This window comes from Trachemys scripta, chromosome 17 (genome assembly GCF_013100865.1).
Source record: "Trachemys scripta elegans isolate TJP31775 chromosome 17, CAS_Tse_1.0, whole genome shotgun sequence".
NCBI lineage: Eukaryota > Metazoa > Chordata > Testudines > Emydidae > Trachemys > Trachemys scripta.
Genome location: NC_048314.1, coordinates 11,998,944 through 12,071,032, shown reverse-complemented (window position 1 = coordinate 12,071,032; position 72,089 = coordinate 11,998,944).

Sequence of the window (72,089 nt, the reverse complement as noted above, 5' to 3'; positions counted from 1 at the left end):
GAATTGCAACCGCTTATGCCAAAGTTGCATTTGCAACTAGTATATAGCTACTGGGCTAAAACCAGAGGTACCACATGCCCCAGTGAAGTCAATAGCCATGTTGCTTTCAACTTTAGTGGCAGCAAAATGGGGGTGGGGAAGTGCTCAGAGGCAGAGCTCTATGAAACATGGCTTCCCCGCCCCCTCCCCGCAGTTTGCAGGGGCTCATCTTAAACTTTCCCTGCAGTTTTAGTTTATGCAGGCTTGCATACCACACCCTGCCCCAACCCTGGAGCCTTGTTTACAGCTGCACATTTGAACAAACCCCAAACCCAAAGTCAAATGGCTGGAACCTTCACACCGCACCTGCCTTGAGGTGCAAGAACCTGTAAAACAATTGACTTAAGCCAGGTCACCTCTTGGAACCACACATCAGCCCAGGGTCACTTAAGAACTCCAAACAAAGGCTCAAATCCTGAAGTCTTTTTTAGGGTTTGCTTAGGGGAAACACTCACCAAAGTCAATGGGAAATGCCGGTGACCTGCACCTCTCAGAAGTAGAGCTGGGTGGATTCTTTTGTGAATAGTAAATTTGCCAAAAACAAACAAACAAACAAACAAAAAACCCCGCGTTTTTCAGGGCACTAGAACTACTCTTGAATTTGGGTTGAAATCAGCAAATAGTGTTGCCCCCCCCCTTCCCTGCAATGGAAGAACTTTTTTTTAAGGCAAAATGGTTCAGTGTTTTGTTTCAAAACTTTTTCATTTTGAAATGTAGTGAATTAGCAAACTATTCATTCAGGTCTAGTCTGGCATATGCAGCTGGTCAGAGCTTCCATTAAATAATAATAAAAATAATACCTGGCTCTTATATAGGCTTTTCATCAGGTAGATCTCAAAGCACTTGGCAAAGAAGGTCAATATTACTATCCCTATTTTACAGATGGGGACACTGAGGCACAAAAAGGACAAGTCACTTGTCCAAAGCTCAGCCAGTGGCAGAGCTAGGAACAGAACCCAGGTCTCCTGAGTCTCCACCCACTGCTCAGTACACTAGGCAACACTGTTCTGAAACGGTTCTGGAAGAAATTCCTTGGGAGCCAGATAGCCTTTGACCCCTTCTGCAGGTACATGGGAGAGGGGCCTCTCCCCTTCTTCGGAGCACCTGGCCCAAGCACCAGGGGCAAGGACAGTCCATCTTAAAAGAGGTTGGAAGGGTGTGGAGCAGTGAGGGAAACCATGGTCCTACCCCCACCCTTTGTTCTATTAAAAGAAGAACAGTGTCACTTGTGCAGAGCAGAGGGAAGGCTTGCACCTTCTTAACTGACAGTCTCTATAGCATCTAACCACCCTCACCGTGGGCCTGGCCCTTGAATTGTTGACCGTATCTTAATGTTTCAAATTAGTGTTTATAATAGCGGTGTGTTAATAACATGAGCCACGACAGGATCAAGGAGGTCACCGATACATGAGAACAGTGCTGGTGAAGGAGCCCTCCTGTTCAGCTCATTAACGTAAGTGGAAGTCTGTCTCTCCGGACTCGACTAGACTCACGCACGCAGCAGGCTAATGGGGCTACTGCTGCCGCCTCGTCTGTCTGGAGCAGTTAATCTGCACAGGAGCGGCTGCGCTGCCCTATGTTAAGGGGAATTTTAATAAAGGGCTGACTTGTAAACATAGCTGACCCAGCCTTCACTTATAACTTAAGGCGTGCACTCCGTCTGTCTCTCCTGGCTGCTAAACTTTCAAAAGGCCATTTGTGGTGATACATTACAGTCAAATCTCAATGGAGTTTCCTAGAATACTTTCTATGGACTTTCTCTGGAAACTAAACGGAACTATCCACATTGCTTGAGCTTATGAAATCCCTCTAGGATTTCCCACAGACACTACAGAAGCAAAAAAGCATTACAAACCATGCCCCAATTTCCTCTCTGCCTAGGTTGGAGGCATTTTCCCCTCTGTGGGGAGGCTCTGGAATTTCTGAGTCAGAGCCATCTCCGACCATCGTGCAAGGAGTATTTATTGATGTAGGTTTACATGTTTGGACAAGCAAACTCCAAAAGGGACATTAAATAACGAAAGGATATTGTGCAAACACAGAAGGGCCACATTCTATCCTGACTGATGTCCCGGGTGATCTCTTAAATGCAACATCCTAGCTCAAGCGGGGGGTGTAACTCAACACAGAATCTGGCCCGCTGTAGTTAGCTTCAGGGTTAAATCTATATACAATGCGAAATCCTTACAAGGACTTCGCACCATGTAAAAAACAATCACATGCCCACCCATTGAAAAAAACTCTTGTCTGTGCCAGCTGATGTTAGTCAGCATCCAAGAAATATCACTACCGCTGACCAAACTGTGGAGAGTGTAAGTAGACAGGCAAGAGGACTGTATGGGATACAGAGAAATCAGCTTAGAACTGGTCTCTCCAGAATAGGGTTGAGGAATGTTAGGAGGAAATCAAGAGGTCAGACCACACGGTTATTGTCCATGCTATTCCTGCTTGCTGGACACAGGATTCCTCTTGGTAGTAAAATTTTGCTGTGCATCAGCATGATGTTCATTCAAACGTACGGCTCTTTTCACAGGTTCAGAAGGAAAACACAGCATTTTTTTTCCCCTGCCTATGGAGATATTTTGCAGCCACTGCAGGAAAAATAAATAAATACATAAATAAATAAAAGTCTCTTACCACAATGATGAAATTTATGCCTGGGGCAATTTGTCCATGGGAAGTGTGGTCTGTATGTGTGAAAATTTCACTCCGGAGCGGGATTCTCATCTAATGTAAAGCATTTTGGCTTCGTGGATATTAATACTACTCTGATTTACACAGACTGAGAAGCTAGCCCATTTCCTTGTGTAGAGCGATGTTTACAAGTCATCTGGCATCAAATCTCCAACGACATATGGAAATACCAGTTCCTGCAGACCACTGGTTCACTTGCAGTTCCGAGAGAGATTAGTTATTGCGGGGAAAGGGGGGAGGTAGTAGATCCTCATCTGGTGTGACTCAGCAGAAGTCAATAGAAATAAGATGATTTACACCAACTGAGGATCTAGCGCTTGATTTACAAAGCTTGCAGACTGAATGTTTCATGCAGGAGGAAATCCTCCTGCTCCCCCTCCCCCTCCCCGACAAAGAAGGGCAAATCCGAGTTCTGATTTAACTATTTTCCCTTGAGAGTTCCATTACATTGGCAACTTCTTTTCTTGGTTTATGTAACCTGCATGGTTTCAACTGACCTGGTTACGTCCAGTGGACTCGTGTAATTAAGGCAAGCGGGGTGTGAATTATGTCTCTTTATTCAGTGATCTTTTAAAAGCGTCATTTGCAGCAGGACAGATAGATGGATGGTTGAGCACAGGTTGGAAAGTCAGAGCATTCGTAAAGGGAAGCGGGATCATACGGAGAAGCGGTAATTGTTATTAATTGATCTATTACCAGATTAGAGGTGCATTAGTGACCTGTGCCACTTACACAGTGCACCAAACAGCGCCAAGATCCTAGTAGAGTAATAAGGTTAAAATAATAATTAAATGGTGCAAAACTTAACACACCAAGGTGCAACAGTGTCAGCAAGAGTCATGATCATGCAGGGGCACTTTAGCTGGCTAATGTGAGCGCTATGGCAGTGCATCAGGTTACATTATAAAGATGGAGAGAGGCATCGTTATCATACAAATGATTGCTCCAAGGCACGATGAGCGTTTCATATAGGTGATGCTTTGGGCTATGTATATAAAGCCACAGCTGATCAAACAGCCCCAAACTGCTCTGTTAATTTTTATGACCAAACCAAACCTCTCTGAAGTTTCTGAAAGGTTTGGGCAACTTTGATCCTTTTAAAACAAACTTAGCTGATTGCAGGGTGTACTCTGACTCTAGTGCTATTGTGTATCATATTGTACCTTCGGTGCCTTTACATGTAGGGACATTGCACATGGCCCATGGGAAGTGAATCTCATTGACAGTGCTATCAAAATAAGTCAATCATCTTCATAGCGTCTGCATTTCTGGATTCTAATTGAAAGTGACAAAATACCTAGAGCTTCGCAGTGTTTCTGGACGTACTGGAATTAATGAGTGCCAGAAACCAGAGGTGAAAACTAGTTGTATGAGATCTCCAGCCAAGCTTTGTGTAGTTAGGGGCAGGGAAAGGAATTATGCCTATGGAATTACACTAGTATACAGCTTATTTAACTGGGATCAAAACCAACCTCTAGACCTTTCTAAAGGTCTATGGTGGAGGCCACATGGAAAAGCCAATGTCTTTCAAACGAAAAGCCAATGTCTTTCAAACAGTGCTGCCCTGTGCACTGCAAAGCCATGGAGATGCCAGGGGCTTTGGTGTTGAAAGTCCTAGCACAAAGTGCAGCAGGATGTGCGAGGTTGGCGTACTCCACCGCAAGGGGATGTGCAAGCAAAGGTTTAGTCTTCCACACCAAGAGTTAGAAGGTCTGAACTCCTCCTGTGTGTCTGCTCCTTTAGCCCCTCCCCTTGTGCTAAGTATAAAAGGGCAGAGAATGGGTGTTTGACGACATATAGGTTATGGTTGACCCTCTTCATGTTGTGGTGCTTAGGAGAGCACAGAGCTCTTTGGCTTTATTCCTGCTTCTAGGCAGCCTTGTTGTTATTAATGAAATATGGGTCTCCCCTGCACTTCCTGTCCCGCTCATCTCATTTTACATTGAGTTTATACATGTAGCATTCTGTGCCTGCACCCAGGGCTTGAGCGTGCAATGCTTGCTGGCATTCATTGGCTAAAGCTTAATATTCCCTCTTCTGATCCTCTGCACATTGAAATTCAGATAGACAGAGGAAATACACCTTATGGCATGTATAATTAACCTGCAGTACTCTCTGCAGCAGGAGAGCATTGATGCTAATAACTAGCTAGGATGAAAGTTACAAGGACAACCACTGCTTCTGGGTATATACACTGATCACAAGAAACAATCGGAAAGAAATTCCTCCTTCCTCACCTCCCTCTTATGATATGCTATTTCCATCTTCCTCTGAAGCCCGTAGGAGGAAATTTAAAAAAAAGGTCTAAGGGATTTATTAGTATTGGGGTAGTACCTAAGGACTGCAATCATAGACCAGGGCTCCATTGTGCTAAGCACAGAGCTCACTATCTGAAAGTCAACAGGACTTGTGCTCCTAAATCTCTTAGGTGCTTCTGAAAATCTTCCTCCTGCTGTTTTCCACTGCTCAAAACAAGATACCAGCCTAGAAGGACCAGAGCTCTGTTCCAGAATGGCACTGTGTTCTCTGGTATATTGATGATCCTCAATAACAAGGTCTGCGGGTGACAAGGAAGGACAGTTTCCTGCACATAACCTCACTTCCTGGCATGCCCAGTCATGGGCAGCCGGCGGAGAAAGCATTTCTGAATAAAACCCTTTGTAACCCCAGATGCTTGGCACCAGCTTGACATCAAGAGGCAGTTCTGAGAACAGCCAAAGACTAGATACCAACGGATGGAAAAAGACCATTTTACCTACTTTTTGTCTCTTAACCTTGATCCATTCAGAATGGAAAAAAATTCAATAAGTTGCATTCACCTGAGACAGACAGCACAGAAATTAAATATTTTGGCATTTGACCAACTGCCCATTTACACCAAAATGGATGCCAGTGAAATAACCTTTTCTCCTTTTAAGAAAGCTCTCCGAGCGGATTATACAAAACAAAAAACAAAAGTTGTATTAATGGATCACTCTGAGTGACAACCGAGCCCAGTTCAGGGTAGAAAACATGAACCTTATTTAGTAAGTATTTGGCTGGAGATAATACACAATAGCGCCAGAGACCAGTGTAGCTTGCTCTGCTGCCAGTGGTTCAACTGTCTTCTATCTAGCACTGATTTAGTGCACAATTAAGACAATGTCTAGGAGATCTAAAGCAAGTACCTATTTCCAGGGGGGCACTCCTAGATCTAGTTATTATCATGTCACCACCTGAAGTCTCTCCAAACCAACACCCAAGCGATGCAGATAGTCTGGTGACAAAGAGCCCAATTCTGCAGGGTGCTGAGAACTCTTAAATTCCCACTGATTTCAATGGGGATTAAAGGGGCCCAGTGCCTCACAGCACCTGGTCCAAAGTGCATTTCCGTTCAGAATTAACAGCCAGCGAGATTCTTTAAGGGCCAGGCCAATAAACGGGCGGAGAGTTGTTATTTTGCCCCCCTCAAATATTTTTCGTGCTGTTGGAAGATTCTGCTGGCAGGCTGATTGCCCGGGAATATTTATTTACTTATTTATTTTTTCAGTTTACGCAGTGTGCCGATCATCATTCTCTAGGCAATGCAGAATAATGCTAAAATTTACAGCGCAACAGTGCTCTAGATAAACAGCATATTAAAAGGAGGAGAGAAAAAAAAGCAAAGGAGATCACGGAAAGAATCTCGTATTAGACGTCTCTGTTTAATTCACTCCCTTTTGGAAAATCCTGAATGAACAGACAAGCATTACAGGGGGCTCGGGTTAGGAATAGAATACCACTAGTTTTATATAGCGCTTTTCATCTATACCTCTCAAAATACTTCTAGAAGGAGGTCAGCATCATTACCCCTATATTTATAGATGAGGAATCTGAGACACGGAGAGTATGTCTACACAGCAAAGGAAAAGCCCGTAGCTCTGGCTGCAGGGCTGTTTCATTGCTGTGTAGACTTCTGTGATCAGACTGGACCCCAGGCACTGGGGTCCTGTGGAGTGGGAGGGTCCCAGAGCTCAGGCGTCAGCCCAAGCCCGGAAGTCTACACAGCAATGAAACAGTCCCACAGCCCAAGTCGACTGGCATGGGCCAGTTGCAGGTTTTTCTTTGCTATGTAAACATACCCTCAGCAGGAATGGACTTGCCCAAGATCACCCAGTAGGACAATGGCCAAGCCAGGAACTGAATGAAGATCTCTTCAGTCCCCATGCAATGCCCGATCTGCCAAGCCACATAGCCTCAATTGTAGACTATGATCTGGCCACTCTGAGACACAGCAGTGGCCCTACATTAGGTGGGCCCAGATGTGGAAGATCTCTTCTGCACAGGGAATGCTTGGGTGGTGCAGAGTTTCGCCAGTGGCTCTTATGCCACCCCGCACCTGTGGCTGCCAATGCCCAGCATACAGTCGGGAGAAATGGAGGCATGGTCCAGGATCCCCGGCACTTGATCAGTCTGTGGAGACCACAAGGGTTTCCTGGAGCCATTTACAAGCGGCAAAATTTAGAGCAGCCCTAGGTTTACTTTCTTCCATTTCTACCATAGAAAAGCACTTCTGGATATACAGGGCTGAGAGGTGCAATAAAGAGTCAAGATGGGTAAGGTGACGTACACTGGGCCTCTTTACTCGAAAGTTGATTCTAGTTTGGGCCTTACTGTTGCACCTTACTGATGTGTAAGGGAGCCTGAGGGGCTGTATCTTACATGCCAAGCAGTGGTGCCTCTCTTCATGTAAGTTACACCAACTAAGGTAACTTACCTAAAGAGGATCACCTTGCCCCTACTCTCTTCATCTACAACTGTGGTTTTGTAACTGGCTGGGGCAAGGTTCTCTCAGAAGTGTTATAAGGAAGACAGTGCAGTTTGTGTCCACACGGCAGCCTGACATTTAAGTCAAGTTTGCATATCCATACCTACCATGCCACCTCATTGTGTTTGCATCAGTGCACGCTATTACCATCTGTGCTGCTATCCCCTAATGCCTCAACAAGGGCAGAGTGCCTGGGGACACGCCCCGCATGAGTAGCACCTGGGGCAATGCACTCTTGGTGTCTCAAATTCTTCCACTAACTCAGTTTCTTATGCCAGTTTAAGGCCTTGGTCCTTATTTTCAAACCAAATTCATGGCTCAAGCCCCAGCTACACCAAAGACCAAGTTTCAGTCTATGAACCACCATGACAGCTGTGCTCCTTTGGGACAATGCAGATCACAAAGCCAAGGACAAAGCAAATGAGAGCTAGGGACACAGCATTCTTAGTTGAGAAGCTCCATCAAAGAAGATCAGGCCAATCCGGAGCCTGATCACCTTCAGGAAATGCTGCAAAACCTTCCTCTTTCAAAAGCCTTTCCCCCACAGCAAGAATGACACTCACTGACATCCCTTTCTGCCCCATAATCCCTACCAGGAACAAACAAGAATAAAGGCTACATCCTATCCCAAGCGGAGTTTAGACTCTGGAAAGGTAGAGATACCAGGCACTCTATGGAATCTAATAGGAACTTGGCTATTTCTTCTATGTGGAAGGCGCTCAGATGTCAGGGTTTGATACTGCCGCCCATCACCATAAGGTAGATAACATGACCAACAATGTAAGGTAAAATAACTATATTCTAGTTTGGGCCCCTAACAGGGGATAAATGCTGCCAGCTGCCACATTGTTACTGAGCATTAACTATGTGATCTGCAGGCACAAGCCATGGAAGAGCCAGACACATTACTAACTGGCTATGAACTTGGCTGAAAGATGTAGAGTAGACATAGCCTGGGACTCCCATACACAATCAGCAGAGTGACTGTACATCAGTTTAAATAAATGAGGTCTGCTTTACACATTGTCTCTGAACCGTGGGTCTGGAGTTGTTAAGCTAATTGAATATAACGTGCAATTTAGACATTCAAAGGCAAATTTTTTAGAGGCCTCAACCTGACTTCTAATTTTGCACCTGCAATCAATTGTGGGTGCAAATCATAGAAATTAGATGCACAAATACCTGCTGTGCAATGCAAGCAAATAGATGCTTAAACACTATTATTGGGGCCAGCCATTGATTGCAAGCCACAGAATGAGACGCTGTTGGAAAACAAAACAAAAAACCCAAATGCAGTCCTCAGAAAACAATTGCATTTAATCCTTGAGTAAATTCTGTTTTTTCCCCCCGAGATAAAATTAGCCATGTCATTTACCATGTTTTGTGTAGCTGGAAAAAAATATACGTAGAGCTAAAAAAATAAAAATAATAAAAAAAGGGGAAATAAAATGATGGTTTTTCAGGATTAGAGAAAAGAAAATGCCTATAAGTATAGAAGTCCACAAGCAGAGCGGAGTGTGCGGAGCGCTCAGCAAGAAGCCAGGCAGCTGATCACACACTGTAAATTATTATTTGGGTTGAAAATCTCCAGGAACTGACTAAGCATCAGCGACTCTGAGACAAGAGCTTTTGCCAAGCCTGATACGATTGAAATCAGCCTGTGGTTATTTACATCCCTGGCATTTCCATACTTACTAACCCACCTTGACATTTCAGCAGTTGACCTGCTGCTCATAGCAATAGACAGCTGAGGCAAATGGGCTAACTGGAGGATTGGGGGGGTGACATGATGCAATGCAGTCAGTTTAAGTGGGCTTTGATCAATAGCAGCAGCGGCGTTTGTTTATCTTGAACGCCAGGGGTGTTTTACCACTTCTGTAGTTTTAAAGTGGGGGGAAAAATATTCCATACCAAAGTGAACTCTTTCAAGTCCACAGGGAAACTTGCAAGAGGCCGGGAGGCAATGTGTAGCTTAGCTAAAGAAGCAAGGGACTCCTGGGCTCTCTTCCCCGCTCAGCTACCAACTCTCTGCATGACCTTGAGCAACTCACTTAACTTTTTTGAGCCTTAGTGTGCCCATCTGTAAATTAGAGAGGGTGAGGCTGGGAGGGAGAATGCATCAGCTGATCTGGGGAGAAATGCAGTTTCTTAGAATGTATACTGTTGATACTGATCTTTACAACAACAATACATGATAATATTTTTTTAAATTGTGTCATCAAAACTAGCATGAGAAGAGAGTTGACTGCAGTAGCAATTCCTCCTGGATCAATTTTGTCTTGACGTTTGTGTGTAATGTTTTTTGATGCGGTGAGACTGTTTCATGGGATCAGACAAGCTCACACTTCCTCAGAGGAATTGACTGTATCTCCGTGATCCAGACTGCAGGGTATTCAACCTTCCCAGCCCATGTTTAAAAAGGGGTGGGGTGTTTCTGAATAGCTGGTTTATAGGTAACTTCCACTTTTCTAACTTCTTGCATCTAGTGTCATACTTAGGGTATGTATCTTGCTTGGAAACTAGCTGATTAATTCTGGGCAGACCTAGTGCACAGATGACTGCTTGAGCTATAACATTTAAAAGGCAGACACGTGAATTGTACAAAACAAAATGTTAGCTTCACAGAACAGAAAGATCAAATTCAATAATCTCACAACAAAAGCAGCATACCAAAGAGCTAAAGCAAAGGGGCCCATTGCATTGATCACTGGACTAAGTTTAAGCCTGGAGTCTAGTCCAAGCTCTGCCACTGACCTACTGTGTGACCTTGGGGAAGTCATTTCACCCTCCCCCTGTGCATCTATTTCCACTCTCATGTTTTGGGTGTTTTGTCTATTTATATATTGTAAACTCTTTGGGGGCAGGGGCCATTTTGTATAGTGCCTAGCACAATGGTCCCGTGATCTCAGTTTGAGTCTCTAGTGGCTATTGTAATACAACTAATAATAAAATGAGCAAAGCAAGAAACTGAAGCAGTAGGAGCCTGTGAATAAGACATTGGTCTGCGAGTCAGGAATCCCTGGTTGTATGCCTGGTTCTCCTGCTGAATGACCTTGGGCAAGTCAGTTCATCTGTTTATCACCCTCTTGCAGATGTGGAAACTGAGGCACAATGATACTGAGCAACCTTTTGTAAAATACTTCAAGATATACAAACAGAAACCACAATAGCGTGGCTAAGTACTATTCAGAACTCAGACATAAGTCGACAAGAGGGAAGACTCAGAAATGGTTTTCACTGCTCCAGAACAGTAACAAATACTTTCATCTCTAAATTTTAGGAATGACTGTCTCACCTCTGAGTTACTCAGGAGATAATGCTGCTAGTTACTTTCTTACAAGCAACATATAGTCGAATTATCACACGCAGCATGGAAACATGATGTCTGGCAAAAACAACCCAAAAGGAAGGTGCTTGTTTTATAGAAGAATAAAATTTTATATGAATCTTTATAGAAGATTTCATCTTTGTATTCAGTGACTTTGTAACATGGTCTGAGTGCAATTTACCTGTGAATTGAACCATTTGCAATTAGCTTGGTTCGGCTAGTAACCAATGGATATTAAATTCACCCATCAAAAGCATTTCCTTATGTAGAGCATCAAGAGTTTAATCTAGGGCCTGAACAACAGCACTAGATGGTTTTATTTATCAAATCAAGTCACACTGTGTAAGTGTCAAAGGAAAGATTTAAAAAAAAAGGATTTTAAGACTATCAGGAGAAATTGGAGAATTCCAGGTACAAATAGAGAAACACAGGCTGTCTGTCACATGGCTAGCAGGAGAGAGAAATGCAATCTACAGTAGCAATGTTCCTTTCCCTTTATTTTCACTTGGCACTTCAGCTGCAATTCCCAGCACGGTGGGTGGGAGCTGTACACAGGCTCAGTACTAAAGGCAAACCCAACAGTGACTCAAGCCTTCTAAATCCCATGCCGTTGGTCTGGCTCATCCAAATGCTCTATTCTCGTTAGCCATCTAATTACTTAAGTGCGCCGCAGAGCACCTAGTTGTGCAGTCTGCTGACTGCATAAGGGTCTTATGTGATAGCAGCCATCTTGGACACCATCAACGATTGGACTGAGTCAGGAACCTCCAGAGCTGAAAGCACGAGGGTAGCTTGTGCTAAAGAGCCAGGGTCTGCACCAGGGAGCTGAAACATATTCACATCTTTGTGAGTCAGGGACCAAAGGGGGACATACACAACATACGGAGAGGTGGGTTGCGGTCGCAGGTCGCAGATGGAGGGGAATGGGAGAGCTGGGCTGCACAGTATGCACTTTGGGGTTATGGGATGGGACCAGATGTAGGTCAACCGCTCTGGAGAAAAATAAGATCAGGACAGATCGCAAACCCATCTAAACCATTTCTGAGGTAAGAAAGCTGGGTGATGGTGTTGAAGGTTAGGACTGGAGGTCACCGCCTCAGGGTGAGGTACTTACCTCATACACTCCTTTCTGGGCAACACCACTCCTGTAGTCTGGGTCTGGAGTACAGGGTACAGCCCTCCAACTGTGCTTCTTAGTGCCTGTGTCCCCATCCAGGGGATATAAAGCAGTTCAAACGTAAGGAAAATACTCCCACTGCCTTCAAAAGGTCAAGCCCTCTTCCTCATGCAAGAGGGAGGGGAAGCAGTCTTTCAGTCCCCTCGGGCAGTGACAAATCCTGTTCTCCTGCAAAGGCTAAAGCCCGAGGCTTGGTCCTGTGGGTTACAACAGAAAAAACACGGATTGGCTCAGCTTCTTCCTCAGAGGATTCAAGCAGGCGACAGTCTCAAGCTGTACATCAGTTAATGACACAGGGCCCCAGCCTAGGGGTCCTAGCTCTGTTTGTTTCAAAGTGTTGCTCCCAACTGTGTCAAGTCCCTCCCTTTTAAGGGCCTGCCCAAGGCCACAGGTGTGGCAGGTTGGGCTGATTGTGACCACTGGACTTTTTTAACCCCTTCTTGACGGGTGTGGCGGCGTCATCTGCCCTACCACAGGTGGACTTATCACCACAGAGCAGAAGCACCGCAGTTGTCATTAAATCGTCAGCCTTTCATAACAAGTCACCACACAGTGGTATGGGTAATACTGTAGTTATGATCTATGCTAAATAAAGGGAGAAAGTCAGATGGCTCAGGTGCATGGGGTAGCTTTGTTAGACCACTGTATCAAAATGCACGAAAACGGCAGTTCTTGCAGTACTTCAAGGTCAACAGGAAGTCCCTAAAATCTCAAAGGCGAAGCTGTTTCTGTGAAATTTCCACTCCAATATGGAGGACGGAAGCTATCTGGATACAGCTTTTGCCTAAGTGTCTGTATTTGAGGATTCTTCCTTTCACTGAACCTTTTGTGGCTCCCTCATCATTCGCTGCAACTCTTTGTTAAGTGGGTCAATTTTGCCAGGACCCAAGCCCATAAAGTCTCTCTCTTTGTATTGCAGGTTTGGCATTTGGTAATGTGCATAATTTTCAATTCCTTATCTGTTTTCCCCAGACAGGTGACCCAGAGTTATTAGCACAGTTTATATCATTAAGCACAAGGCTGGGATTATACAGTGACTGCACAAGACCATATGTGGAATTGAGATCTCTTGAGTGCTTAAACTTCACCCGCTAATCAACTTCCCTTGGTCTGATCTTCTATCTCCAGCTCCAGCTAATCTAGGATTTGATAAAGGAGCAGGTAACTTCCTCCATCTCCTTCGTCGCCTAATCCATGTAAGCAAAGCCCATCAAAAGCAGCTACACACAGCGAGGGAAGGGGAAATATCACACTGACACAGACAGAGCCACAGAGCACGGAGCGAGATGGCAGAAACCCATTTTACAATTGTAACACGTTCAGGCCCGGAGAGATAGGGCTAGAGAAAAACTTTGATCGGGGGTGGGTGGGTGAGGTTCTGTGGCCTGCAATGTGAAGGAGGTCAGACTAGATGATCATAATGGTCCCTTCTGGCCTTAAAGTCTATGAGTCTAAAACGACCTCTCTGAAATGAGCAGAACATGAATGTTATTGTACTATCTTCTGGCTTATTGTGTTCTCTTTTATTTATTATGGGTCAGATATAAATGGAAAATGGTGTAAATCAATATAGTTCCACTGCCATCTTCCGATTGACTCCATTTATCCTTTGCAGTGCTCAGGTATATACTAAGGTTGCTGGGGAAAACAAACGTTTGCGGCCTGACTGAAAGTGGTGCCCTCTACTTAGAGAAGTGCTTGGAAGGGCATTTATGCCAGCTGAAGTTGTATCTATCTTAGGTTGTTATATGGCCTGTGTTATCATAGTAACTGATTGTCTCACAATCTGTGATGCATTTATCTTCACAACTCCCCAGCGTGGGAGGGAAGTGCTGGTATCTCCATTGTACAGATGGAGACTGAGGCACCAAGAGACGAAATGACGTGTCCAAACTGACACAAGAAGGACTAGGGAAGCGAATCCCCATCTCCCCCATTTGTGGGCCAGTGTGCTAACCACTGAGCTCTCCTTCCTCTCCTAGCCTGATATTTAAATTTCTGGTCTTACACTTTCAATGATTTTTGTTAAGACAGCAAGAGTCCTTCAAGTATGGGGCCTCTCTCATTTACTTTAAAGATGAGCCATGCCGTGATGTTCTAGTCCAGAGACAAACATCAATAGAGTCTGGAATCTTCAGAGCCAGAGTTCTGACTCAGTCCCATGGCTAATATTTTAGGGCTGGGAAGAATCCTCCTCTTGGAGAAGGCTTACTGAAATTAATGAGAATACTTAAGGAGTCAGGTACTTCTTAATGTAAAGGTACCAGAATGGGAACCTACAATATTAACAGTGGACCTTACATTGAAAACGACCTTACTTCTTGATTGCAGTGGGACTACTCAAGAAATAAGGTATTTCTCAATATGAGTAAGGGTGTCTGAATCTGATCCCTCGGTATAAATATAGATTGATTGGACGTCCGCTAGCTGGAGAGAGAAAAGCCTGCTCTACATTTGACCCACCTAACTGCTATTTTTCTTCCTCCCTCCTACCACTCAGGAGCTGGGGTAAGTTTGAAGAGACATCTTTTGTCCTACTCACCAGCCAGGAGATGGGAGCAATCAAGAAGTAAAGCAAAGAAACCAGGAGGGAAAAACTGCAAGCAGGGGAGAGTGAAAGTAGATCCGATCAGACTGAAAGAATAGGGGCCCCAAATCGAAAGCTGGACCTGTACTTAAATAAATCTGCAAAGAATTCTCCAGCTTCCAGGGATGATGCTTCTCTCCATTGTTACTTGGTGCGGAGCTAAGAATGTGTAACATTGCTCCTGTGCTCAGTGTGATGAGAATTAAAGAGGGGTCCAGTCTGCATTGGCAACATTCCTTGTGTCTAGGGGTATGTCTACACTACCCGCCGGATTGGTGGGCAGCGATCGATCCAGCGGGGGTTGATTTATCATGTCTAGTCTAGACGTGATAAATTGACCCCCGAGCGCTCTCCCGTCGACTCCTGTACTCCAGTGCCGCGAGAGGCACAGGTGGAGTCGACAGGGGAGCGACAGCAGTCAATTCACCGCGGTGAAGACACCACGGTAAGTCGATCTAAGTACATCGACTTCAGCTACGTTATTCACGTAGCTGAAATTGCGTTACTTTGATCGATTTCCCGCCCCCCCCCCTCAGTGTAGACCAGGCCTAGGAAACACACTAACAACACCTTCTGAATGGTTAGTCCTGTCACAGCTAAGAGATGTGCCAGTTTCATGGAGGATAGAAATACATATCCTTGTTATAATCTTGACCAGGACTTTGGAGAAACAAAACCAACTCCTCTTGTAGACCCCAGGGAATCCATTCCAGTTGTGGAATGAGCCCAATGCATGCTGGGACAGGACTTCAGGATTTTAGTGAGGGCTGTGATAATGGTTAGTGCTTTGCAGACATGATCAGTAAAGTGCACAGGTATCTCACTAGACTCTCAGGCCCAGATTTTCAGCTGGTGTAAATTGTCAAACCTCCACAAAAGTCAATGGAGCTAGGCCCATGTATACCACATGAAGCCGGGGTCCGAAGCACTTTGGCTTAAGAAGCTCCCAACAAAACAGTCTGAACTATCTACGGCTTAGTGTTATAACAGTAGTATCTTTTTCACTACCTGGATGCTTATCCTCTCCCATGCTAACCGATGTACCAGCATTGTTTGGAAAATAAACAACTTCAGCATGGTTGGAAGTGGTGTCCCATGCAGAGAAGTATTTGAGAGGGCATTCACATGACTTCTAAAAGCAAAGGGTCCAGGACATGGGACTCCTTGTGAGAGGGCATAAAGAGAATTCTGTGCAGGATGAGTCCATCTTCAAAGAGACCCACAAGTGGATGCTTCTCTTTCTTCTTTCCCCAGTTGCTGCTGGCTTGTGAATTCGCTGCAGTAAGTCGTGGCTGATTTATTCCTATGAAAGCTCCTAGCCCCCGTGTAGACAAGCAGAGATAGTAGGCAGTGATAGGAGGAGCATACAAGCCAATCACCGCTGTGCGAGGGTAATAGATGTGTGCTAAATATACAGACACACAGCGCTCGGCTCAGTTTAAGATGGACACACACCAGAGAGATGGGTTTTTTTTTTCCATTCCTGTTTCTAAAGTTAAATAAATAAAAACCTGTTTTTTGCCCTAGGCATGTTTCTGCTGATGTTCTGTAGAAGGCCTCTCAGTGATTCACTTAACTGTTGTGAATGTAATAAGGAAAAAAAAAAAAAAAGCCAAACAAACAACTAAAAAGAAAACCACAAGGATTTGCGGGAGTCTCAGAGCTGGTTCCCCTGAACATCTGAAGTACCAGCTGCTGCCATTAGGTTTTGTTACTGTTTGGTTTGTAGTGATGGGTGAGCAAGAAGGGCCTGACTTATTTTGTTGCTTTTCTTTTACTTATTTGATAACTTTTTATTTTTTTAAAAAGTCACTGGGATATAATAGCTCTTATACCTGTCTTAGGTGTCAGCATTAGATAGATAGATTCTGCTACCTACCTACCTCTCCACACAAGTGCCTCTCACCGGCCGAAAATAATAAATATTTTATTTAAAAGAACTTTGTAAGTTAATTTCCATGGATTGTTGCAAACTTCTTCAGCCACATCACAGTGTACAATATTGTGATAGTCTCCATTTTTAAGTAGCTGGTAGTACTAGGAAATAGCTGGTACATGTTTATACAGCATAGGGGCATCTCTCTGAATACTCTCCGCTTTCATTTTAAAACAAATAGTAAATTCTCTAGCTGTTATGGTTGCAATCTCAGAAATGTAAGCCCAGCATAAGTGATGCAGGTATGTCTCTGTGGGGCTGCAGAGAGACTGGAACAACAGTGCTGAGAAGTGCGAACTGCCCCATTCGTCTCAACTGAGGGGATAGCTCAGATGCCTAAGTGATGATGATTTAAATGTCAACATTGTTAACTATTCTATTCCTAAGGCGAAACAGGAGAGGGTAGCTCACTGAGCCGCACCTTCTAATGTGAGTGACGTCTCATTCTGGTGACCTGAGTGTGTGGCATTTGGGAGATACCACCACTTATTTCCCTCTTCCCAGGCTTCAGATCCTGAGCTGGAACATCCACAGCGCTATTTTTGGCATCCTAGCACAAGTCCGTCCATTCAGGCTGCAAGATTCCCTCCCAGCAGCTGTGTAGACATAACCTTGAGCATGGGTGGAGCTTATTTTGTGGGCGGAGCTTAGAAGGGTCACCATTTTTTAATGTGCCGGTCTGACGCCTGTAATAGCCAGCTGTTTTGTGTTCTAGCTCCGGTGCCTGAACGTTAGACGGAGCTCCGCCAACTTCAACAGAGCTAGGACTGTTTACACCAGCTGAGGATCTCACCCCGAAAGCCCACCTCTATGTGCGGGGTGAGAAATGTTGGTTTGCTGGCTTGAACTACTCACATGATCATGGCTGAGGTTCAGAAAATGGGTAACTCACCCCCACTCCCTCTCCGATCCATCCTTTTGTCCAGACCAGCTTGCCCCTGTAACATCACCAGCCCCTAGGACATCTGTGTCCCGGGTCTCCAACTCAAATTATGGCAGCGTAGTAAGAGGGAAAGTTTAGCTGTAGCAAGCAGGTCATTTATTCCAGTAGTTTTCAACCTGTGGTCCATGGACCACTGAGGGTCTGCAGATTATGGCTAAGATTTCCAAAGGGTTCTGTCCTGCCATTCACAATTTTTTAGAGGTCCGCAAATGAAAAAAAAAGTTGAAACCCACTGATTTACTCCATTGCCCTCAAGTACAAATGGACTGGCTATTTATTTAAGGCCACCAGGACATGGGTAACACCAATGCTCAGTTAGCATATGGAGCAGTAGCCGGCGTATATGCCCATCTGGCAAGCTCAGCTCATTGCATGTCTTCTGCAGGGGAGCACGCCAAGACTAGATAGTCTAAGCCTGGTGTCTGTGGCATGAAAACCCCAAAAGGCCATGACACGCCCTCCTCAGATTTGCAATGTGATCGTGTGATTCTGAGCGACAGCTGTTTGTGCCTTCGAAGAGTTTCCTTGTTCTGTATCATCTCATGCTGACTGAACGTTCTAGCGCTTGCCCCAGGGATGCTGATTGCAACGGGCTAGGGTGTTTGATCCGCTCCAGCACTCATGGTGCGTGGCTTCCTGGGGCTGACACATTGGAAACTCTAGCTCTGGAATGATGCATTTCATTCTTCATACAGAGCAATGCTGACACCATTCCAGTGTGGGCTTGCAATGCGTTGCCTCTGCCGAGCGGATGAATGAAGCCGTGGCACGTTCACCAAGGTGCATCTCTCTCTCTCGCTTCCCCAGCTCCCACCTCGCTCGCTCTGCCCACGTCTCACTCTGAAAGCAATCAGCATCCCTGCCTCCTCTGGCTGTCAGTTTAAAATCTCACTCCTCGAGATGCTCAAAGGCAGGTGACAAAGGAAGCCCCCTGTTGGAAATCAGCACAATCCTTGCCTTGGCGACGGAGCAGATCAGACACAATCAAAAGACAGTGGCACTTCAAGGCTTGGAAATGTACCAACCTTGGGAATGGGGAGAGGCCTAGAAATAATGGCATCGAAAGGACTATGTTGCCTTGCTGTACAGCACTTGTTGGAACAGACTAGTTTTAAAGCAATTTGCATAATTTAGCCACTACACTCTTAGAGTACTAACATGAACTGTTAATTTGCTGTTCTGCCAATCCACACCTATAGCCCATTACATTTAACAACAAATTTGCCAAATGGGCTGCAGCCCAATCCCACAATAAACCCTCCGCATCAGTTATTCTTTCTCCTGAATTTTATATTCCTGTTTTACAAAGCACAATTTCTATTTTCTCATTAGCAGGAATGATGCTAAATTAATTCCAGGTGTTACTTTACCCAGTGGGTACTCAATTCAAATCTCAGCTATATTGCTGTCAATGTAGACTAACTCCATTGTGCTCTCATTTACCCCAGTCTAAATCCAGAGTAACTATGTTCTGTTATCAGTTACTGAAGTATAAATCTGGAATACCTCTATTCTGCCCTCAATTACTGCAGTATAAATCTGGAGTAAACTCCAATGAAGCAAAAAAAAATTATACTCTAGATTTAAATTGGTGTCAATGGGAGCAGAATTTGGTGTTGGAGCTGAAAAGTTACACCAGCTCATAGGAAAGATTCACTAGCGCCTTGCAGATGGGTCATTTCAGTAAACAAAGGAACATGCTGCTAATTGCAGGGAATATCATGCCACATGGCTTCATTTGCAAAGCCATTCAGAAGGAAAGATCAATATTTTATAAATGCGTTAAGGTGGTAATGAAAGATGCATGATATGATGTGTAGGTAGGAAGCCCTTCTGAAAGGGAAATGCAGAAATTATAGAGAACCTTGACATGCTAAATTTATGCAGCTTGACGAAGGAGGAGGTTTGAGACTTTTCCAGGAAGGACTCTCATAAGAATTCGTTAAAGGAACACTGTCAAATAATTTAGGTCTAAAATCTGATCTACCATTAAGTTAGTGCCTGGATCAGATTTCCTCTGTTTTTCTCTCACAGTATGTTTGAGTTAACTAAAAGAAACACCTCCTCACCTCCGCTGCTCCTTCTGTACCCCACCCCCCGAAAACTGCACCATTTGTGCAGGGCCTACACAAAAACAGATGTTCATTTGGCACCCTTGAGTTCTGTTTACCCCAAGAGGTCAGGATTGAGTCACATTTGTGGGCACCTTGGAACAAGCCAGTACTGCCACTGTTCTGTGCTTCAATTACTTCCCTTTCCAGGGTGCTTCAGCTCAGGCTTAGATCCTCAGCTGGTATAATTCCATTGGTTATGCTGATTTACACCAGCTGTAGGTCTGGCTCTTCGTGTGCCACTCTTCCGAGGTGCTTAAAAGGCAAGCAAACCTTTGTTATCTGGACTCTGGCTTTCTGGTGCTCTAACGTGAATTCTTTCCCTGACCTACCTCTGTTGAGATGTGTGCTACCAAAGCAGCACGTAACGCTCTGTTTGCACCAGATTGTTTACAGCTCTAACATCTACCTCTTGCCTCCAGAGACTGGGGAAAAAAGGGATTGAACAGTCTCCCAAAACTGCAGGCCAAATGTCCATGAAGAAGCTGGAGTTAAAAGAGCTACAGAATACAGGGTGCAGCAAGCCTATGCATCAGTGAAAAGCTTGTAATGGACTCCAGACATTTGCCTAGGGGCCTTTGCAGCAATGTGCAGATGTCCTCACAGGGCAAATGTGCCCAGAGACCAGCAGGCAGTTCCTAAGGGAAGAACTGTAGGAAAGGGAGAGAAAACAGACTGATTTAGATGCATATGTGGTGTAACTCCACTGAAGCAAATGGTATCGATTTTGCCTACCATGTGAATTAGGTCAGCCATAACATAGCACTCTGGTTACTTCTCACAGGGTGGCCCTGATGTGATCCTGTGAATTAAAGCCCTGCAGCAGGACAGAGATCCAGCAAGTCCCACTGGACCAGCTGCCAGAATAGCGGGAGGGGGATAAACATTCAAGAAACAATGCTGGAGCAGGTAGGAATAGGAGTGGGTGTTGCGGGGTGGGAAGGGAGCAGGACTGAAAAAATAGATTCATGATAGAGCTCTTCAGGACTGTTTGGGGTGGGAACAGGAGTGGCGCCAGGGGTTTTGCCTCCCTAGGCGGCCGCGCTCCTCCTCAGAGCATTCGGCGGCGGAGGTCCTTCCACTCCGCATCTTCGGGGTGCTTCGGTGGCGGGTTCCGGAGTGAGTGAAGGACTCACCGCTGAAGCGCCCCGAAGACACGGAGCGGAAGGATCTCCGCCGCCGAATTGTCACTGAGGATGGCAAAATGTCGCCCGCCCCCCAAATCCTGCTACCCTAGGCAACTGCCTAGGGTTGCCTAGTGGAAGCGCTGGCCCTGAGTGGTTAGGCCTCATAAAGTAGACAGAGTTTTGGGGTTTAACTAGCACTATTGCAATGAGCTATTTCATTTCACAGGGGCTGGGCAGCTATTTTTCTTTGGATTCTTTTCACATCGATTCTGTTCAGGCTCCCTGAGTTTAGCTTTGAATTTCAGGACCAAATACCCCTTTCTCCAAAAAATGTCATAAAGCAACTCAGTCAAAACAGTGCAAAGATCAGTGTTTTTCATTATTTCCATCCAAAAATGAGTGCAAACATGCTTGAATCCTGGGTTAGTTGCACATACCTCAACAACATTCACATCTAGGATGTGGGCTGGAACTTGAAACCAGTTTTGCTTACGTACAGATCTCATTACCAAAGATTCTTAAAACAGATCTAGCTTTAGCCATCAGGATGAAAAGTCTAAATCTCAAAAAAATCTCAAAAAATTGTGCAAACTGCTATCCATTTTTTTAAAGGTTGGGTCAATCAAAATGTTGTGTGTCTGCTTCAACATTTTAAAATATTTTAACTTTTTTTAAAATTACAAAGTAACTAAAGTTTCTCAACAAAAAGTCACCCTGAATCAAAAAAATTAAACTTTTTGGTTTGAAAATGTTGAAATGGGATATTTCAGCTTTCCTATGCATTTTATTACAATACTTGCATTTAACCACTGGCTGGGTTTACCTGGACCCTTGTCTAATTTAAAGAAGTCTTCAGCTTAACATATATACAGTAACTCCCCACTTAACATCCTCTGGCTTAATGTTGTTTCGATCTTACGTCCCAGCTCAATTACAGAACATGCTCCATTTAAAGTTGTGCAATGCTTCGCTATAATGTCGTTTGGCTGCCTGCTTTGTCCACAGCTGGCAGCCCCGCTATAAGCTTCCCTATGCCCCCCCCACAGCGCCTCCCATCCGCCGGCAGACCCCGCGGATCAGTGCCTTCCCCCTCCTTCCCTGCCTCCTGCCCGGGGCAATCAGCTGGCTTGCGGCGTTCAGGGGGCAGGAGGGAAGGGGGGAGGAGCGAGGACGCGGGAGTAAAGGGAGAGGAGGGGGGAGAAGAAGAGGCGGGTTAAGGGTGGAGGTTTGGGGGAAGGGGGGGGCGTGGGCAGGCCGAGGGTTGAGCCCCCCCCTGCCCCTGGTGCTTGCAGAGTAGGGAAAGCTGCCATTGCTGCTGCGCAATGTGCTTCTCCTAGCCTACAGCACCTTCAGCCTCCTTGCCTGCCTCATTGTCTCCAGTGCCAGTGGGCTGTGCCTGTGTGGGGTAAGGCGGGGGCATCTCCCAACTATAGTACTGTACTGTATGGCAACAAATTTTTTTCCCCTGGAACCTTACCTCCCTCCCCCCATTTACATTCATTCTTATGGGGAAATTGGATTCGCTTAACATCGTTTCGCTTAAAGTCGCATTTTTCAGGAACATAACCACAATGTTAAGTGAGGAGTTACTGTATACATGTAATTAAAATGTCAGCATTCCCCAGCCGTATCTCTCAACCTGCTAGGGCCCAAATATGTGACAAATAGCCAAATAAGAATCAGAAGAAAATTAGTCATGCAGGAAACATAAAAGGCTGTAACTGACTCTTTCCATGACCTCAGTCTCATGATTCTTTATTTCTGAGGGAAACAATTTTCAACAAACACAATAGGGTGGGTGCCGAATATGTATGGTAATTCTGGGACTAAAAGGAGTGTCATGCCTAGAGATGAGGCACATTTGAGAGGTATGTTCTAGTTATTTCTTGCATCAGAGAGACTCTTATTTCCTATTCTAAGTGTAGGGGGAAAGGACAGTGACTTAGTTATCACTTTGCGGTTTTTATTGGCATATGTTGATTTTTTTAATGGTGGATGCTGTGCATGGTACCCTCCCAGGAATGCGATTTGGGATTTGTATATGCTTTTCTCTCAGGAAGATATCTGGAAGGCCACAAATGTGCTGCTGGAGTGTATCCTTTGCAGGATTAACTAACTTGAAGCTTGGCTGCGAGAACGGCAGGGCAGCCTAAGAGACCCCTTGATGAAGCTGGGATAATGCTGACCGGGTATTAAATTCATGCAAAACACACCGACCAAAGAGATTAGAAATTGACTCACTGAACCAGGAAAAGTGCTGAGGAGCAGAAAAGGCCGATCAGGAAGAGAAAGAGAGAGAGAGAGAGAAAACACCTCTAAAATGGAGCCACTGGAATGTTTCAGAATTTCTCTGTCCATGATTAACTGTATACATATCCCAAATGAGATCATTCATATATCATTTAATTATGGTACTTCCTAGAGGCCCATTTAAGATCAGGTTCCCATTGTGCTGAATGCTGTATACATTAAGACACGTTCCCTGCCCTAAAAAGCTTTATATATAAATATATTCCCAGCGCCAGATTTTTCCTTTAAGCATAGACCTGAGCAATAGGATAGGTATATTAGCATTATTTCAATACCTGCGGCTGCAATCAGGTTATATTGCCCCAGAATTCCCCATTTTCTACAGTATTCAGTGTAGCTCTGCCACTCAGATCAGGGGATCTGGGCATATAAATGTCTCAAAGCACAAGGTGTCGAGTATTCTCATTAGGAATGGAGAAAGAGGTTCAAATAACATAAGAACAAGTCTGAAACTTTTCCAAACCTTTTACCCAAACTTCCAAGCTCAAAAAAGTTTCAATCTTTTCTTCTTCATTTTCATATCTCTCTGTAGCACTTCCTGGCTCTGGTTAGGGTAGGGTGAGAAGTGTTAAAATACTGAAGATGTCACTTCTCATGCGATTTCCAGTCCAAATGGAAGAAGGAAGCGCCAGGAGAGCCTAGCATCAGCAGGATGATATTTCAAACTCCAATTTCTCAGCATATATTTCCAGTTTAAGTTTGCAGAATCTGGAGAATCTGCAGACAGAAGTCGTATTATTTGGGGGGGTCTCCTATAAACCAAAACCTTTTGGGGTTTACACCATCTCTATATTTATTGTCACGAAGGTCTAATAGGTGGGATTCACTTTGTACCATGTTAGTGATGAACTGTATTATCCAGAAACACAGAACTGAATCCAAATCCTTTCGGTGTGAATTCCCTTCTGCAGTGGAGTCTAGATTCTAATGCAGCTAAAATCCCCAATTATAGTAAGAGGCACTTGCAATACAGGTTATTTTGATGGACATAATACCCCAAACTAAGCTTTTTACCATCTGTTCGTCCCTAAATTTTGAAAGCAAAGAGAACATATTTCACAACTACGTCAGTGAAAAGTAAGATAAATGCTATTTAAATGCATGTACAGCATATGTTCTCTCTTCTATGCCACATTCATCTGCAATGCTTTACTCATTCCTCCGGAGACACAAATCAGTGTGTGTTTGTGTGTGTGTGTGTGTAGGAAACGCTTCCCCGATAGAGTTAGTTTCCTGGGAGACTGGAAAGCTTTTAAATTGCAAATAGGACTCAGATGTACAAAGTTTCTTTAGTTTTTTATTTTTTTCACAATGCTTTTTCTGGGATTTCTAATTAGAAATGGTTAAAGTGATGGGTATAGACCAATGGTGGGAAACCTGCCACCCATCAGGGCAAGCCACTGACAGGCTGCCAGACGGTTTGTTTACATTTGCAGTGGCCACAGTTCGCCATTCCTGGCCAATGGGAGCTGTGGGAAGTGGCGCGGTTCTCCAACTGTGGGTCAGGACCCCAAAGTGGGTCATGATCGCATTTTACCACTTACCATTAGACTTGCTGGGACCCAGGGCTGAAGATGAAGCCCAAGCTTGGGCTGTGGCCCCCTCCCCCAACCCAAGGCAGTGAGGCTCGGGCTCTGCCCCCCTCCTGGGGTCATGTACTAACTTTGTTGTCAGAAGCGGGTCCTGGTGCAATGACGTTTGAGATCCCTGGAAGGACCTGGCCATCTTGCAAATGTAGAAGCACCTGTTTAGCCACAAAGCTAGATGTGGGTGGGATTTTTTGGTGAATAGAATTTTCACTGAAAAACACATTTTTTTGTGGCTCTGAAACTATTCAAGAATTTGATGAATAGTTTTGGCTGAAAAACCCCTGCATATTTTTTATATAAAAAAGTCTAAATGTTGTATGTCGACCACTTCAAACATTTCTTTTTCTTTTCATTTCAAAACAGTGCTTTGTTTTTAAATTTGGCCAACTACCCCCTCCCCGCAAAAGGAGTGAAAAATTCCACAAAATGTTTGAATCAAAATGAAAAACGAAGGGAAAAATCATTTAGAGTAGACTGAAATGTTTTCGGCAATTTGAAATGAGATTTTTTTTGTGTGTTTTTCAGTCTGACAAAACATTTTGAAGAAATTGGTTTCGGTTTGAATCAAACCAATTTGGGGGCAACTTTTCAGTTTGGCCCCCAAACCAAAAAATCCTTTATTTGCTCACCTGTGCACAAAGTATCCAGACACTCTGGGGTGGAGGAGTCTGGATTATCCAGACAGAGGGATTATGGTGGATTTTACCATTGAAAAGCCCTCCAATTTGCAGACCGACAGTAGAGAGGACTTAACTATGGTGAATATAACTGTAGAATTGTATTTTCTGTGTATTATTAATTAGTATTGGCACGGGCTGAGGGATGTGCTGGCCGCTGCTTCCCGCAGTCCCCATTGGCCAGGGACGGCGAACCACGGCCAGTGGGAGCTGCGATTGGCCGAACCTGTGGATGTTGCAGGTAAACAAACCGGTCCGGCCCACCAGCAGATTTCCCTGATGGACCGCATGCAAAAGGTTGCTTATCCCTGGTCTAAGTACCGTACCTGTACATTTGCTGGAGGCAGCTTGCCATTTTTCTATTCGGTTCAGGTGCAGCCTTTTACATACCATCCTTTGCACCCTGCTTGAAGATGCCTCTTAAAAGCAAGTGCCCGCCTGCTCGGCATATCCTTTAGGGAATGCTACGGTTCTCAGTGCTCTCCTACTTCCTCTTGTCATACCCCAGTGGTTGGAGGAGTGCTTCTTCAAGATGTGACACTGGTGTTGAAGGCTAATCCTAATGGATGAACTTCCAAAAGTTCTATTCAGGTGCGCCTCTGACGTTTGGCTGCATATCGAAAAATGATGATCTCCATCCCTTAGTAAGGCGCCAAAAGTGGCTAGATCATAGTGTAGTGCTGTGAATGAACACACACAGTTGCGTACATGCATAAGATCAAAAATTTTCCATTGTTTTAATCAGGAGAAAGAGAAAGAAAGAACAAAAGAAAGTCAAAGAGCATGCAGACAGGGCCTCACAAGTAAGAAATAAATAAATAAAACAACCCCCTTTTCTTAAAAGAAACATAACATGATTGTATATTTCTAGCTCCACTTCCCATCTGTTCACCTTCCAAAGTGACATTTAAGGGAGTTGAGCTTTACTACGCTAGAGGCATCAGCAGCACTGGATTGAGTGGATCAGATTCCAGACTGACTCTAAAGCCATTTAAACCTAGCCTAAAGCTCAGCTCTTATTTATTTGTTTGTTTTTCTGCAGCAGAGGTGCCTCGATCACAGAAATGTTGGCATCTGCCCTTTTCTTGTTTGCATCCCTCTCACCTCCCTTCTCGCTAGCCCCTCCTTCATTTCAGTTTCAAGTCATATCTGTGCTTTTAAAGTCTCCGATTCAGAAAAAACACTTAAGCCTGTGTTTAAGCCCATCCATATTCAGTAAAGCATGGACTTATTGAAGTCAATGGGGGTATAAGCATATGTCTAAAGTTAAGCAGGGGCTTAAGTGATTTGCTGAATCAGGACCTAAAAGCCTGAATCAGCCCAGAGTTCTGCAGTGCTAACTCAGCGCCTCCATGCAATAGTGGCTCCCAGATGGGTGATAGTCAGAAATACAAGGAGGCCAATCTGAGATTTAAATTATGGGGCTCACTTAAAAACAAATGTCTGATAAAAGCATAAAATCCAAGGGCAAGGTAAAGAAAGTGCAGTAGGACAGGTACTCTGGGGATGGAACCTCAGCAGGTAGATAAATTGGTAATCGTTGAGTTTAGCAGATGAAAGTGTTAAGAGCTTTGAGTAGCCCCTGTGCAGGAGTATAAGGGATGTGGAAAGCCTCTTTCACAAATCATAATGTAGCCTCATATAACTGGAAAGGTATCAAGGGGGAAAAACGCATGGCCTACCGGGTAGGGCACTGAATTGGGAGTCCAAAACCTTAGTTTTATTTCCAATTCTGCTATTGATCTGCTGAGTGGCCTTGGGCAAGTTACCTCCTGCCTCTGTTTCTCCATCAGTAAAATGGCGCCAATCATGCTTTACCTTCCTTTGTAAAGCGCTTCCATTGCAAACCTTTATTCTCTGGATATAAAGGCAATGTGGGAGCTCCTAAATCTGAATTTCCCTTTCTGTGTGTGCGTTTCAATCCTCAGCCCGAACGCTGCACCCACACTGGTTTGATTGTATTGACTTACGATACAATTAGAAAACGGAAGCAGCAGCCCACATTGCTTCTGTCTCTCTGTTCTTGCGTCTCCCACAGTGTTAGGGCTCTGGCAACGTTTTATAGGTCTGTAATTTCCTGGAAGTTTATTCAGCATGAAAGTAGAAGAAGTGATAAAATATGCACCTTCATTGCAAAAAAGCCATATATTAATCTCACTAATGTGCTAGATTAAAACTGTAAATGTGCGAGGCTTCAAGGTGGTTACACAGATTTACGGCAAAGTGTCTCTGACCAAACTCTGATTTTCTGGTAGCTTGGACTTTACAAATCACTTCTATTTGTTTTATTTTTACGATTACTATTCTAAGTATAATATTGTCTCAAGGGATTCGTTCTAAGTCTGAGGATCCTTTTGTTATGAAGGCTTTCTGTTAGCGTCTCTCAGAATTATTTGTCACACGAGGCTGCTTTAGTGATATTTTGCCATATTGGGTTCTATTAACAGCTCGAAGTGGAGCTTACCCCTTGTAGAGAGAGACAGCCCAAGTCTTTGGCCCACTTAAGACCCAGTTAAACCCTATTTGAAGAACTTGTGTGGTGGAAAGGTTTTGGGGAGACAGCATGGTGTAGTGGATAAGGCACTAGACTGGGAATGAGGAGACATGGGGTCTTGGCAAATCACTTCACCTCTGACTTTTTTGTTAATTTCAGTGGTAAGCTCTTTGGGGCAGGGCATAGCCTTTACCTTGTGTTTGTACAGCACCTACCACAATGGGGCTCCAAACTTGGCTGGGGCCTCTAGGTGCTACCCAGCAATCCATGAATGGTTTTCCTCTATCTCACCTGAGCATTGTTGGGGCTCTATATCTGGACTGTAGTAAAAATAATAATAGTTTGTTTCATCCTCAGAGTAATATGTTGACAAACTGGGTTCGTGTTACTAGGCTCTGAGCTGGGTCAATCTTCTTACTGCATTTGTTATTCTGGATTTTGTTACTGGTGATTTCAGTATTATTTTGCCCACAGTCACTGAGGACTTGTCTATATGGTGAAATTGACCCGCAGAACTGTAGCAGTATAATTATACCGCTATAGCTCTGCTGGTATAATGCCCCATGTAGACACTTGATTCTGGAATAGAAGTGATTTAATTTTGGTATAAGTATTTAAGAGGAAAAAAAGCCAGCAGGAAGCCTGGAGAAACCAGTGCATGTGGGACCCTGAGAGGAAGCAGAGAGGCAGAGTTTCTTGGGTATAGAGCTCACTGGATTGACTCATTTGAGTATTTCTGAGTAATTCTGACATTGATCCTGGAAAAATTATGGAAAGGCTAATATGGGACTTGATTAATAAAGAACTACAAGAGGGTAATATAATTAATTCACATCAATATGGTTTTATGGAAAATATATCATGTCAAACTTCATATCTTTTTTTGATATGATTCCAAGCTTATAAAGGGAATAATGTCGATGTACTTAGACTTCTGTAAGGCATTTGAGTTGGCATCACATGACATTTTGATTTAAGAAACCGCACCAATACAACATCTACTAGTACACATTAAATGGAATAAAAACTGGCTAACTGATAGATCTCAAATGTAATTGTATGGAATCACTGAGCCAGGGTGTTTCTAGGGGGTCCTGTAGAAATTGGGGTTATTGGCTTATGTTATTTAACGTTTTTATCAATGATCTGGAAGAAAACATAAAACCGTTGCAGATGATGCAAAGACTGGCGCAATGGTAAATAATGACAAAGACTGGTCATAGAATATCAGGGTTGGAAAGGACCTCAGGAGGTCATCCAGTCCAACCCCCTGCTCAAAGCAGGACCACTCCCCAGACAATTTTTTACCCCAGATCCCTAAATGGTCCCTTTAAGGATTAAACTCACAACCCTGGGTTTAGCAGGCCAATGCACCAATCACTGAGCTATCCCTCCCCCCATGACAGAGAGTGAACTGGAACACTTGGTAAGCTGGGCGTAAACAAACAATATATGTTTTATTATGTCCCAGTGTAAAGCCATACAATTAGGAACAAAGAACATTGGCCATATTTATATGAGAAACTCTGTCCTGGGAAGCAAATGACTGAAAATGGCTCAGAAGTCATGGTGGATAATCAGCTGAACGTGAGCTCCCAGTGCAACATTATTGCCCAAATGGCTAATGTGTTCCTTGGATGTATGAAAAGGGAATATTGAGTTGGAAAGTTGTATTTGGCACGTGCAACTGCTACTGAAATATTGTGTCCAATTCAGGCACCCATATTTAAAAAATAATGTTGATAAATTGGAGAGGGTTCAGAGAAGAGCTATGAGAATTATTACAATTTGTAAAACATTCCTTATAGGAAAAGACTCGATTAGTTTAGCTTAACAAAGAGAAGATTAAGGGCTACTCGATCACAGTCTATAAGTACCTACGTGGGGAATGGAAATTTGATCAGAGGGTCTTTCAATCTAGAAGACAAAGATACAACAAGATCCAATGGCTGGAAACTGAAACTAGACAAATTCACACTAGATAAAGGCAGAGTTTTTTAACAGTGAGGGCATTTAACTATTGGAACAATTTGCCAAAGGCTGTGGTGGATTCTCCATCACTGGACATTTTTAAATCAAGATTGGATATTTTGGTAAAAGATCAGCTCTCGTTCAAACAGGCATCAATTCAGAGAAGTTCTATTGCCTGTGCTGTAGAGGAGGTCCTACTACGTGATCACAATGGTCCCTTCTGGCCCTGGAATCTATGAATCCAAAAAGAAACTGCCTGCTATTTGTTTCTAGCATATACAGGGAAACAGGAGTTTAGCACATTTTTTGGTAAATAAACAAGATTATGCCAAAGACTATACCTGACTTGTTTCATTGATTTTTCCTCCAAAGACAAACAACCCTGCAAAACCCTGAATACTGTCGAACTGGTCAGGACAAAGGGGTAGCACTATTTTGCCACATTCATTGTGCTTTGTGTGTCTTAATCCCCATTATATTAGGATTTGACCCTTTCTGCCCGTTTTTTGGCTCCACTTTGGTTTCCACACCATACACTAGCTCTGTTAAGTACCAGTTTTGCTTTAGTGCACTAGGAGAAAAAAAAAATCTGAACATTCTTTGCAAATGCTAAGCTATTAATGTAGCAAATGAGTTGAGACGCCAATAAGGAGATGGGGTCAGCCTCTTTTTCAAACACCTCGAGGGTACATTATGTGCAGTTTGCATCATGCAAATACCACGGCCTTGAGGTTTTCCTCACAGCTTTTGTTCATTCTCTCCCATTTCAGCAAGGAGGCAGCGGAAGCAGCAGGAAAAAATAGATGATGTTTTTATCACCACTTCTCCTTCTTCTTCTTCTTTTTTTTTTGTAGCTTTTAAAAGTTCACATATTGCATTTTTGACATTATGTAAATTAAAAATCACCATGGCATTACCTGAAATAAACTATTATATCACTCCTTTCACACTGCTGTAGTTAAGATACTGTCAGCACTTCCATTACTAGCCCCTTTTTCAAGGAGTTTAAAGCTCAGCTGGGGAAAAAAATATTTTTAGATGGAAACTTAGTTACAAATTCCCAGCCTGGGAAGGAATTATGTTTTCTACAGATGTAGGTAAAAATTACTTATAGCCACGTTATTGTTCGACTGGGATGAAGAGTCTGGCCCACCAGATGTGCCAATCTCCAAAAGTTTGGATGTTTATCAGAAACTTATCTCAAATGCTCCTTGAATCTACAAAACTCAGTTGGGAATTTCCTGGGGACTGGCTTTCTTGTGGTGGTTTTGGCCTAAGAGCAGAGAGTGCACTGGAGCCTGGAAATAAAAGATATTATTAACAATAATAAAATACCACTAATAAATAATAATAAAGTTAGCCTAACTTTTCTCCCACCTCGATAGAAGTTTAATGCAAGCTTTGTATAGAGATCTAGGTCAATTCTTATTTTAGTGGTTCAGCTATACCCAGTCATAATACTATATGTCACAGTCCTGGTGGAGCTGCTCCTTGTAGACTCTCATCAGGCAGCTATGTTTGGATCTAGGTGCTTCTACCCTCCCCTGGGTCTGAGCCAGTTTCAGCCACAGTCTTTTGCTCTGGCCTCTCAGGATTGTTCGAATGGTTTCATTTTGATTTTGACTTCTTAAAAAGGTATTAGAATACATGAAATTCAAAATGGAAAGTAATTTCAAAATGAAAAATCAAAGCATTTCATTCTGAAAATGTCAAAATGGGACATTTCAACATTGTTGGAACTTTTTTGTCATTTTTTTTCTCAGAAAAAAATTCTGGCAAAACTGACCCGATTTCATGAAGCATTTTGATTCTGGCAGGACAGCAGATCTGGATGAAATGGGGTTCTGTCAAAGTTTCTTTGACCTGCTCCAGTTCCAGGTCCCCTCTCCTGGACCCCACTCCTCCTTGCTTTCATCTGCTTAGTCTTGCCTTCTTGTTCTGGTTGGAGAGCCAACTACTAAGAGCAGACCTTGTCCTTTTGTAACTTCATGTCTCTCTGATGTGACCAGTGAGTTTCAAGGCCCCCATCAGATGATCCAGGTTCCTCACCTCCCCCTTTAGGTGATCAGTTGCTTGATTACTGTCCACCTGAAGTCCAGACTGGAAAAACTGGTTTCTTGCAGCTTTGGACACACTCTTCAGCATACTCAGTCTATTGCCTGGGCAAATTCATTCATTGTTAAAGACTGTCATAACTATAAAGGGAAGGGTTACAGATGTCCTGTGTACAGTACTATAAAATCCCTCCTGGCCAGAGACTCCAAAATCCTTTTCCCTGTAAAGGGTTAAGAAGCTCAGGTAACCTGGCTGGCATCTGACCCAAAGGACCAATAAGGGGACAAGATACTTTCAAATCTTGGGGGGGGAAGGTTTTTGTTTGTGCTCTTTGTTTGGGAGTTCGTTCGCTCTTGGGACTGAGAGGGACCAGGCATCAATCCAGGTTCTCCACATCTTTCTAAACCAGTCTCTCCTATTTCAAACTTGTAAGTAAATAGCCAGGCAAGGCGTGTTAGTTTTCCTTTGTTTTCTCAACTTGTAAATGTACCTTTTACTAGAGTGTTTATCTTTGTTTGCTATACTTTGAACCTGAGGCTAGAGGGAGGTCCTCTGAGCTCTTTCAGTTTGATTACCCTGTAAAATTATTTTCCACACTGATTTTACAGAGATGATTTTTACCTTTTTCTTTAATTAAAAGCCTTCTTTTTAAGAACCTGATTGATTTTTCCTTGTTTTTAGATCCAAGGGGGTTGGATCTGTATTCACCAGGAGTTGGTGAAAGGAAGGAGGGGGGATGGTTAATTTCTCCTTGTTTTAAGATCCAAGGGGTTTGGATCTGTATTCACCAGGGAATTGGTGAAGGTCTCTCAAGACTTCCCAGGGAAGGGAACTAGCCTTGGGATGGTGGCAGCGGACCAGATCTAAGCTAGTAGTTAAGCTTAGAAATTTTCATGCAGGCCCCCACATTTGTACCCTAAAGTTCAGAGTGGGGAAGCTGCCTTGACAAAGACCCTTAACTGCTTGCCATTGTGTGCCATGTCAACAACCTCTTAGAATTACAGTCCAATATGGAGGCAAGAAGATTACCAGGAAAGCACAACAAAGCTGTGTTCCAGGATTCTGAGCTCCTTTACTTACTCCATGGCTCAGAGCTCTGAAGACCATGGGAGCTGAAGGAAAGTTAAAGAGTTTTTTTTACAGTGGTGACCACTCTGCCTGACGGAGTCACACTGAGGAATGTACTCTAGGGGAGTAAATACAGTGGGGCACCTAGCCAGAGAGGAGACAGTAAATGGGGAATCTTGGAGCATACCTTAAAATCTTTTATAAATAGTAAGACAACATAGTTGAGTAGTTTATATGCTCTTTTGCTGGCCTCTGTGTTACACGCAGAGGAGCTACATGCTATGCAGTCATTCAGAGTGGGACACTGTGCCTTTGCATTCTCCCCTTGATACACACGTAAATCCCATTAACCCGTAAAACACTGGCATCATGTAGACTGCCCTTCAGATCAGTGCATATGTGCAGCTTCTGAAGGGTTACTGCTAATGAGAGAAGTAAGCTCCTATCAAAGGAGACAGGGAACAGACTCAACAATGAGTGAGCTCTATGAGTCACAGCAAACTACTTTTATTAATGGAGTCCACTAGATAAAGTTTCTGCCAAGTCATTGCTAATGGGTCTGCATTCCCTGCCGGTGAGTGGGCACAAGTCCAATTTGTGGGACAAAGGAAATGGAAAATAAAAGCGGCCAGTTCTGGGTTTTGCATAGGATTTGTTTGTTTGCTGTTTATGCTTGCTGCTTCCGAATCAAACTAAGAACAAAAATGATCAAACCTCTTCAAAGGTACAAATTGTCCTAACTTTTTTTTGCTCCTCAGAAAAAAACTCCCACAACTCTTCAAAATACAAAACTACTTTGTAACATGAACCCAGAAGAGGAATAGCTTGTGAGAGTCACAGCAGGAGGGAATGGTAAGGTAAAGGGGGAAAGTTAGCAGCCTTCCCTGGTTTCCTCTTCTCTTCTGCATCAAGTTCAAGTCCCCCATCTTCACCTTCCAGCCCCTTTACATTGCCCCTTCCTATGTATCTGCTCCCATCTCATCCTACCCAACACAGCCCTTCCACTCTACCATATCCCCTCAATGAGTTCCACAGGTTGATTGTGTGTTGTGTGAAGGAGTACTACCTCGTGTTTGTGTTAAACCTGCTGCCTATTAATTTCATTGGGTGACCCCTTGGCTCTTTTGTTATGATAAGGGGTAAATAACATTTCTCTATTCACTTTCTCCACACCACTCCATTCATGATTTTATAGACCTCTATCACATCCCGCCAAAGAACCTAAATGGACATATAGATGATACAACATTCAGATCCATGTCTGAACTGAACTGTATTATTTAGATGAGTTTCATTTGCAATCAATCTTGAGTGTTGCGCATCTCCGATTCCATTGATTCTAAACTAAGCCCTAATTCCAAAGCCTTGTTAAAAAAAAAAGAAAAAAAAGCCAAATTTTCTCCCCCCAGGTCAGCTATGTATAGCTGTTCCCTACAATGGTCTCCCATGTGCAGCTCATAACAAGGAGAGAATCTGCCATTCTCAGTCTTCGCCACAGCTCTGGTCCTTACTCCTCTTCCCTTTGAGTCTGTTACACACAGATCTCTTGTTCGGAACATGGATTCGCTTTTCATAGGCTCTTTTCTTCCTCCCTTCTATCACCCACAGCCATCAATGCAGGGACTGCTTGCTGACAACTAGATGGGACTCTGGCTTTCTTATATGTATAGGGGTGCGTATATGTATCTATATATTCATTTTTGGAACTGTTTCCCTTAATCATATCTTGAATTAATGCAGGGCTTGTTCATTCGGGGCTCTCATTACCCTCTTAATTAACTGTGCACAGATGGAAAAAGTCGAAATTGCTTCACTTGAGTTGTTCTGCTAGTTTTAAAATGAGATGGCAGATGGAGGACAAGGCAGAAAGGGCTCAGCTCAGAGGTAGGAGACAAGTTTTCAAGCTGTCACCGAAACGTCAACAAACGCTCCATCTGTTTATGAGGAGTACCAGGCAGAGGCGGTCTCAAGTGCCATCCACAGACACGAGTTCAAAGAATTCCAAACAATTAGCAGGGAAGCGAAAGTTCCATTTCCAGTCGACTATTTACCGGAATCAGCTGACATCAGATTCCAAAGCAGCCAGTGCACAACTTGTGATGAGATTCTTAGTGTGATAGCAAGGACGCACGCTCCCCACGGACCCAGAAATCCGCCTGATTTCTGTGGAACACACTTCCTCAGGTCTGGGACACCAGTCTCAGAGAAAGGAGGGATGCTCCCTGAGGCCCTGATGCCAGCCAGTCTGCTGAAAAGCATACACAATCCCCGAGGAGATTGGTGGCGACATGCTCCCTTAGGATCAGAGCCTCAGAGGAAGGAGGGACCCTTGGTTGAGGGTCCTGTGATGTAGAGAGCTGGTCCTTTGGGGAAAATCCTTCTCTAGCCTTAGCTTCCTCAAAATTTTGCGTCAATGACTGCGAGAGGGCAGGGATAAATTAGCAGTAGAGTTTGGAAGGTGTAAGCAATTAATTCAGCACAACGTTACCGAAGTGACAAAAGCAACCTAGCGGGGTGGGGTGGGGGGGAGAGAACAAATTCCAGTTCTGTCCATAGAAATGGCACTCCCCAAAGCTGCCAAACAGGATATTACATTACAATCAGAACAACACCCCCTTGCTGATCAGACATGAGGAGACAAGGTTGTTGTAAGCAGCCTTTTACCATTGAATTCATTCATAGTTGCCTGTAGTGTATAGGAATTGGGTAATAGCCCTTTAAATAGTTTGGAAGTCTTGTAGGGGCCTCCCTGTCCTCTACTGCAGAAGCCACCAGATCCTAACACACCAATGGTGTGCATATATGTCGCTTGGTCTTGTATGTTTGTATGTTGTTAGTAAATACAGTTATTTGGAACCCAACTGTCTCCATGTGGGTACCTCCAATTTTTAATGTGTTTGCAGAGCAGAGACTCAACCTAACACTGTCCTACCCCACTAGCAACTTCTTACGAGTCACCGGCTAAACGAGCCAGTAACAAATCTTTGGTTGCTCAATACTATGTGTTTCAGTACTAGAGATGGCCCTAGCCCACATCCTGCAGCTCTACGAAATGGGGATTCCTAGCTCGAAAACAGGCCAAGTCAAAACTAATGATGTGAACACCACTGAACTTTGGGAAAGTTTGAATCTGGATCCAGAGTCCATCTACTGTTATTTTATTATTTGTATTTTGGTAGTGCCTAGTGGCCTCTGTTGTTGACCAGGACCCCATTGTGCTAACACTCCATAGACAGAAAAAAAAGTCAATCCCTTTCCCTTATAATCTAAATTCATGCTCATTTCTCTAATGAGCAGAATTTTTGCATCCAAACATGCTAACTTCTTCTGATTTGAGCCCAGAGTGTCAGGTTTCTGTCAAAACCAGAACCTAAACTATTAATTTGTATAATGAGCACAGACATATTTTAATGTCTCCATTGATCTTTTACAAAGAAGGATGGCTATTTTGGATGGCTTTCACAAACACGCCCTCAGGCAATATTCCATTAGGTGCCCTATTGACCTACCTTTATCAGTTACGTACAATAAAGTGACAGCAATTTGGTTTTCTGTTACATTTTGGTAGATTCAGAGATTCCAAGGCCAGAAGGGACCACAGTGCTCATCTGATCTGACCTCCTGTACAACACAGGTCAGAGAACTGCCCCAAAATAATTCCTAGAGCAGATCTTTTAGAATTTTGAATGCATATGCAAATTAGCTCCCAACTCCTTCTCCCCCATAAGTATTGCCTACAACTTCTACCTCCCCTGGCCTGTGGTCACAAAGCCCAAGGCTTCCAGCGTTATCATTTTAGCCCCAAAGTGAAAAGAGATGCTACATATTGTTCCTTTTACGGACACATAGGAAAGTAATATTGTTTAGCGGCTGAAAGCCGCCATTGGAACATTAAGGACCTTTTTCCACCTCTGCCCCTGAGTTGCCCTGTAACTTTGGACAAGTCACTTTGCCTCTCTGTACCTCAGTTTCCCTGGGTGTAAACTAGGGATAATGATACTTCCCTCGCAGGGGTGTTACAAAGGGGTGACACGATTCCCGTACGGAAAGTGCTTTGAGATCTTTACATGGTGTCAAAGTGCAAAGAAATATAATAAAACCACAATAACAATAAATAATTCAAAGGCCCTCAACCGAGTGTGAAAATTTCTACACCCAAAGGGAAGCACTAACATTTTGATTTTATCATCAGCTCCACTTTGTGCGCTTGACCGTCCAACTGCCAATCGCCCATCAAACTATATTGAGGCTGCAGAGGTAGGGTCTGCCAGGAATAACAGTATGTTGAGCTACAGAGCGTCAGTGGCAGTAGGCCACTATAGGAGCCTGTCAGAGAGGAACCCATATGTGTGAGAGGCCCAACCGGAGAAGGGCTGCTAAAAGATTTTCTTCAGGCTGCTGCCCAGGAAGCTTAAAAGGCTCAAACCTCACAAATATTTTCTGCAAGAGGAGTGAGTAGCAGAAGCTAATCTCTATATCCATGTTCTCCCCCTGGGAGGTTCCCATTCCCAGAGGTTCCTTCGCTGAGCTCCCCTTCTCCCAAGGTCACAGATCACGGTAATTACACCCTGTCAAACACATTCCTTATTCAGTTTCAATTGGATAGCATGTTCTTGTTCACTTCCTGTTCGAAAGTGTTGTGCAGCGTTGCTGTGCACTGGTAGATAGCTGCTGTGTAACTCCCCAGAAATGGGTTCCTTTCAGAGGCACGTTAAGCATTTCCTCTCTACATACATACTTGCAAAGCTCTTTGGGATTCTTTAGGGAAAAGGCACTATATAAATATAGATGAGATGATGTTCTTTAGTATCCTCTAGTTCAACCACAAGTTATAAGATTTGATGGAGAAGTCATGGGGTGAAATCCTAGGTGATGCAGGAGGTCAGAATAGTTTATTATAATGGTCCCTTCTGGCTTTACAATCTATGAAGTGCTATTGTAAGCGGAGATGTGCCCCCACAGGAACAGGCCAATCCCATGGGCAGGGAAGGCAAAAGTGATTTTAAGACACCTTTGGGCCCTGGGCTGAGCTGGGAGCTGAAACAATCCCAGCTCCATGGCTGCTCTAATTTATAGCAGCTATTTCTGGGTTACTGTGCAGTCCAGAGGAGCCAGAATCCCATAGTGGTGTGCACGACTGACCCTCCATGGTTCTGTCCCCATGGGAGAATTCTCCTCTGGCTCTTCGTGGCATAGTTCCAGCCCCTATCCACTCTGCAGTGGCCTATAGGGGTCAGGGCAAGGTGACAGACTCGCTTCCTCTACCATCACCACCTTCTGGGCCTCACATTCAGGGGAGACCCTCCCTGAGGAATCAATCTGCAGAGGCTGACCCTGTTAGAACCTGCTCAGTTAGACCTGCTCAAAGCAGACGCAGTCCCCTGGATCCATTTCTACACTGGCTGGTCTGTACGTCACATAAGGAGGAATCCATTAGCCGCTCTGTTGCTCGGTTATAATTTTCTCCTATTCTGAGTGAGCACAGACTAGTTGATTTTAAAATATAGATATTTCCGTTAACTTTTTTTTGAAACAGGTGTTTAAATCATCCCAGTGAATAATAAGCATGTTCACCAAGCCAATTTAAAGCCATTTTCATTTAAGCCCCTATATCATCCTCAAATATACTTTTCCCTTTATCTGTGGCATGGCCTGTTGAGAACAGCACCTTAAATAGAAACTGCTGGGCTGGCTAAATGCTGCCTTTCAACTATTACAATAAATATCTGACAGTGAAGAAAATAAGAAAAGAGGCAGGCGGGGACTGATCTTCCTTGTCATATGTTAGAGACTTGGCACTGAGAGTTGTGTCAGTCCATTAGCTGCTGTTAATTTCCTTGTTCTTCATGGCAAAGGTGGCCATAATTGGCGGAGCTGCTGGAAATATCACATAAATGGGAGTGATTCACACTTGGAACTGTCAGTGTAATACAAACCCATTTTGAAATCGTCCCTTTCGCCCGAGAAAAATCATCAGGCCCCGCTCTACCGCTATTTTCTCCCATAAAAGCCTGTGACCCACCAGCATTAGAGGAGAGCACGGATCTGTCCATCTCTGAAGACTGGTGATAATTTGAAAGGGATGTCAAATCTGATGGCCCATAATCAGTGCCCATACAAAAGAGTTTTTTTTTTTTTAGTGAAACTTGGCAGACTGGGCAGAAGCCAGGGAAACAGACAGAGATAAATACAAAATGAGAATAAAATTTCGGTCATTATTGATGTCATTATCGCTTGAGTGTAGTGAGGAAACAATAAATAGAAGGCACGGAAGAAAAAGCACTAACAGAGTCAGGCAAATTGGTTCACCAACATTCCACTGTCGCAGACACTCTGTGGAGGAAGATTTGGACTCTATTAAATTTGCACTACTGGGGAGGAAAAAAAAAACTTCACTTGAGGGGAGGATAACACATCTTTGCTTCCTTACATGAGGAAACTGAATGCAATTGGTACAAAGTGCCTGAATGTGAACTGTATTTTGTCTTCAAGGGAGTAGCAGAGGTTTGTACAGCATATCACCCAGTTATTTTTTTGGGACAAATCTCAGAAAAATCTCAGTTCGGAGGTGTACCCAGAAGTTGACTTGCATATCTGAATTATCTGGAGCCCACAAAATGGGGCTGGATTTTTTCCCCAAGACCTGGACCTTTTATGAGATTCCTGGCATTTCAGTCCTAGCAAGATACCGTATGAAAGAAATGTAGGGAAAAATTCTCAGCTGGTATAAATTGGCATTGCGCCAGTGAAGTCAATGGAGAGATGCTAATTTACACCAGCTAAGGCTCTGGACCAGTAGATCCTGGGACTGTCCCCTCCAGCTTCCTGTCCAGAATTTGGACCAATCAAATGCAACCCCCAGAAAAGCTTACCATTTTCTACATTGAGCCTCATGCATTGAGAGCTGTACTGGCCATCCATAGGGGTCACTAAAATAAAGCTCATAGGTATGTACATCACTATTGAATTTCAAACCTTACAGTGTTCCCAGTAACCCCTCCATATTCCTGACCCAGACTTTGGAATAACTAAAGAAACCATACCTGAAGCATTCATCCCCAAGTTCAAACTGAGCACAGTGAATGCAGGGACAGGACTTTGGGAGTTTTGTCAGTACTAGATAGCTGCCCACGCAGTGCAGACCTCATAATTGAGCTCCAAGATATGTAACTTGCTACCAAGTCCCCAGGAACTGGGGAAAACAACAGGTGCCATTATCTCAAAATATTTACCATGCTGCAAACTTTGCTGGGCAGCTAATGCCATAAAAGTTTGGAGTCATCTGCAGCTACTGGTGAGTGCCACTACCGAGCCATTCATGGAGTGGCCTGCACTATATGACTAGTGGGACTGAGCGACAAGTTCAGCTTTTGGATTAATGTCCAGATGTGCGCACCGTGCTCCCATTGGAGATGAATCCCCGTAAACCATCATGTCGTGGTGTGAAACATATTTTGGTACGTGACTTAAGTGAGCCTGAAAATATTACCCGCAGTGATCAACGGGGCTTGTTTTCCCATCCTCCTGGCTCTTCAGTGGTTAGCTCAGGCCTGTCATTGGAAGGGTTGGACTTTTCACATGTTCTGCACCTGTGCCTCCTAAAATATTTACTTAACATCTGCTGGAGCAGTTTGCAAAGCCACCAGCAATTGCTCTAATCTTCCTCAACTGCCGGAATGAGCAGTGAAATGGGAAACTTCAGTGAAGTACTCAAATAGTCAGAGAGATTAATCTTGTCAGGTGTACACATCCTTGACTCAGCATCGGGCTAGTGGCGGGAGGAAGAGGCTGGGCTCTTTGCTGCAGACCCGCCATCCTCTCTCAGTTTTCTATGGCTGAATTTCATGGCAGCACAGAAAGATGTGTTGAATGGAAGGTCTGAATGGAAAACATAACACTAAGGTCGGTTGTTGGAGGCAACTGTTGCCTTCTTAAGAGTGGGACCACATATTTATCTGTTGGCTTCCTATTCTGAAGTACTCATCACCATAGTAACAAAAATAATTTCCAGACAAATTAGGTCTGCAGGGTGAGATCCCAAAGTGAATTTCATGAATCTTTTGCTCTGCCATTTTCTCTGCTAGAAGGGACCCTGCTTGGTATATGCATGGATGATCTTCCTCATTGGTTTGGTTATCTTGGGAAGTGCTTTGTCAAAGAGGCCGATTCTGCACCTGGGCTCTGATCAGGCTCTGGGCTAGTTTAATACCCTCTGGAAGCTTATTATAAGGTTTAAAGCCTTTCATTAATTCTAGTTTATCAGGTGCTTTGCTTGATACATTGTCCCAGAGGCTCACAGATACCTTGGTAGGCCACGGTTGGTGATGCAGTCACTGATGTTGCTGGGTCTTGACGCACTGATGGTTTTGAGGATCAAGACTAAGATTCCAATTCAACAGAGCACTTAAGTATGTACACTTAACTCCCACTGGCTTCAGTAGGATTTAGGCATGTGTTTAAGTGCTTTGCTGAATAGAGATGTTATAGAGAACATTATAAAGAACCAACTGATTTTTCAATCACCTGATTTCTGAGTGAGGGATGTATCTTTGGAACTTCTTGGTCAGATGACCCCAAGATTACACCACTCACCTTACCCCATAGCCCCATGAGGCACAGCAAATTTCAAGTCAATCCACATAAGGCAAATGTGGATTTTAGAGCATTTGAGCCACCTGTTAAACAGTAAGCAACTCTCAACTTTAACTATACCAAAGCTTCTGCTTTGCAACACATACCTAAGTGCTTTGGTAAGGGCCTGATTCAGGACAGCACTTAAGCATGTGCTTAACTGACTAACAATTCAGAAATTCAGTGAAATAATGGATCCAAACCTGTTCCTAATTAGGACAGTGGAAGTTATGTCCCTAACTTTAAAGGCAGCTGGATGGGGTCCCAAAGCAGGAATCTGGCCAGATTCCTACCAGAGCTTCTGAAATAATTTAGCTAAAGTGGAGGGGAAGGGGTGAGAGGGAGGTGAAGGGACCAGAGAGAGAGATACAGAAGCAGAGGGAAAATGAACAAATGAGAAAATGAACTTTATAGGAACATACCACAGGGGGAGGCCATTGTGGTACTGTTGTTTTGCCGTTACAAAAAGCCACAGCAGGTCCAGCTGATGGAGGAAAAGCTGTCTGCAGCTGTTGTCCACCCCACCATCCTTTTTCCTTCATGAAGTGCTCTCCTTTCTGCCAAGGGGCCCATGCCTCTGGCTACACAGTCCAGTTGTATAGCATTCACATATCATCATGTCTTTATGATGGTCTGAGTCAAACCAAAAATGTCATGCTACGAATAATTCCACTTCTCTTCAGGATGAGACTACCTAACGAAGCATGATTGGCTCCATATCTCTTTGTGGAGCTCGTTTTGTCTTTTTTTTTTAAGTTGTTCCAAATTATTTAGCACTTCATCGTACCCTCCTTTGCCACAGGGTTTATCAACCTCGCTGTCATGTCATTGGTGATTTGTATTACTTTCCACTCCCTCGAACATTGCATACAGCCGCTGAGGCCTAGAGAGAGTAGTAAGTGACCAACACTCATTGAAAAGGTTTTCTTTCGTCTCCCGATGACAATCTGCCATGATAAGATACTACCTGTGAATTTTGTTCTCCTCTTTTTTCTTTTAAAAGTGAATTTCGCTGCTGCTGAAAGGTGCCACATTGAGCGCAAGGTGACTGATGTTTTCAATTTAACCTCAGAACAGGTGTAACATGGGAAGCTACGTGGACTGAGTAGTGTATAGGAATAGTTTGTGAGTCCCTCTGGTGGTGCCCACTGTGTGCTACATTGTAGAAGCCTCTTCAGATTGGTGTATGTTGTTATTGCGTAAAGAACCAAAGACACAACAGACAGTTACAGCACATGCTTCCTTGCCTACATTGCTCCCTACCTCAGCTTTGATCAAGTAAGACCAGCTTTGAAGGTCAGAGGGTTATTCAGTCCCTAGGGCCCAAAGTCTCTCTGCTCAGCTATAATATAGCACTGTTCCCCCATAGATCTTAAACCATTTTCCAATGCAAGGTAAGTGTTATCACCCCCATTTTGTCAGATGGGGAAACGGAGGCTTGGGAAGGAAAAATTCCTTCCAAGGTCACACAGCAGGTCTGGGACAGAGGCAGGAATAGAATTGAGACCTAATCCAAAGCCCATTGATTGTCACTTAAATGCTTTCCGTTGACTTCAGTAGTATTGGGATCACAGGCCGTAGAAGAACTGGGCCAAGATCACAAATGAATTTCACCTGGCAATGAATTTCAATGCCCACTGCTTTGGGCTAGATTAGGACCACTGACCTAGAGGTGAAAGGCTCTCCAGCCCGTTACTAAGTCCCCTAATACCTTTTGTGGCAGGTAAGTCTTGGTTGCCTCTCTCTTTAAATGGAAGAGGATAATATAATTAGCACCTAAAATGGCAGAAATTAGTTCATTGGCTTCCTGCGTAAAATGTAATTTAGGATAATTTATTTTTACATTTTCTAATTGAATGAATATTAATTAACTGGAGTTTAGTGCAGACGATGAAGATATTAAACTCTCGTTAACAAACACTGGCTCCTATTCATCCCCAAACACCTCACATCTGCAGCATTAAGTTATCAAGGAAGAAAATCTGCTGTGATTTATGTCGTTTTCCGGTGGAAAAGGGAAGGCAATGAATCTGTTTTATCAGCTAATTATCTGAGACATGATACATGGCTCCTCAAGCAAGCTGCGATGGGACGTGGGTCCCCAGGAGGAGTTGGGTGGCACTGTCTCCTTGCAGTCAGTGACATCAGCAAAGGGTTAACGAGCTGCCTTTCGGGGAGTGAGGATGGAAAGTCTGATCTGATGTGGGCTGTGGGACACCCATGGAAATGACAACTACTTAGCACCTCACAGGATATGGCCCCGAGCGAGATGAGTTTGTCTGTCTTGGCCCAATGGGCCCAAATGCCCTTTCATTCACAACGGGCATTTCATTCCTGGGCATCAGGAGTAAAACTCCACTGACGTCAATGGCGTCTCAGTGGTGTAAATGAGAAGAGAATCAGGCCCAAAATGTTCCCTTCAGAACTAGACTGCACCGTTTGAAAAAACAGTTCTTTGGGCTTTATTTATTATGCCAGGCATTGGCCACCACCAGTGTGTACCCTGGAATGGCAAGTTACTTAATAGATGGGCCATTCTGTTAGTCACAGGGCTACTTCTCCTCCTACAAAGCATGGATAATAATGCCCCATTTTCTTGTCCTGGCTGCCCCCCCCCCATGTTTCCCACTCTCACTAGATCAGCTGCAGTTGAAGAGATCCTGGCTAGCTCAGACAGAGGTATGGCACAGAGGAGTTCTTCATGGACTGAGGAATGAAGCTGGGCTGCATGCCTAAGCTCTTGCAGCTTCTTCGGCAATCACGGAGGGTCCCCGTGAGGAGAAACGTGTCATCTTCTTCATTGGTCCAATTTACTTGAAATATAAACAGTGGGATAGGTCGCTAGGCTTAAAATAGGAGCATGAATGGAATGCACCAAAGGTGTACAGTGAAATTATACTATGATTTTTAAAGCAATTTTTTTCTGTCATTTCATTAATAATTTTATAAGTGTCAGGTTATCAAGTCAATAACTATAATATACAGCTTTATGGACTGCACAAGAGAAGCATAATTCATTTATTTAAAGCGACTGGTAGCTTTTTCTCCCCTCTGTAGCTTACCACGAATGGAATTTCCATCTGCAGCTTTTTCCCTGGAATGCCACCTGTTCCTTTTTCCTATTTTTTAAAATAGTACTTACGCTCCATAAATCCTTTAAAAAAATCTATGGTGGACTTTACATTGCAGTATGTTTTCATTCTCCTACTAGAAATCTGTCCTAAATGTGAAACCTTATTTTATATCCTCAAATAAACATTACATCAAGGAAAAAAATATAGACTATAACTGGAGAAAACAGCCCCGAGAAGTGAAGCTGCGAACTGAAACCAAAGGTGACAGTGAAAAAACATGGGGAAAAAAAGTTGTTCAAATCTGTTTCATATCCACAGGAATTCAATAAGGCGCAGAAGAGACGGAGAAGGAAATCTGGAGAGCTGGTAAAAATAAAACAAAGAAACCCAGCTATGAGGCCCTGCAAGTGGACATGAACTGAAACAAAAAACGGGAATGGGAAATATAAACAGGAGAATAGCACCAACATAGTGAAGTACTACAGCATTCGGGAACCTGAAAATACAGAGTTCCTTGCCTGAATACAAGCTCCCCTTTGGAGAAAGACAAAGCCAAATATGGGCTGTAGCTAGATTCTAGTTTTATGGAAGTGATTAGCTACCACTCCCAACACCCAATAAACTTAACTAGCTGGGCACAATCCCAGAACTAATGCTAGAAGAAATTTCACGGCAAGAGTAACTGGCACAAAGAGCAGGAAACGGCACATTTCAATGGACAGGACCTCTACTCTGCAATCCGGTTGCTACCTGTGGAAATGCTTTTATATCAGTAGATAAGTGTGAGCTGTACTAGTAGAACTGTCCTTCCGACTGACAAAGAAAAGCAGGGAAAGATGAAGGATGGTTTTGTGATTAAGGTGCTGAAGGGGAACTTGAGAAATCTGCATTCAATTTCCAGGTCTATCAGAGATTTTCTGTGTGACCTTGGTCTGGTCCTATAATCTCTCTGAACCTCAGTTCACCATCTATAAGATGGGGATAGGCATACCTCTTTTCTCCTGCCCTTTGTCTAACTTGTGTCGTTAGAGTGTTGGAGTAGGGACTGTCTTTTTCTATGTATTTGTACAGCACCTAGCGCAAGGAGGCCCCAGTTGTGATGGGAACTGCTCAGTGCTACTGTAATACAAATAGCCCAAGTAGACGAAGCCAGCACTGACAATATAGTGCCAGTTTCTAAACATCACATCAAAGGGGCTATGAACTTGGGCCTGCCATCTCCGATCTTGATGCAATCACAACCTATCACCTTGTGATACATTAAGGATCTTGTTACTAAATGGAAATGCATTGAGGAAAATCACATGAAGATGTTCTCTGTTGTAGTTTCACCAAAGCCAATTACACCTCTCCAGGACTCTCTGAAGATCAACTAAAAACTTGTCAGTTACCTACTAGAATGCCAACTAAGATCCCATAGTTAAAGTTCTAATTTACCATATACTAAGTTATTAGTGGTTCTAGTTAAACTAGGGCTTTTATTGGATTTATTACAAGGTACTTCACTGGCACAGGAAAATGAATTGGTGATAATGGAAGAGATCCTTCTGTAAGCCATAATAGGGAACAAATCCTCAGAGACAATGTGCCAGGTAAGCTCAAGTTTCTGCAGATGACTTAACCAGTAGGATTTACAGCTCATCTGAGGGATAAAGGTGTCTCAGAATCACACTAGTGCATACTCCATACAACTGTGAATGGACTGGAATGAGATAGCAAAGAACAAATGAGCTACATGCCACCTACAGGACACACCCTACTTATAATTATTAGGAGGTGGTGTATAGAGGCTTGCACATTACATGTTGTTATGTGGGTCTGCAATTAAGAAAGTCTTAGTCTAAGATGGTGTAATTTGTGGGCCAGATCTTCAGCTGGCATAAATCAGCAAAACCCCACTGAGTTCAATGGAGGAGTCCAGAAAAAGATGTTGAATTACACTGCCTTGTATTTCCCCTCTGAACGTGGCTGTTAAGACTATAAATGCCAAAATTGATGCCTAACGTTAAGCACCTCAGTCCACAGAGACATCAAACTAAGGGGTCTAATTTTCAAAGGCGCTGAGACGAGTTTGAAAAAAACCAATAGGCTTTGACACTGCCGGCCCATGTTCCTCAGACTTGTCTCCTGTGTACAGCACTTAGCACATTGTTGGCAATTAAATAACGAAGGGTGGGATTTTCAAAGGGGCCTACAGGAGTTAGGTACTCAACTTCTACTCATTTACAGTGGAATGTAGGTGTCTAACTCTCTTGGGCTGCTTTGAAAATTCCAGTGAAATATCGTCACTCCAAAGAAGAATAAAGTCAATAACATCTACAGGTGCAGTGCTCCACTGGCTTCTGTTGAGAATCAATCAGAGGAGACGTCACAACTAGAGTCAAATCTTACCCTGGCTGGCGCTTGCAACAGGGAGCAGAGACACTGGCAGGTGTATCCTTTGCAGCGGGAAAGATACACCGTGACGTTTGCTTTGTGGTTGCTATAAAGAAGAGCAGTATGCTCCCCTTTCCCCGGTCAGTGTGTGCTGCTGATGACAGCAGCTGGCTGGAACCCACTCTTGTAGGACAAGGGCTGGTTTTCACTCCAAGAATTCTAAAGTTCCGGGGTGTGTGTGTGTGTGTGTGTGTGTGTGTGTGTGTGTGTTTCGCTCTCCACAGCACCACTGCAGCAGAGAGCAGGATCTAGCCCTAGAGGAAAACCCAGAAGGGAACAATGGCCCCAGGGCATATGTATATTCAACCACTCACACACCAGGGGCAGGGAAGACTGGTGTCATGTGACCGTGAACAAAACATGATCAATTCACAGGAGACGTTGCACAGCATTAATTCTTGAGTTTCAGGGGGGATCCCTTCCCTAGATATTTTCTCCTTGGTAAACCAGTGCTATGTAATTCACTATAACTGTGTTTGAAATCTAGCTACAGACACATAACATAGCAGTAGTAACAATCTTATGGTCGCTCCCAGAGGTCCGAACCAAGACCATACAGACAATTGGTAAGAGACTATCCCTGCCCTAAAGGTCTTACAATCTATATGCACTTCTAAGCCTGCTTGCCTGGGCTGCAGACCCTGCGTGGCAGTGATACTCACTTCGCCGCAATGAAGATTTCAGTCTTTATTTTCAGGAAACCCTGCACAACAACTCATGTAAGCTGCCACCATGGGGCCTTGTGGTTATGTAATGGGTTTCTCCTCTCCTACCCTCTGGCTTGCAAGTGGATGTGGTTTGAGAGGCTGGAAGGGGATGAGTGCATGATACCGTTCTGGGCCAGGGTGCTGACTGGCTGGCTGTAGGGCAGATGGGCACTGTGGTATGAGGGCTCCGGCTGCATTAAAGTAGTCAGGGTTGTAAGACAATGGGCTCTTGCCTCTTTCATCCTCAACCCTCTGATGCTGCATTACTGTGTTCTTCTCTTTGTCTTCCATCAGCCCATTGTTCCCCAATGCCCAGCTGCCAGCCTGGTTCCCGAGGTGCCGCAAGGCAAGGTTCTCACATGGCAGAGGCACACGGGGGGGTTGCAGGCACAGCCTCCCAGAGGAATTCAATTCATTGATTCCTTCTGGGACACCCCCTACCGGAGCGGCAACCCACCACTCTTTGCAGCATGCTCTGCTCGGCACTTAGCTTAGCCCCATAGACTGGTGCAGGGGGGCGGGGGATAGGGTTATAATAACCTCCCTTCACTAAGCTCTTTTCCCTCCTTTGTATTGCTAGTGCCCACAGGGGCCTTAGGAGGGATCAAGGACTCTGCTTACCAGCAGGATTCGAATCAGCCCCTACACAGGGGTGTGTGAGGCAGGGGAGTGGCTTCTTACATCTTTCCTCCCTTTCATGTTTGCTATAGAATCTGACTGTAAAGACTCTGATTTCGTGTCCTGGAAAATTAGAGGGGAGGTAAGCCCACCTCCCCCAAGGCAGGGAAGGGATGTGCAAACTCACCTCTGAGTGTTTAGAGCCAGGTTCTACCCAGCCCCGATCAGCAGGGCCTCTGTACATGTAGGGTGCGGTTCAGCATGAAGCTAGCAAAAGGAGAATATGTTACCGTAAAGCACAAAGGGCTTCATTTTCCATTGCTCTGTGTGGCCCTTTACACCAGTGCAAAGTGAGGTATGAAATGCCACCACTCTGGTTTGGTCGAGGTTTGCACGCACTTTGCACTGGTGCGAATGGACTGTGCAATGTGCAGGGCAACCATGAATCTGACCCAGCATTTCTGCGCCCTTCCAGTGCCAATTGCCCTGCGAGACTCAGCAAACATCCCGCGCCTCTCCAAGCTGTGCAACCAAACTCCGTCACCATTTCAGAGGATAATAGCCAATCACCCAAGCTATCTAACAGTGAGGTTGCTCTTAACCTTCAGAGCACACCTGAGACAAGGAGAAAGAGCAGAAACAATCTCTGGAAGGGGGAAAAAAAATAGCACGGCCTTGAACGAGAGTTTAACAAAACGTCTGACAGGAAAATTGACGGGACATGAAGAATCACACACCCTGAGCAGAATCACTCACTGTCTCCATAAGATTAGAGAGGAAAGTTACAGCAAAGAGAAGCATGACTGGGCACAAGGCAATTCCTTTCTCCTTTTCTTTTGCCTCCCCACCCCATCCCGCTCACCAGAAGGCTGCATGCTATTTGAGGTGGGCATACCATGCTGGCATGCCACCTGCATTCTCATAGCTGAGAGATGGAGTACAGAAGTGGAGCATGGCCTAGCGGCCTGTCTATATGTGCTATTCCTGTGGCCAGCTGCATTACTACCATTTGGATTATGGTGGTGTCTAGGTGCTAGGTTCTGTCCAAACATTTAGATACAGCCTGTTTCCCAAAGACTGTACAAACCAAACAGACTAGATAATCGAAGGCAAAGCGAGGGGAAGTAACTTGCCCTGGGTCATACTAAAGTCAGTGGCACAGCTAGGAATAGACCCAGATTTCCTGGCTTTCAGGAAAAATGGCCATTCCACTGGGTTTTGCTGGCTCCCCACTTGAGTGGGATAAAGGTGCCTAGTAGGGGTGGATCTGCGTCAGAGGAAAATGGGGACATTTACTGCTGCACTAAAGGTGCATTTTGTGAACTACAGAAAGCACGTTGCAGGTGAAAAGCTAATTTGTGGGATATGAAAACAAGCACGAGTGAAGCCGCTGGCCAGTCATTGTCTTTGGTGGGAACAAAATCGGGATTGTGTATGTTCAGGGCCATGGTGCGCTGAGGAGGTTACCGGGCTCTACCTTGTAGTGAATTAAGCAGCAATAATGAGGAATAACTTACCTACAATAATGAGTGTGGCCAAGGTGAGGCATGGGAATACCGGAGGGATACATATGAAGGTGACCAAGTGGATGTAGACAGGGAGAAGGCAATCTAAAGGGAGAAAGGTGGACGTGCGTGAAGTGATACCTGGGTATGAGAGCTGCACTGACTAGATGACTGTAGCAAACACGAGTGGGGGGGAGGTATATTTTTCATGGGAAATTTTCATTTCAGTTGAAACTTTCTGTTTTTTTCAAAGAGAAACCCGAAAGTTGGGGGTTTGGAAAAGTTTTTTGGTTAAAAATGTCAGCCTTCTGTTTTCAAAAACTGATTTATTAATTTTTTTTACTGACCGTCTTCAAAAACCAAAAAATAGTTTGGATTTTGTTTTTCCATAGGAAATTTAGAATATTTTTTTTCAAAATTGCCCATGAAATATTTTCTTTCAATCGGCTCAGCCAATAAAACAAAGTTTAAAACAGAATTAACACGCCCCCTTGAATGTTTTGCTCAGTTTGCTTGCATGCTATATCCCCTTTCCCCATTTTTCATCTGTTTTGTCTGTTTAGGTTGCAAATTCTTCACAGCAGGAACTGTCTTCTTACATGTTTTTAGAGCACCTACCATCTTCTGAGTGCTAATGCAATGTGAAAAAATATATAATAATCATCTCAATAAACATGAGGGAAAAACTCAGGAGAAAAAGCCGATGATCATAGCTTTGTGAGTGTGATACAAGAATTCAAGACAAACCTCACTTCAGCATGAGGTCTTCATCATGGCCCATGAAAATAAATGCCAAATGATCTTATTGCAACATGGGAGATCTCTAAATCATTTTAGGTGATGCAATTTCTAAATGCTATACTCTGAAAAAAAAACTCATCTCCATCTGAAAATGTAGTGCGAAGTTTTATTTGAGATAGCTCCTGCCAAGAATAGCACAGAGCGGTCTGTGTATAACATCTGCTCACACAGAGCTGAAGTTAAAACATCTGGTATTGCTAGCTCTCACCCCTGCCCCTCTTACCAATACTAATCATCTAAAAGAGGGGGTGATAATATTGCCTTGCGGGTGGGGAATGCAGGGGGAAATAGGGTGTGTGTGTGTGTGTGTGTCTGTGTCTGTGTCTGTGAGGTTTGTGTGTGTGTGTGTGTGTGTGTGTGTGTGAGAGAGAGAGCCTTGCCTCTCCATTGTCAAGCTACTGCCTCACTTTCCCCTCTTCTTCTGGACCCAACTCAATAAAGTCTCAAACACAATGCTGACGTTCAATAACATCTTTGGTGCTTGGGGTTTCATTTATTGTTATTATTGCATAAAATGGATTCACCTCTTCATTCTATATCCTTTTTTTGGCCCGTCGGTGGGCTTCAGGGTCACCTGGGCACAGGGTATCAAGGCTTCTCCTACTCGTTCTCTTTTACCGTAGGCTCAGACATCAATTCTCTTGGTAATCAACAGTCCCCTAAGTAACTAAGTACTCACAGCATCTTCACATCTCAGTGGAGCTACTCAGACCTCCTGCATCTCCCTCTGAACTGGGAAGCAGGAAGCCGATAGCCTGTTTCTAGTAGTCACGTGCTTGCTCCCAGCCATGCGCTTGCTGGTCTCTCAGTCCCACAACCGAGGAGTGAATGGGGGGCACAGATGAGAGACAGTCTTTTTAAGGGAGTTGGGACTAACACGCCATGTGACAGAGGGCCTTGGCAGTGAGCGGTGATAATGGCATTTTAGCGAAGGATGGAGGAGGAAACAGAGATCTCCTGATGCAGCAGCCAGCGTTATCAGTTAACAAGGACAAATGAGTCTAAGATGCCTTAAATTTGTCCAATTGTCTAATTCCGGAAGAAAACGGATGGCAGCCATCCTGGATCCAGTGTTTGGAAATATACAACAAAAGGAAAAAGCTTTATTAATACTGGAAATGTACTCTTAGCTTGGATTTTCTTTTCAACACCCAGCTTGTTCATCTCACAGCTCAGTGAACTGTTAACATATTTCTTCAGTGAACATATTTCTTCTGTTCCAGCAGCAAGTCCAGTTACTTTGGTTTTCACTAACTGCAGACAGATAAGATTCAGCTTTCCCAGGGGGAGAGAGAGAGAGGCAGAGAGAGAAGGAGCGGGGAGGGAAGAGAGAGATTAGGTCTGGGTAGATGGCTAAAAACATCGATGGGCTGCAGGATGGACTTCTGAGCTAAATGCGGCAGTCTTTCTGCTCTCCGATTGTAAAATGTGAATCTGACTCACTGTATCTGACTCACTGCTTTTTAATCTGAGTCAGGTCTTTAGCATTCAAGCAGGATGCAGAGCTCTTGTATACACAATGTAACAGTAGATCATATTTTCCTTATCCCAAAGTGCTACTGCTTTCAATAAAAGTCTGATCCAGTCTGTCTGTCCAGACAGAGGTCAGTCTGCTGCCGTCCTCTAACAGCCGCAAGAGAAGTCTTCCATCTATCCCTGGAAAGCCTAATGCGGAGCCTCCTTCAATCCTAAAATCGTCAGATCCTCCAAGCAAGGATCCAGTCCATTATTTGTATTAATAAGAGGCTTCAACCAAGATCAGGGCCCTGGTCAGGCAGACACTGTGCAAATGTTTAGGAAGAGACAGCCCCTGCTCCAAAGAGCTTACAGTCTAAATAGAGAAGAGAGACAAAGGGTGGAAAAACAGAAGTACTGTTATCCCCATTTTACAGATGGGAAGCTAGGGCACAGAGAGATTAAAGAACTCATCCAAGGAGTCAAATGCAAAGTGCTCCACTTAGGAAGGAAAAATCAATTTCACACATACAGAATGGGAAAAGACTGTCTAGGAAGGAGTACGGCAGAAAGGGATCTAGGGGTTATAGTGGACCACAAGCTAAATATGAGTCAACAGTGTGATGCTGTTGCAAAAAAAGCAAACATGATTCTGGGATGCATTAACAGGTGTGTTGTGAGCAAGACACGAGAAGTCATTCTTCCGCTCTACTCTGCTCTGGTTAGGCCTCAGCTGGAGTATTGTGTCCAGTTCTGCGCGCCGCATTTTAAAAAAGATGTCGAGAAATTGGAAAGGGTCCAAAGAAGAGCAACAAGAATGATTAAAGGTCTTGAGAACATGACCTATGAAGGAAGGCTGAAAGAACTGGGTTTGTTTAGTTTGGAAAAGAGAAGACTGAGAGGGGACATGATAGCAGTTTTCAGGTATCTAAAAGGGTGTCATAAGGAGGAGGGAGAGAACTTGTTCACCTTAGCCTCTAAGGATAGAACCAGAAACAATGGGTTTAAACTGCAGCAAGGGAGGTCTAGGTTGGACATTAGGAAAAAGTTCCTAACTGTCAGGGTGGTTAAACACTGGAATAAATTGCCTAGGGAGGTTGTGGAATCTCCATCTCTGGAGATATTTAAGAGTAGGTTAGATAAATGTCTATCAGGGATGGTCTAGACAGTATTTGGTCCTGCCATGCGGGCAGGGGACTGGACTCGATGACCTCTCGAGGTCCCTTCCAGTCCTATAATCTATGAAGAGTCTGTGGCAAAGCAAGAAGGAGAAGGGAGGTCTCCTGCCTGAATGCTAGTCCCGGGCCTCAACCACAGGGCCAGCCTTTGGGACAGTTTATCTTGGATCCTAACATGGTAGAAACCGACCTAGCTCCACTGAAGATGATTTACACCAGCTGAGGATCTGACTCCCCGGCTCAGTTCTGTTTGCAAAGAGGCAGAAACAGTCTAGAGAAGAGAGGAAGAAGGAAGTGCATGAGTGGCTACACGCCACTCTCCCTCGAGCAGTAACAATTTTCAATAGAAATGTATTCAAAATTCTACAGATAAGGTGAAATAATTTCAAAAGAAGAACTCAATAGATATTAATGTATGGTAAAAACACAAGCCTTATTCTGATTTGCCTGTGTCTCTAAAGAGTGAAACAGAGGCATCCTTGAGTTGACCTTGAGGGGTTTCACAGCTTAAGTCGGTCTCTGGCTCTAATCCTTTCTCTTAACTCTGCCTGATTTCCTGTCAAAATTTCTTCTTGTCCTCTCTAATCTGGTGCTGTAATGTGTTTGAAGACAAGAAATAAGCTTTCATTTTAAAACGGCAACTTCAGTCATGACCCCCTGAACTTTATTTGCTTTCCCAATTTTGTCAATCTTTCTCCCCGGGCCAGCGCCCTGGTTTGTATGTCAGTGAGTAAGGAAAAATGCCTCTAATAATCTCTCTTTGTCCTCAGCTTTGAAATGAAGTGCTGTGAACATCACACTGCTCTGTTATGATGACTTTTGACTGTCGTTTCATGCAGAGTAGGAGATTCAGATCATGTGGGGATTGTGAAATATAATATATATTTTTTTCTAAACACTAGTTCCTCATGTTATTCCCCACAGGAAGAGAGAGAAAAGAAAGAGCCACTTCGTATGCAGAATCTAAAAGCTGAAAACTAATGAATTCCTTTCTCTCCAAGGGCTTATGGAGCAGTTCAACATTTCTGATTAAGGACAAGAGAGGTATGATCACATGTGATGCTATAGCCATCCATGCTGTCTTCCTAAAACAGAAGAGTACTCTACACGTCTGAGGATAATCAAGAGAATAACACTACCCGCAGGCATGGGTTTTGGAGACATCTTCTTATGTGGCTCCATGCAGTCACATCTCAGTAAAGATGACTTGATAAAAAGCTACCTAACGTATCAGGGCTCATTGGGTTTTGCAAAGCTCCTACCTCTGTAATCACCATTTACCAAATTAAAATGTGGGGGAAATGAGACACTTCATCTCTGTGTCATATAATGAACTTTTTGCATACATCAGAGAGGATGACTGCAGTTAGGGATAATTGTTATTGTAAAGCAGTGAAAACCAAGTTAAAAAGAAATTCAGGTTATCGGCTGTATTAAATGAAACTAGTTGACCTATCCTACTCAGTGTAATCCCATCCATTGATCCCAACCACTGTAAGCTAACCAGTGTAGTCCAGTGCAATTATACCAGGCAATGTTCTCTGATCCATCGAATGTAGCCCAGGTTACAGATTCTGTTCAGTGTGACTAGTACATTGATTTCACTCGTTGTTATCTAATCTATGAATCCTGTCAACTCCAGTCTAAGCTATGAGCACAATCTTGTGCATCTGATAATGACCAACCAACAATTAAAGGAGACATGATAATAAACAAGTACCATCTATAATGCTATAAAGGACTTCTATGTACACCAGCCACTTTGCAAACAAATAACAATAAAAAACATGGGGCCAGATCGTCTGCTGGTGTAAATTGCTGTAGGTCTTTTGAAGTCAATAGAGTGACACTGATTTGGACCAGATGAAGATTTGACTCATAGCTTCTGCCCCAAAGGCTTTACGGAACAGGTCATGCTCCCTCTAAAGTCAGTTAGTTTTGCCATTGACCTAAATGGGAGCAAGGTCTGGACCTTATAATCTAAACATTATTCTACACTCAATGAGTCAGTGCCTAAGTGAAAGGCAGTGATATGGGAAGATGAGAGAATAAGAAATTCAAATACAAATATGGTGGTCCATGGAATAAGGTGATAGATGGGAAGAAGTATGGGCTATTGGTTAGAGAACTAGCCTGGGACTTGGAAAACTTGGATTCAAGTTCCTTATCTAGCAAAGAGTTTCGGTGTGACCTTGGACTAACCGCTCTGTGCCTCAATTTCCCATCTGTAAAATGAGGATAGTAGTACTGCCCTACCTCAAAGGGATGCTGTGAAGATAATCCATTAGACTGTGAGGACCTCAGATACTACAGTGATCAGGGGTCATATAAATACATGGCCTAGCTAGATTAGGGCTCAGGGGACTGGGTTTCTATTCCTAGCTCTGCCATGGCCCTTGACTTTCAGCCAGTCACTTCACTTCTCTCTGACTCCACTTTCCTATCTGTAAAATGGGGATAATGATACCATTTTTTTTTTAGATTTATGCCTGATATGCAGTAGATAAGAGCTAGGTATTATTAAATATATGGGTACCATAATGGCAATTAACCCTTTATTCCTCAGCATTAGAAAAGTTTTCTGCAGCAGTTTCTACTTGAGCATCACACATTTTGCAGAGTAAAAATATATTGTACCTTCAACACAGTTAAGGAGCTGTTTCCAAGGTCTGTCTTCCTACCTGGGAGACAGGATGCCATCACTGAGAAAGAGGAGACCAACCACAGAGGGAGAAGGCGGTGTCATAGGGAATAGTTCTCTTGGAAGGATCAAAACAGAGTCCGTTTCTGTAATCAAAGCCGACAGCTTTTTCAAACTATGAAGGAGACTCCATTCCTAGGTCCCATTTGTGCCTTTAAAAGATCTCCCCTTGTATAAAGCAAACATTCCAAAGAAGTACTGTAGTACAGCCGGAACAGAAGGCCCCTTCCTCACACAACTTTTACAATCCCATTAGTGGCTGGTTCCCTCCTTGCCCCTGCAGGAGTGGCTTTCCTTTAACTCTGTAATTAATAATGTTATGTGCTAATAAAAGTTCAAGAGGGTGGCAGCTGGATTCCAGCCTCTAATCCACTCATAAGTTATTGATGCTGCTGCTGCTACTAGTATTCCATCTGCTTCAGTAATGTTTGTTCCCTGCTGCATCGCTGGAGATATTCAAGGCTAGACTCTAAGACATCCTACATGAGTTTAGAAATAAGGAAATCTGGCCTCTTGCAATACAGGGAGAATAGGCAAGATCGATGGTTCTTTCCCATACTACAGCACTGGAAATCCACTCCTGTCTAGATAGTATCTAGCCAGGATGCCTAGAAATATGGGAAAGGTCATGACCCCCAATACCTGTTTGCAATCACCTGGTGGAGAACCCCAGGGTTAGATGACCCGCTGTAGATGTCTTTCAATCCCAGGGACTCTAAGAAATAGGTTTCCTAACAGCGTCCTTCAGTTTTCATTGACCCCGTGGAGGATGGGCCTTTGCTCATATGTACTTAGTAAATATGTTTTATGATAAGATCAAGGGAAATCATAAATTCTGGCCTCAATGAACACAATGGTGGAGCCTCATTATTGTACATTGTTGTGAGTTAGGGCGGTGCTGACACTACTTGTCTTTTCCCTACTTCCCTGTCTCTTTCAATAATTACCCTCCTCTTTGGTCAGCTTCTTCTTTACCCCTGAGAAATTCACATCCAATTCTTATTAACCTCTTTCCATCCAAGGAATTCAAAGTATGCTACAACCACTAATCAATTACTCCTCACAGCATCCCCGAGTGAGTATAATGAGTCCCATTTTATAGATGGGTAAACTGAGGTGCACACAGGTGATGACAGATGATATTTTCAAAAGTCACCTCTGGTTTGGGATATCTTCTCTTTTGGGTGCCTGATCTGAGGCAAGTATGGCCTGATTTTTAAAGTTGCTGAGCATGCACAACTCCATCTTCTGTCAATTGGAGCTGCAGGTGCTCAACATCTCTGAAAACGTGGCTCACAGAGTCTAAAGTTGGGTGCCCCAAAATGAAGGCACCCACAATTAAAATCACTTTTCAAAATGTGGGAATTAGTGTCTTGCCCACCATCACCCTATGGCTGGACTGGAATAAAGATAAAGGCTACGTTTACACGACCCCACAGTTGGGACGATGGGGGTGTGAATAACAAAATGCTGCGCTGTGAGTCCCCCGTGTAGACGCTGCGGGCATGAACTCAAAGGTTCCTAGTTTGCAGTAATGTAATCCTATTTGAAGAGGATTATGTTAATGCAAACTAGGAACCTTTGAGTTCATGCCCGCAGCGTCTACACAGGGGACTCACAGCGCAACCCTTTGGTGCACATTGCTATGCACGCCCCTCTCGTCCCAACTGTGGGGCCGTGTAGATATGTCCTAGGCGTTTTGGCTTCTAACCTTTTTCTCTAGCCACTAGATGACATTGCCTTTCACTCTTGTCTGTGCTATTAGACATGTTGTATGGTAAACTGACATGGATAGTTTGGCCCCTTGGGGGTTATAGTTTATAAATAAATAAATTAATGGAGATATCCTATCTCCTAGATCTGGAAGGGACCTTGAAAGGTCTAATTGATTTATCTTGTTAGACTGACCTAACACTTGGTAAAGCAATCCCCATCCTTTCATGTATTTATACCTGCTCCTGTATTTTTCACTTCATACATCTGATGAAGTGGATTCTAGCCCATGAAAGCTTGTGCCCAAATAAATGTGTTAGTCTCTAAGGTGCCACAAGGACTCCTGTTTTTTTTTTTTTTTTTTCTGATACAGACTAACAGGGCTACCACTGAAACCTGTCACAGTATTACAGTTATTTTGAGAGTGAAAACCCCAGTGGATGCAAGAGAGACTCTTGTACTTAGGGAAGACCCTCTGAATTTGTAATAGTTTTATTGGCACAATTAGTAATATCACAAACAATACAATGTAGCAAAGTAAATAGAGACAATACAGAATGTTAAACACTTGTATATTCACACCATCCTTTGCTGGGGAGCCCCGCAGGAGGTAAGAGGACAAGTGGTTCTTGGCTAGTCAGGTTCTGGGAAATCTCCTTGGTGTGTATGGGCCAAGTTAGCTAACACCTACCATACCTAATGTATATTCAGTAGGGGCTTCAGCCCCTTTTCCTTATCTGTATTTCCTCACCCTACTACTGTTGGGGTGCCCTTCTTCCATAGGTTACTAAATCTTGTATTTCAAGATTATTAGCATATATGTCAATTTGTTAATATGGCATTTGTATGGTTGAACATTTGCCGATGTTCGTAACATATCTATAGCTGGTATAAATGCACATCTTATGGTCACCGGTCAGCAATTTAGCAACACTTTCTTATAACATCACTCTATCTTATGGCATCTTATGGTATAGAGTCATTTATGGGTTATTTACTTATGTCAAGGGTTTAGGCCTAAGTGAATTTGGCTACGCTATTGTCTTACAGGCATAAGACATGTAGGCTTTTGTGTTACTGTCTTAATTCATACCTATTCCTTACATGTTTATATCACTGGCTCCAAGTTAGCTGGCTACAGGTTCATCCTCATAATTTGTTTATATGTGCAGGATTATGTGCAGTTATAAATACAGCAGGAGAACGGAGCCAGGAAAAGACAACCAGTGAACTCGTCATGCACTGTGAGTGGGGTGAGCCTCCCTGCCTTGCAGTTACAGTCTGTGGTGGCAGCTCTGCCTAGTGGTTAGGGGACAGGGGAACCCGGGCCCACCCTCTCCATTGGGTTGTGACCCAAGAGCCCTCCTGAGCACTGTAATGCAGAAGTCCTCTACCTGTGGCCCAGCTAATACTCTCCCCTGGACTTCTTCCTACTGCTCTACCCCTCCCCATGGGTGGTGTTTGTCCCTGGTGACCTGGTACATGGGTCTCATCAGGATAGGGAGTCTTGGCTCCATGCACCAGACCTTCCCCTGCGAATGCTTTCCTGATGTAGTCTTTCTGCAGCAGCAAGTACAGGTCTGTTTCCAACTGGAGCACGCTGCACAGAAGTCACTCCTCCAACTGGAGCACGCTGCACAGAAGTCACTCCTCCAACTGGAGCACGCTGAGCAGGAGTCACTCCTCCGACTGGAGCACGCTGNGTCACTCCTCCAACTGGAGCACGCTGAGCAGGAGTCACTCCTCCGACTGGAGCACGCTGAGCAGGAGTCACTCCTCCGACTGGAGCACGCTGAGCAGGCCCGTCGGGGAGGGGCTTCCCGGGCCCAGAATTGTTCCTGCACTCTTAAGTCTCCTGAGTGGGGTTCATGCACTCCATCACAGGCCCCCAGCATAGTTCTTAAAAAGTGGACTTCTTCCGAGTGCACACACAGAGTAGCGTTTGCTTAGGAACGACTGATTTTGTGTAGAGGGCTTAAGTGGGACAGAATTAGCGCATTGACTTTGTGCTGGTCCTCTGCAGAAGGGTGGATTTCACTCAAACTGAAAGGATGAATGGATTTGTCTAATCTGTTGTGGATAGTGGTGTGTCACTTGTGCGTGCACACACAAAAAACACCTACCCACTTGCACCACAAGAACAAAATCTTAAAATCCTCACATAGGGTCTGATTCTCCTCTAAATCCAGTTTTAAGCACTGTGATTCCCCTGATTTCAGGACCATTACTCCTGCTTTGTACTGATGTGAGTGAGGGGAGGATCAGGCATTCAGCTTTTACTCAGATATTGGGTAAAATGTTGAGGACCCGAAACAAGCAAATTCCCGGTACCTGTTTGCTAAACAGCCCAGGGAAATTTTTACTTATTAAAAACAAAATAAAGTTACTCCCTGGCACAGCGGACAACTTCCTAGGCTTCCACGTCTTGAGCATATTTTTAGGTTTGATTTTTAAAATTCTCCCAAGCGACTAGAACCCACTGTGGGCCAATCAACCAAGAAATTTAAACATAAAGGTGGCTGAAATCTGTCCTTAAAAAACAGCAAATGCATATTTCAGTTTTATTGCGTTGAGATATTTATGTCTATTTTAAAAACACAATCATCCAGATCCTCAGAGAGCACAAATCGGCTCAATTGGCTTCAAGTTACACTAGCTGAGGATCAGGCCCCATGTTTTATGATCTTTCCTTTTTTATAATCATGTCATCTACTCTGTAGAATTCTTCCAGAGGAGGAAAGGCATGGCAGATGACTTAATATGTCCCATGAACTACCCAGGGGAAATTCCCAAATCTCTTGGGTGCGACACAATGTTATGCTTTCTTTTATGTTTGGAAAGCTCAGTGAATAACGTACATGTACTCCAGAAAGATGAAGCCTTGTCTTTTGAGCAATTTAACCTACCACAACTCCTTCCATTTTTACTTAATCCAAATAATGTTTTAAGAAGAATTGACACAAGAAAGCCCATATAGTACAGAAGATAACCTCCATCGCAGCACACACAAGAAAGCCTCCGTAGCAAGATAGTCAATCTTGTCCCAAACATTGCAACCTCTACTACATACAACAGGGTCTAATTCAGCAAGTTCATCAGCAAGGCCAACAATTATATTTGTATGGTGGGAAAAAAAATGTATCCCATCCCTCACAAAACTGGCAACAACAACAACAACAACAACAAAAGCTTTTGCTGAATTACTATGCTAAAAGCCAACTTCCACTTTCGAGTCTTCATCTTGTAGGCCTTATTGGCCTGGGTCTGAGGAAATACAACAAATAGGTTCCACCTAGCCCCAAACAATTCTAGAGGAATTGTGCACTCAGCAGAAGAAACTATTAAAATGAATACAATGCTGGGAATTGCAGAGCTTCACACTAGCTCTCTGATAGGTCATTTGCTGGAAGGACTCACTATAGGACACTCTGAAACCTTGGTAAGTTAATACAAACCTCCAAGATAAGGGAGGACTTCAGCCTTCACACAGTTTTTCTACTGCCAGAAAGGGCGGGGAGAATGACATAATTTTACAAAATGAACATTTGTTCCCTCCAATTGTTGTTGTTTCAAAATTTTCATATGAAGCCCCGATCCAGCAAAAAACACTGAAGTACTTGCTTAACTTCAAGCAGGTGTAGGGTGACCAGATGTCCCAATTTTATAGGGACGGTCCCGATTTTTTGATCTTTTTTTTATATATGCTCCTATTACCCCTCCACCCCTGTCCCGTTTTTTCACATTTGCTGTCTGGTCACCCTAAGCAGGTGAGGATAGTGTCACCGACTTCAACAGTACTTCTAACTTGTATTAAACCTGTGCTTAAATGCTTTGTTGGACTGGAGCCTAAATCTCCGGTTTCTGACACCTACATTCTTACGGATTTGTTAATTTGAACAGCACGCACCCCGAACTGCTTACGAGGCAGGCTCCCTCTACTGGAAGTGAGCAAGGATGTGATCCTGAGACAAACTCCACCACTAACAGCACAACTTCTGGCAAACAAGGGGCGCTCAGTGTTGGCAAACCCCTTCTCCTATCTCAAACATCAATACGGGCACAGAAATGCCGTCAGTCGCAACCTGCCAAATTCCGTCTTCATGTCCTAATGCCTCTGACTTGGATTCACTGAGGCAACAAGGAGCGGAGCTGGTGGAGAACAGGCAGCAAGACAACGGGAGGTGGATTACAAAGTGCTTCCATTCTTTTCAGATCAACAGACACGCTGTCCTTATTAAAAACGCGTGTCAGCCAATCATCTTTTTCTCTTAACCTCTATTTGTATTCTGCGTGTGGAACGGTAAATGTGAGTATTCCAGTGGCTGAAAGGGATGAACTCCTACTGGCATGGTCAGTACGAAGGCAGCGTGCTAATCGCTTCGAAGCCACTCGCAATCCGATGCATTCATTTAAATGGGATTCGCTGTCCTCTCTGTTCAAGTACTGTGCAGCTCAGGCTATCTCCTAGATAATCCTTTTTAGATTAGTGTCAGACCCCCAGATGAAATCCTTGCTCATTCTCTTGCCATGTTTACCAGGCTTATTTCCAACACTGTTTCATATGGATTAGGCAGAGCAACTTAGTGCTCATATGTTTTTCAGTGCATCTCAGTACCTCATGAAATTACATTATAGATTCATTGTATAAATAGAAGACTGAACACAATTATAGTCCGAAAGCCCCAAAGCGAAGGACTAGAATCCGAAAGTAGATGTGACCGAACCTTGCTGTGTGCAAACATCTCCTAATAAATTGGTCACACATTTGTTTATTTAATCGCTGTTTTCTAAATTTTCTATTTTGCACAGAAAAATAACCTCTCTCCACTCTTCAGCAGAGAAAAAACAAAGGAAGGCAGGTGTGTGCTTCCACAATTGTCCAGTCAAATCAAGGATGTAAGCAATGCAATCAAGCAGAGAGAGACAACTGCATAAAAGAGAATTAAAGTGAGGCCTCCCCTGATCTACGAGGCCGCAGCATTTTAACCTTGGTTATTATCAATAGTTCCAACTACAGTGGGGTTTTCATTACTGGTAGGTACTGGGAGAATGGTTACTTATCAGGGTCATGAGGATTTTCCTTGCTGATCGGTAAGTGATCAGCACAGAACCGGAACCTATGTAGAATACAATAAAATATTGGGATTTGCTTTGCTCTTGAACACTAGAGGTCAAGTTGTTGATAGGACATTGGGTTTTATGTTGGTGCTGGGCCATACTGACACTATGCACCGATACTTGAGATTTCATTGCTGCGGAACACTGGGCTTCCAGTTGCTGCTGGAAACGGAGGCCCTTGCTGTTGATGGATATAGCTCCCTGAGTGGAGATTAGCAGAGACAGCTATCATTGGACCTGTAGGTGAGTGGATTACCCTTGATTTAATAAGAAGTAACAGGTCATTATTTCTAAAGCTACAGGATGGAAAATGACATCTGGATTCTGGATGTAAACATTATTCATCATGTCAGATGCTCTGCTATTCCTGCCAGTACACTATGCACTGACTAGACTGTATTTCTAGGGCAAATAAATAGAGAATACTGTATGTATTTATTCATATCTCCTGTGTTTCTAGAGACAGCTCAGTGTCATCCCAAATCTTACTCCTGTTTACTTTTTCTTTTAAAGATGATTGACTGGATCCTCAGCTGGTGGAAACTGGCATGACTCCATTGATTTCAACAAAAACAACGAGGAGTCCCGTGGCACCTTAAAGACTAACAGATTTATTTGGGCATAAGCTTTCGTGGGTAAAAAACCCCACTTCTTCAGATGCATGGGGTGAAAATTACAGATACAGGCATAAATATACTGACACACGAAGAGAAGGGAGTAGCCTTACAAGTGGTGAACCAATGTTGACAACTTCTCCAGAACCTGTGTTGACAACAAGTGTTCTCCACTTATAAGGTAAGGTTCTAGAGTTTCAGTCACCACAAATCCCATCAGGGAGCATTTGGATCAAGTTAAAAAACAAAGCAAAACCAAAGATAACAGAGATACTGCTGAGCGGGATTTCAGTGTAAGGACCAGGCTCTGGCTCCTAGATGAGGAATGACTTCATTTGTAGTTTTTTTCTGGGTCATACCACCAGCCACAAAACTCTCCGCTTTATGGATTGAGAAGACTAAAAAAGGTACATCCACATACCCCACTAGTGTCCCTTTACATGAAATATCCTGAGGAATAATGAGAGAGCTTGCAGTTAATGTTCTGTACGCATTTGGTTATTTGAATACCACTGGAGAACTCTAGAGGGCCTCAGGATGACAGGTAACAATCCATTGCACTTATGGGGCATAATTCTGGCCTTATGCCGTACTATTTTATATTGGTGTTAATTTATGGCTTCTATAGGAGCGGCAAGTCCTCAGCATCTTTGTGAATTAGGCACAAGATGACTTAGGATTGGTCACCTGAGGAACACAAGTGAACTGTATTGCCAAAATTGGCCTTTTTTAAAATAAAAAAAATTCACCATTTTTTTTAAATGGAGGATTTTTTTGGTGAAATTGAAAGATGTAGCCTTTTTTCAGGATTTTCTTTTTATTGGTTGAGGCTATTATTTTCCCTTTTCCTTCCTTTTCTCAGTGTTAAAATGAAAAAAAAGGGAGGGGGGAGGAAGGGGGAAAAAGAAAAAAAGGGAGCGGGGAAGAAAAAAAAAGGAAAGAGAAAAACGAAAAACTAAAAACTGAAAATCGAAACACTCGGAAATTTCAAAACCAAAAACTTTCAACAAAAAGTTTTGCAAAAACTTTTGAATAATAAACTCCCCCAAACAAACCCCTTTTCATTGCCCCCACCAACCATGACTGTAACATTTTTTCCCAATTTTTTTGTTGCAATTCTTCAAACACGTTTACTGAACATTTCTGAAACTTGACCTGAACTGAGATTTTAAAAGTTCAATGACACTTCTGTTTCAAATCTTGGTTTTCATTCATGTGCAATTCAGCATTTCCCAGTTCTGGCTGGGATTGGAGTCAAAAGAGTTCCAGAATGAGAGACATTCGATTCTTGTGATTCATTGGGCCCAACAAGAAGCAAGATATGCCGATATCATTTGGGAAAGCCCCTGGATCCAACAGGTTAAGGGAAAGATTATCTGAATCCAACACCTGAACTTTATTAAGTTCTACTGCCATTGTTTACTGTGTACTAAGGCCCTGATTCTACAAACACACCCATATGTAAGTTTACTGCCATAGTTACTTCCATTTAAATCAATGGAACTAGTCATATTTGTAAAGTTCAGCACATGCTAAACTTGCATTAAGTTAGTAAAGTTAAGCACATATTAAGGCCTTTGCAGGACTAAGGCTTAATACTGGTCTGCATGGAGATTTGTATATGCCACAATCTTTCTCTAATCATCCCTCCCTCACTGTCTCTGAGGATATGAGCAACTGATTTTTCAGACATAATTTCCTACACAATCACTGTCAATGAGTTGAGATTGGAAAACACAGGCAGTTCAGGTGCGTTCCGCGGCGGCATTTGCAGAAGGCATCTTTCACCTATTAGCCCATTTTGATTCCAGATAAAGGCTGTAAATGTTCCATTACATACAGAGGTTCCCCCGAACGCTGAAATGCTACTAGACTGCAATCATTTAGAACAGCAGATGCCTGTTCTCTTCCAAGTATTACTGTCGGTATGTGGTAATGAATTCATCGATTTTACCATTTTTTTTTATCACAACAGTTATTTCAGAGATAAATGCCTCTCATTTGCAGTTATTAAATCTGCTGTATCTAGGACAGCTGTTGGAATAATTGTCCAGTGTGGAGAGAAGGGGGAAAAAAAATCCACACCACCTTCCCTTGTTTGAGAGAGTTAATAAGAGGCCAGGTGGCTTGAAGCAAGTTGGACTTGCTGAGGCTTGTGGGAAAGGAAGAGTTCGGCCTACTCCTGTTTTCGAGTACAGTGCTAATTTGGTGGCATATGCTGGAGTCTTTCTGCCTTCCCTTGCGGGTCCACCCCACATTGAGGGAGGGGCAAACTGGGTAATAAATTTACACAGGTCAGGCTTCTGACCAGGGCAAGATGATACAGCTCTGGAGTGCAAGGCTGGGGGTTTGGGAGATTTTCTGGTACCTTTGTCTGATTCATGAATAGCTCAGGGAGCATTCAGGCAATCTAGCTGGGTGTAGGGCTCCACATGCTGTTGTGCTGAGTGATAACATCTCCTGGAGGGGTTTGCTGCTTGTCGCTATAAAAGTATTGGGAGAGACATCCCAGGCTGGAGAGTTAAGGAAACACAGTGGTACCCCAATTCCAGGTTGAACCCTGGGTACCCTGTCACAGTGGGTTCAAAATACAGTTTCTATGCATTTGAGCTGTGTGATGTCATTCTACTGGAGGTTTTAACATGCCACAGTCCTCCTCCTGTTTACAGAGGTTTAAAGATGAAATATAAGCTGAGACAGTCTAGCCTTAAAAAGAATTAAAATTATGATTCATGTGACTAGAAAGCTCTTTTGACTCAGCTGTGGACTGAGAAGAGTTTTCTCATCAGGGAGTGAAAAGCACAAGGGCATGGGAAGGGGCTCCATCTTTAGGTCAGGGGTTCAAATCAATCTTATTTTGACACTGACTATAAATGGTGAACCTTTACTGGGTATTTGATAGTCTAGATAGACAGGTGTCTGCCCTCCACCAACACTAAATTCACATGCAGGAAAAAAAAAAGATTTGTTTTAAGAATAGCTGTGACATACACAGAATGACTGTGCAAAGTGTTTGTGTTTCGAATGAGGCACAGTTTGACATAGTTAACCTCATGCTATTGTTGAACAGTTGGAAGCTGAACGCTGCAAATTAAAATTACTTTCCTTGACCAGCCAGAACAATCCTTTATTTCGTCAAGGCTCTGATTCTTTTCACTGGAGAGGCAGCTAACTCTTCTTCTTTAATAAGGCTGGGAACTTGGTACAATATGTTCCCAAATCATGTAAGATTGCTATAGGTATTGTGAGGAGACCACTCATCTGTCAGGCTAGTCCAGTGGTTCTCAACCTATTTACCAATGCAGGATGCAGCCAATTCTCTCTGTATGGCCCTAAGGATGTCACATGGGCCGCAGCTCTGTGCTGATTGGGCCGCAGGTTGAGAACCACTAGGCTAGTCCCTTGCACTAGCACCCACGTCTGTTAGGCTCATTTTTGCATCCGGTAAAACAGGTCATTGATTGGTCCATGCAGGTGAAATTCGCCCATGTAAAGGGCTGTTCACTCAGGTCTTAAGCAGGATGTAGTGCATAGCCCTTGTGCTGGCCTCTGTAGAGGGGTTGAATTTCTCCCTGCAAACACATCCCTTAAGCCACACATTTGCTAGGCTCGCTCTACCTTTCAAGGTCCATGGATGCATTCATCTCTCTTCTCCTTGCTAGCGAAGCCCATGGGCTGAGAGACTCCTGCTCAATGCGGGCCTCACTGGGAGCTGGAGTGTATCCATTACTGACATGCAGTGAAAAAGTGGTACAGACTTTTCTCTCGGCAAATAAACTGCTGCAAATATGGGAGCCAAGGGAGCTGCTGAAATGAAAGAACTATTGACAACTGAATAGCAGGCTCATTTGGAAAACACCGTGTGTACCTGCCCATGAGGTGAGCCTGAGGGGGATCTGTCCGTCAGTGAGAGACAGCGAGGGGAATGGGGAATGAGGAATGATTGAGGAGCACGGACCGGACACTAAACCAGGACTTTCATTTGCTTTGGATTGATCGGAAGGCAACTAAACAACCTAGAGGCTAACTGCGCCCATGTGCAGAAGACCCAGCCGAGTCAATGGGAACTCCATGCACATGCTCTGTGCAGGAGCAGAATTCAGCCGGAGCATCAGAGGAGGCTGCGGAGTGGGCAAAAGGTTCCACGTTGTCCTTCACCCCACCTCTAAGTCACAAATACCTGGATGGCCCATTCGCTGACCATTGCCGTTTTTTAGTGAACTGGTGCACCAGGAAAGTCCCTCCAATGCTACATCTCTGACATGTCTCTTACAAATGAGACAAGGCAAAGAGCTACTAGAAGCCTGCTCCTGACGCACTGACGGAGCTTGGCTATTGACCACAACATGGGTGAATGAGAGCATGGCCCAGTGTGAGTCATGAGACCTGGGGTCTTTAGCCAGCTCTGCCATGGATCTCCTGTATGACCTCAGGCAAGTTGCTCCTCTTTCCTGTGCTTCTGTTCCCCGCCCCCCCCCCCCAGTTGTGGCTGTCTTTCTAGTTAGCTCTTCAGGACAGGGACAGCCTCTTACTCTGTGTCTGTGCAGTGCTTAGCACAATGGGGCCCCGATCTTGGTGGAGGGCCCAAGGCACTGTGGTAATAGGTGTCCAGTGCTAGGCACATGGTAGGAAGGGATGAGCAGCATTCAGCACGGGGGAGCCTGATCCCGTATTAGTGAGAGAGCTGGTGCATGGCCAGCAGGTTACTCCCACCTAGTAGTTATAGCAAGGGCTAAGAGGAAAGGGCTATAGCTAAACACCATATTACCATGCTCAGGATCATGCACAAATCCACGTCAGCTGCACCTAGTCTCCACCCGTATCCCTCCCTATTTATTATCCTGAATTCTTGCAAGTAACAGAGCAGCTCTGCAAAGTCTGCTCAGTACCTTGGACTGTGTCTAGTTCTCCTTATCTGCATTTACATTTGACCTCTGCACACACAAGCACAGAAGGGTGACAATGCAAAGCTACATGTTCAAGGCCAATGGGAAAAGGAGGTAGGATGTGGGTTGTCTATTGAAATCTCTTGGGGCCAGTCAAGAGGATCACCTCCAGAGTAGTTTCTACATGTAACATGAGGCCTAGGTGATACACTGCAGGCATCTCTCCTGCCAAAGGGTCATGTGGGGACACCAAAAAGACTGGTATAACCCACTGGCTTAGCGTCAGCATCTCCCTCTAGTTACTGGTCCCAGCAAGGATAAACGACTGCTACTGGCTAACAGCTAATGAAGTTGTTTCCCTCACTAAAGCAATATGGGCTGGTGGCTTCAGTGCTGAAGGACCTGCTAAAGATGGTGTTGCTGTATGCACACAGCCACAGTTCATTACACTAGCTCATGCTGTGCCCTTAAACACAACGGCACCTATACCCTCTGCCATTGCAGCAAGGAAGTCAGAACTGTACAACCCAGTGACAGGAAGAGAGCAGAAAACCACCCCCTTCCTGGCATCTAGAGCCATTGACATTAAATAAGAAGAGTGTTGTGAGTGTGTATCTACACACGAAAAGGGTGGGGGAAGCATATTGATGCTGGTGCAAGTGAAATCCTGCATATTCATCCCCCCCCCCGTTTCCTTTATCACTTATTCTGTAACAGCTGTTTAATTAATTGCTTGAGCGGCTTCCTAATACATCTTATTTACATACAAAATTACAGAATAATGGTTTGCCTCTGAGTCGAGTGAGAATTTAATGTCTGCTCGCCATGCATCGCGGAATATGGTTACTCAACAAGAAATAAAAGTTCTGGTTGGTTTTGGATGCGGCTTTTTTTTTTTTTTTTTAAATCATTATTATTTTTCCTCCACAGGTTTTGTTGCTGTTGTTCATACAGGCATTAACAGCTGATGCTGGAAAGATAACAGCAAGGAGGAGGCAGATGAGCCTAGGATTCAAACCCCCTGGGGGAGAAAAAGACAGAAAGGAAGGAATTCAACATGATGGCTTCTAAAAAACTAACAAACAAAACAAACAAACAAACAAACAAAACCAGCCAACCAACCAACCGTCCCATCCAGCAGCAATGGAAACAATGCAACTTTATCTTTGCGGTTCAGGTTTATTCCAGGGCTGGCGGAGCTCGCTGTGTCACCAGAAAGTGTCCCCCTTTGGCAGCCTTTTCTCTAAAGGAGGCGCCTTTTTCCTTCCGACATAGGAGCCTTTTCAGCTGATGGCACGTGTGCCCCGACCACCGCAGGTAAGCTCGTGTCAGTTGACGTTCTCCTTTTACGAGCCTGATTCTGTTTAGTCAGGAGCCAGACACTGCAGTACCTTGAGCCTGGAACTCGTTAGCTTGAAATGTTGGGCAAGCAAATGCTCCCAAGTCAGGCTAAGTTTACTTCTTTCCGGGCTTTGCTAAGAACCCAAAACTTGGCCTGGGTTCGCTGAGAGGGTCGTGAGCCTGGACAGACTTTCGAGCTAGTTTTGCATGGCTGCAGAACATCCCACTGCTCCCCACAACCCTTCCTAACCAGCAAGCCCAGCGACACCCCCAATGTTACATCGGAAGGTTTCTGGAGGTCTGCAATCCCTCCTCTCCTACAACCCCCCCCCCCCTTTCTGCTTCACTTCTCCAGACAGGAGTGAAGCTGGCCCCTCATCCAGAGATCTTCAAGGTTGTGAGGTGGTAACAGGTGCCCACATCCCCCATCTTTCCTTTTGTGGGGGGTGGGATGCCTGGCATGACTGCTCCCTCATCCTCCACATTTCTTCTGCGGAGGGATGACTTTCCCCTCACCCCCACCTCTCTGGGCAGCTGCAGGACAGAAGAGAGCCAGGTGCTGCCAACATCACAGAGAGGCTGGGATTGGCGAGTCAGCCTAAGGCCCCTTGCATGGCAGCTGGGATCACCGTGCAGCTGAAAACAGTGGGGACAGGTTGGTTCCCGCCCTGCTGCTGAACAAAGGGAGGGTGGAAGAACCATCCAAGAACTAGGAAGGAAGAGGGCATAATGGTAGTTCCCAAACAGGTAAAAGGGTGGGATTGGCTACTCCTGAAGGTCTGTGGCGGGGAGGCAGAAGACAGCTACCCCCTGCCTCGAGATAGGGATGGAACGATAGTTGAAGGTGCTGTCCTATCCACCAGAAGATATGCAAGGTAAAGGGGTGTCCTGTAGCCTGTTGGTAGTAGAAAAGAGCTACTCTCAGGAGGGAGAGGTGTATAGCAATTTATAGCATGTTGGCTCACAGTTTTGGGACTATTTGAGCCACACAACTCGAATGAATCAGAAGGGGATCGAAACTCTGCTTATGCACATGTTTTAACTTAAGTATATGCTTAATTTCATCCCTGTTCAGCTCTGATTCAGGAAAGAGCACAAGGAACATGCTGAATCGGGGCTTTCAATCGTGGGACTTAAACATGTGCTATAATAAAGGACGCATTTACACACTTTGCTGAATGATGGACTCTAGACACAAGCAGAGAGCCCATTCTCTAGCCACTGCCAGGTTCCACAGGAGAAGTCTGCTCATAGGCCATCCAAAGTTCTTTCCAACATCCTTGTTACTGACGATGAAATGCCAATATTTAGAAAAGTTCCTTGCATTATGCCAGCAACATTTTCCCCCCACCGCTGTTTGCAAGGCTGCTACTAAATCCCTGTTGAGAACTGTTCCTCTAAGGGAAATACACACACACACACCTCTCCATTTTCATTACTGGTTTCGTCTAACTATATTCACTTAATATGGTATTTGCTTGCAACATGGTCTGTTATGTATACTGTGTTTTATAAACCATCTCTTGGGGAAAATAACCAGAGAAACAACAATTTTTCAGCACCATCTCCTTTTATTAAAAATAATGAAAGGGAAACAAGAGGCATTCCAGCAGTCAAACATCCTTCTACTGTTTCTTATTGGTATTTTTATGACAACTGAGTCGCTCAACACAGAAGCTGAGATGCTGTACCTTCTTATGTTTGTGTAGTGCATTTCTACATCTGTCCTTTTAGCTACTTCTCTCTCTCTCTATATATATATATATAAAATGGACATCTATTCTACAGAGAGAATATAGATATATCAAAAATACTAGACGTACAATCTCAGTTGCAATGACAAACATCATCCCCAAATTTCAAAGCTTGAAAGGAGAGTTCGATTATTTTACTCTATATATCAGTTCCCTCTGGATTCATCACATAACAAGAGCTACTGCAGCCTGCTCTCTCTATGATAGGCTGCCACAATCACTGGCAGAGCTATTGAAATTAATTGTGCACATGTAGAAATACATCCCAAAGGTCCAATCCTGCACCCTCTTTCAATGTGTTTCATATCTTCATTATTCTAGTTACAGCACTTCACAGGCCTACTGCAGTCATGATAAAGCAACTCAGCCTGTCACTGCATTTCATGGTAGACACTCCCAACTTGGCCGAACGTACTTCACCGGTGCGTTGATCTAAATGTGAAGGAGGAATGGGTTAGTGCTTGTGACACATGCCAAATGGCCAGCGCTTGCCACTAGTAGATTTTGTTTCAGATCACTGAGTCTCTCTCCAATATTAAAGCTATAATTTATACACTTGGCTGATACTCGGGGCTTGTTTTCAAGTCATCGATCATTCGGGAGCACTCATATATGATTCAGACTCACTTTACAGGTTCTTCTGCCAGCTATCGATTCCAATGACA